Source organism: Neovison vison, chromosome 11, assembly GCF_020171115.1.
Source record: "Neovison vison isolate M4711 chromosome 11, ASM_NN_V1, whole genome shotgun sequence".
NCBI lineage: Eukaryota > Metazoa > Chordata > Mammalia > Carnivora > Mustelidae > Neogale > Neogale vison.
Genome location: NC_058101.1, coordinates 84766658 through 84838746, shown reverse-complemented (window position 1 = coordinate 84838746; position 72089 = coordinate 84766658).

Sequence of the window (72089 nt, the reverse complement as noted above, 5' to 3'; positions counted from 1 at the left end):
TCTAGGTAATATAGACATTTTATAATGTTTATTCTTCTGATCCGTGAGTATGGAATTATTTTCCATCTTTTTGTGTCTTCCTCAATTTCTTTCATGAGGGTTCTGTAGTTCCTTGAGTACAAATCTTTTGCCTCTTTGGTTAGGTTTATTCCAAGGTGACTTTTTTTTTTTTTTAAGATTTTATTTATTTATTTGACAGAGATTACAAGTAGGCAGAGAGAGCAAGTGGGGGGAGGGCAGGCTCCTTGCTAAGCAGAGAGCCCAATGCAGGGTTCAATCCCAGGACCCCAAGATCTTGACCTGAGCCGAAGGCAGAGGTTTTACCCACTGAGACACCCAGATGCCCTATTCCAAGGTATCTTATGGTTATGGGATCGATTCTCTAATTTCCCTTTCTATATTTTCATTGTTAGTGTATCAGAAAGCAACTGATTTCTGTGTATTGATTTTGTATCCTCCCACATTACTAAATTGTTGTATGAGTTCTAGTAGTTTGGGGATGGACTCTTTTGGGTTACCGTATAAAGTATTATGTCATCTCATTATAAAGAGAGAGTTTGACTTCTTCTTTATCAATTTGAATACCTTTTATTTCTTTGTTGTCTGATTGCTATTGCTAGGACTTCTAGTACTACGTTGAACAGCAGTGGTGAGAATGCTCATCCTTGCCCTGATCCTGATCTCAGAGGAAGGCTATCAGTTTTTCCCATTGAGAATGACATTTGCTGTGGGTTTTTTCATAGATAGATTATATAAAATTGGGGAATTTTCACTCTATCCCTATACTTTGAAGAATTTTGATCATGAATGGATGCTATATTCTGTCAAATGCATCAATTGCATTTTCTGCATCGATTGAGAGAATCATATGGTTCTTCTCTCTTCTCTTGTTGATTTGTTCTATCACATTGATTTATTTGCAAATGTTGAACCACCCTTGCATCCTATGGATAAATCCCACCTCATCATGGTGGATAATCTTTTTTTTAAATTAAGTTTAATTTTTTTTTAGTGTTACAAAATTCATTGTTTATGTACCACACACAGTGCTCCATGCAATATGTGCCCTCATTGATACCCACCACCAGGCTCACTTAAACCCTCCTCCCCTCCAAAACTCTCAGGTGGTTTCTCAGAGTCCACAGTCTCTCATGGTTTGTCACCCCCCTGATTTCCTCCAACTCACTTTTCCTTTCCATCTCCCAATGTCTTCCATGCTATTCCTTATACTCCACAAGTAAGTGAAACCATATGATAATTGACTCTCTCTGCTTGACTTATTTCACTAAGCATAATCTCTTCCAGTACCATCCATGTTGATACAAAAGTTGAATATTCATCCTTTCGGAAGAGGCATAATACTCCCTTGTATATATGGACCATATCTCCCTTATCCATTCATCTATTGAAGTGCATCTTGGTTATTTCCACAATTTGGCAAATGTGGACATTGCTGTTATGAACATTGGGGTAGAGATGTCCCCTGATATGGACCCTCAACTCTATGGTCAAATAATCTTTGACAAAGCAGGAAAATAATATGGAAAAAAATGTGGAAAAAAAAGTCTCTTCAGTAAATGGTGCTGGGAAAATTGGACAGCTATGTATAGAAGAATGAAACTCGACCATTCTCTTACACTATACACAAAGATAATCTCAAAATGGTTAAAGACCTCAACAGGAGGCAGGAATCTATCAAAATCCTAGAGGATAACATAAGCAGTAACCTCTTCAACATGGCCAAAGCAACTTCTTTCAAGACATATCCCCAAAGGAAACAAAAACAAAAGTGAACTTTTGGGACTTCATCAAGATCAAAAGCTTCTGCACAACAAAGGAAACAGTCAACAAGCTTCTGCACAACAAAGGAAACAGTCAACAAAACAAAGAGGAAACCCACAGAATGGGAGAAGATATTCACAAATGACACTACAAACAAATGAATGATAGCCAAGATCTATAAAGAATTCCTCAAACTCAACACCCAAAAAACAGATAATCATGTCAAAATATGGGCAGAAGACATGAACAGACACTTCTCTAAAGAAGACATACAAGTGGCTAATAGACACCTAAAAAAAAATGTTCGTCATGATTAGCCATCAGGGAGATTCAAATCAAAATCACATTGAGATGCTACCTTATACCAGTTAGAATGGCCAAAACCAAAAAGACAATAAACAAGTGTTGGAGAGGATATGGAAAAAGGGGAGCCCTCTTACACTGTTGGTGGGGATGCAAGTTGGTGCAGCCACTTTGGAAATCAGTGTGGAGATTCCATAAAAAATTAAAAAATAGAGCTTCCCTATGACCCTGCAATTGCACTACTGGGTATTTACTCCAGAGATACACATGTAGTGAAAAAATCTTTTTAATGTACTGTTGGATCCTATTAGCTATGATCCATTGAAAATCTTGGCATCCACATGCATCAGGTATATTGGTCTGAAATTCTCCTTTTTGATGGGTCTTTGCCTGGTTTGGGGATCAAGGTAATTCTGGCTTCATAGAAAGAATCTGGAAGTTTTCATTCTGTTTCTATTTATTGAAACAGCTTCAGAAGAATAGGTATTATTTCTTCTTTGAATGTTTGGTAGAATCCCCCAGGGAATCCGTCAGGTGCTGGACTCTTAGGTTTTGGGAGGTTTTTGATCACTGCTTCAATCTCATTACTAGTAATTGGTCTATTCAGGTTGTCAATTTCTTCCTGTTTCAGTCTTGGAAGTTTGTAGGTTTCCAGGATCCATTTCCTCTAAGGTTGCTTAACTTATTGGCATATAACTGCTGATAATAATTTCTGATGATTGTTTCTTTTTCCTGGTGTTAGTAATGATCTCTCCCTTTTAATTCATAACTTTATTAATTTGGACTTTTTCTTTTCTTTTGGATTAGTTTGACCAGTGGTTTATCGATCTTATTAATTCTTTCAAAGAATCAGCTTCTAGTTTCATTGATGTGTTCTGCTGTATGTCTAGTTTCTAACTCATTGATGTCTGCTCTTTTCTTATTTCCCCTCTTGTTCACGGAGTTGGCTTAATTTGTTGTTGATTTTCCAGCTCTTTAAGGTATAAAGAGAGTTGGTATACTTGGGATTTTTTCAAATTTTCATAGTGAGGATGGATGGCCCTCTTAGGATTGTCTTTGCCACATCTCATAGGTATTGGACTAATGTGTCCTCATTCTCATTGGTTTCCATGAATTTTTTGAGCTCTTCTTTGATTTCCTGGTTGATCCAGACATACTTGAGCAGGATGGTCTTTAGCTTCCAAGTGTTTGAATTCCTTCCAAGCTTTATTCTGTGGTTGAGTTCTAGTTTCAAAGCATTGTGGTTTGAGAATATGTAGGGAATAATCTCAATCTTTTGGTACCAGTAGAGACCTGATTTGTGAACCAGTATGTGTTCTATTCTGGAGAAAATTCCATGTGCACTTGGGAAGAGTGAGTATTCTGTTGTTTTAGGGTAGAATGTTCTGTATATATCTATGAGGTCCATCTGGTCTAATGTGTCATTCAAAGCTATTGTTTCTTTGTTGATTTTCTGCTTCGATGATCTGTCTATTGCTGAGAGTGGTGTGTTGAGATCCCTTAGAATTGCGGTGCCTGGTTGGCTCAGTGGGTTAAGCCTCTGCCTTTGGCTCAGAACATGATCTCAGTATCCTGGGATCAAGCCCCACATTGGGCTTTCTGCTCAGTAGGGAGCCTGCTTCCCCCACTCTCTCTGCCCACCTCTCTCCCTACTTGTCATCTCTCTCTCTCTGTCTGTCAAATAAATAAAATCTTAAGAAAAAAAGATCCCTTACAAAAAAAATCCCCTAATGTATTCATATTAATATGACTCTTAGTTTTGCTTAACAGTTGGCTTATGAAGTTGGCTGCTCCCATATTGGGGGCACAAATATTTACAATTGTTAGATCTTCTTGGTGGATAGACACTTTAAGAATGATGTAGTATCCTTTTGTATCTCTGACTACAGTCTACCTTAAAATAATTTATCTGATATGAGAATCCCACCCTAGCTTTCTCTCAAGGTCCATCAGCATGAAAGATGCTTCTCCATTCCTTCATTTCAGTCTGGATGTAGCTTTAGGTTCCAAATGGTTCTCTTGTAGACAGTATATGGATGGGTCCTGTCATTTTATTCAGTCTGAAACCCTGTGCTCTTTTATGGGAGCATTTAGTCTATTCATGCTGAGAGTGATTATTGAAAGATAAGTTTTTATTGACATCATGTTGCTTGCAATCTATAGATTTGTCTATAGTATGCTTGCAATTTATAAACAACATGTTGCCTGCTTCTATAGATTGTTTCTGTAAATATCTGTTCTATGTCACTCTTGGGTTCTTTCTTCTTTTATAGAACCCCCCTTAATATTTCTTGTGGTGCCAGTTTGGTGGTCACATATTCTTTTAAACTTTGCTGGTCTTGGAAGCTCTTTATCTCTCTATCCATTTTGAATGTCCGCCTTGCTGGATAAAGTATTCTTGGCTGCAAGAATACTTGACTGCATGTTCTTCCCATTTAGTGCCCTGAATACGTCTTGCCAGCCCTTTCTGGCTTGCTAGGTTTCTGTGGACAGGTCTGATATTATTCTGATGGTTCTTCCTCTGTATGCAAGGAATCTGTTCCCCATAGCTGCCCTTAAGACCTCCTGTCTGAACTTATGATTCATGAATTTCACAATTAAGTGTCTGGATGTCTTTCTAGACTCATTGATCTTGGGGCTCTCTTCTCTGCCTCTAGGACATGAACACTTGCTCCATTCCCCAGATCAGGGAAATTTTCATCCAGTATTTGTTCCACTATATCTTCTATTCTTCTCTATTTCTCCACCCCTTCAGGAATCTCACTAATTCTGACTTTGGAATGTTTCATGGCATCATTTATTTCCTTAATTCTGTTTTCATGGCTTCTAAGCTGTTTGTTTCTGACCTCCTCCTGATCCTTCTTTTCTATCACTTTGTCTTCTAGATCACTAATTTGGTCTTCTGCCTTGGTTACCATACCAAGATTAAATTGGATCTCACTGATAGCATTTTTAACTTCTGCCAGATCAGCTCTCAATTCTACCCTTAGAGATTCTATGTTGCTGCTAATGGTCTTCTCCAAACTAGCCCTTGCCTGGATAATTATTACCCTGAATTCCCTTTCTGACATACTGTTTATGTTCATATCCAATAATTCTATGGCAGAGGGCACAGTCTCTGAATTTTTTCTCTGATGGGTGTTCCTCCTCCTAGTCATTTTGGTGAGAGATGTTTGAGGGGAAGTATTGATGAATATATCAACCACGATTCAGGCAAGGTGAACCCTGGAAAACTTCAGAGTAATCAGAAGTCACCACCAAAAAGGAAAAAAAAAAAAGAGAGAGAGAGAGAGAGAGAGAAAACTCAGCCAAAATGAGCCCCAAAACTAAGATTTATAAGGTACATAAACAAGAACAAACAAACAAAAAGGCCGACAAAAGTAAATGACAAGAAAAAAAGAAAAAAACAACCAAAATGATCCCAAGAATAATATTTATATATTACCAAAACAAATACAAATACACAGAAACACTGACAGAAGAAAAAGATAGTAGGGTGGTTATAAATCCTTGATGTGGGTGAAGAAGGTTATTTTGGTTCTTCCTGAGTGTATCTTGTTATTTTCTTAAAGGACTCAACTTTCCAGCAATACAGGGAGATTAAAACTGGTTTACATATAGGGTAGTATTGAATAGGGAAAAAAGATTACCTTGAAGCTTATATCTATATGTATATTAAAAAAAAAGAGAGAGATAAAAAAAGAACAAGAAAAAGAAACACAGGTATATGTATGAAAAATGTTCAAGTTAAAAAGTTATTATGGAATGTGTTGTATTAAACCTCCGGTTGTAATGGTAAGTAGGTTAAAAAAAAATTAAAAGACAAGAATCATGAGAATGAATTTAAAAAAAAAAAAAGAAAGAGAAGTTATATCTATGAATTATACAGGTTTTAGGGCAATACCAGGAGCTTAATATATTGTTTTCCCCTAATATTGGGTCTTACAGTTTTATGGGGACCCTGTGGTGGTTGTCCTCCTGTTCTTTTGGCTTGTCTTCTGGGGGAGATGCCTGCCGCATTGTTTTCAATCAATCTTGCTTGAGTTGAGTCACCTTGGCCCCTATCAAGGTGCTGGGTTTTGCAGAAACCAGTTTTTCAGACTTTTGTTCTCGAGGTTTTTGTTCTTTGACAGCTTTTTGAGGTTTTTTTGAGGGTCACATCAAAGAATCTATCTGTACCCAGACCTCTGTCTCAGAGAGAAGCCTCACACTGTTCCCCTCTGGGTGGTTCAGAATACACAGATTCCCCCTCTGCAAACTCCCCTGAACATTGCAACCTCCCACATGTGTTGTGCACCCCCAGCCACCATCCCAGTGGTCACTCAATGCCCCCCATTTGTCTCTGCACCCCCATGCCACCTCCCATTTGTCTCTGCACCCCCATGCCCCCCCCGTGGTCAGGGGGCCCACTTCCAGTGGCTGCCTTTGCTGGGATTGCTGTCTGAAGTCTAGGCCCATGCTGTGGACATTCAGACCCCATGATCATGCAGGTTGCAAAAGGCTGCCACCAAGGGATACCAATCAGAGATTGAGCCTGTTTCTTTCAGGGATGGGCTGGGAGGGTTTAGGCCCTGCAGTCAATGTCAGAAGGCTGTGGTTATAGAGACCACTGGCTAGCACCCACAGCAAGCTCTCTGAGTTGCAATAGGGGTATGTCCAGCCAAGCGGTAGTGCCACCAGCAGAAAGACACAGGCTCAAGTTCCACACACTGGGGGCCCCACTGGACTCTCTCTGGCATGGGTGGTCACTTGTGGTGACTGTCCTGGGACCAAGGGTTTATGCCCATGCCTGTGACTGCCTGATTCCACCAGTTGCCCCTTAAGATATTCCGCCCTTTTTGAGTGCTTTTAACCAGACTTCAAGTTAATGCTGGCCCCCAAGCACAGAGCACTTTCATATTGGGGTATTACATTCCAGTGGGTCAGTTCTGGTGGTGCTCCCCCCTCCCTTATAACTCTCCACTGATGTCTTCTGTCCATGTAGAGATCCAGAAGTGTATAATATTATATCTCAGGCTGATTTTATGGGTGTTCAGAATACTCTGGTAGATATTTGGCTCATGTTAGGTGACTGGTTGAAACAGGGTCTCCTATTTCTCAACCATCTTTCCCCTCCTCCTATTAAACAGCCCAGATCCAGATTTAAATCCAGATTTAAAGGAAAAAAAAAAAAAAAGAAAGAATCAACCTTTAGGATATAGGGCTAGGCAAAGAGCATGATTCATAATAAGAAAAATTAATAAATTAAAATTATTTGCTCTGTCATGGATCCTATTAAGAGCATGAAAGAACAAATTTCCAACTGGAAGAAAATATTTGCAAACTTCATATCAGACAAAAAATAGTATCTAGAATATAAAAATGGCTCTCAAAACTCATTATCTAAAACACACACCCTCCCCCCAACAAAAAGCAATGAATTAGAGATGCCTGGGTGTCTCAATGGTTTAAAGCCTCTGCCTTCAGCTCAGGTCATGATCTCAGGGTCCTGGGATTGAGCCCCATATAGGCCTCTCTGCTCAGCAGGGAGCCTGCTTCCCCTCCTTCTCTCTCTGTCTGTCTCTCTGCCTACTTGTGATCTCTGTCTGTCAAATAAATAAATAAAAATCTTTAAAATAAATTTTAAAAAAAGCAATGCATTTAGAAAATGCAGCTAGAAAATGTGCAAAAGAAAAAAAAGAAAAAGAAAATATGCAAAAGGTGAAAATAGATATTTCACCCAAGAGGATATACAGATGGTAAATAAATATATTAAAAAGTGTTCAACATCATAATCCCTTAAAGAAATGCAAATACTAAGACACAATAACATCAGTACAACAACTATCAAAATAGTTAAAATTAAAACAAAACAAAATAATGACAACACTATATGTTAGCAAGGTTGTGAAAAAAAAAAAAAACTATTAATTTAACAATACTGGTAAGTACTGGGAATCTATAACGACATAGCCACTCTGAATAACTGACTTTTTTTTTTTTTTTTAAGATTTTAATTATTTACTTGACAGAGAGAGAGGCAGTGAGAGAGGGAAAACACACAGGGGGAGTGGGACAGGGAAAACATTCTTTCTAATGAGTAGGGAGCCCGATGAGAGGTTTTATCCCAGAAGCATGGGATCATGACTTGAGCCAAAGGCAGAAACTTAACGACTGAGCTACCCAGGTGCTCCAGACTGTTTTTTGTTTTTGTTTTTGTTTTTGTTTTTTAAATAAAACTAAACATATAATTATCATACGATCCAACAATTGGACTTCTATCCTAAAGAAATGAAAATTTATGTTACACAAAAACTTGAGCACTAATGTCAATAGAAGATTTATCTATAACAGCTAAACCTGGAAATTAACCAGATGTCCTTTATTGGGTGAATGGTTACACAAACCATTGTATATCCATATGATGGAACACTACTCAGCAATAAATAGAAACTAACTATTGATACACACAACAGCTTGGATGAATCTCCTGACCATTTTGTCAAGTGACAAAAATAACCCTATAAGTTTACATAATATTGGATTCTATTTATAAAACAATCTTGAAAATACAAAGGTATAGACATGGAAGCTGATTAACTAGTTCCAGGAGTTAAGAATGGGAGATGGGTGTAACTACAAAAGGACAATAAAAGAGATCCTTTTGATGATGTAATCATTATGTATCTTGACTATTTCAATATCAATAACCTAGTGGTGGTTTTATAGTGTAGTTTTGCAAGATGTTATCATTAAGGGAAACCAATTATCCTGTATCATTTCTTACTACTACATGTGAATTTGTAATTAACTCAAAATAGTTAAATTAAAAAATACACATATTTCTTTAATGTAGATACTATAGATGATGTTATGATTCATTTGACAGGTTGGAAGAAGATTTTTATACTCCCTAAATTTGAGAAGTACTAATATAGAGACTTCAAAAGAAATTATTGCAATAAACAAAATGAGCAATCTATAAAATATAGGTAAACTATGAACATATAATTCATATGAGATAATATTCAAATGGATAATAAGGGTACAGAAATATGTAAAAATTCACTGGGAATCAAATACAAGAAGATATTACCACTCATATACCAGGTTTGCAAAAATTAAAAATTTAATCCAGTCTAGTGTTTAGAAAGAGGTGGAGAAATGTAATTCATGCTGTATTTGCCTTTTTATGAGAAATGCTAGTACAGACTTCTAAAGAACAATCTTATAGTACTTAGTAAAATTCAACATGTATACATATACATATACATCAAACACATGCACACACCACAAAATCTAAAACCTAACCACCTAGCAATTCTTCTTTGTACATAACCCAGTATAATCGACTCAGTATTACGTACAAACATGTTCATCTCATGTAGTATAGTAGAGATGTGTACAACAATACACACATGTAGTGTGTATTAGAGAGAAGTTTAAAACAATTTAAGTATTTGTATATAGACAGAATAAGGTGGACAAATCTTATTATTATAGAAACAGAATATTGGCAGTAACAATAAAAATTTTGGGAATCTATCTATTATCTATCTATTTATCAAATAAATCCATGCTACTGATTTATAAGTACACATGCAATTATAATGATATATGTCTAACACATTAAAGGGTTTAAAAATCTATGGGGGGTTAGGAATGGTATTAAAAGGAATAAAAATAAAGTAAATGGAAGTGATGTTATTGAAAAATTGAATATTTCATTCATAACGTAATCAATCATTGTGTAGGTCTTTCTCTCCTAATCTAGAAATGGTGACCAGAGTCCAAAATCAAAAACAAAGTGGCCTCAATTACCTGATATTTTACAGAGACTTATCAATAGCCAAGGCCTGGCCCTTCCCAGAGGGCTTATTACATGTTTGAAGATGTCTGAACCAGTGGGACTACCTCCAACCATGATCCCACATCAACCATTTATCCCTCAACTCACAACTTTTAAAATATCCAAAATGGCTAGGGTGGTGGGGAAGTCCTTTACCAAAGAGAGACTGTAGTAATTCTATCCTGATTTGCCCCATGTGATGATATATTTCCATCCCATAAGCCAAGTGAATAACGAAAATCCTCAGAGTCACTCACATAGCTTGAGAGAGCCGAGCTATCTTCACCTAAAATCTATAGTATTCTTTTACTTTGAGGATTATATTCCAGAGACAGAGAAAGAATGGAATCCCGGACCAGGGATGTCTTTGGGTCCACTCAGTCTGAATTTGCCAGGTTGCCTAGAGAAATAATTCTATGCATTTCTGAACAACATGCTGCATAAAAAATATGAGGTCTGTGTTGGTGAGGATGTGGAGGAAAGGAAACTCTAGTACACTGTTGGTGGGAATATAAATTGGTGCAACCACTGTGGAAAATAGTATGGAGGTTTCTCAAAGAGTTAAACAATAGAAATACCATATAATCCAGTAATCCCAGTTCTCAGTATTTGCCCAAAGAAAGTGAAAACAATCATCTGAACAGACATATGTTCTCCTACATTTATTGCAGTACCATTTACAATGGCCAAGGTATAAAAGCAACCTAAGTGCCCACTGATGGATGGATAAAGAAGATGTGGTATACATGTACACAGTGGGATATTACTGAGCCGTTTAAAAAAAAAAAAAGAAAGAGGGGCGCCTGGGTGGCTCAGTGGATTAAGCCACTGCCTTCAGCTCAGGTCATGATCTCAGTGTCCTGGGATCGAGCCCCACATCGGGCTCTCTGCTCAGCAGGGAGCCTGCTTCCCCCTCTGTCTCTGCCTTCCTCTCTGCCTACTTGTGATCTCTCTCTCTGTCAAATAAAATAAATAAAATCTTTACAAAAAAATTTAAAAAAAAAGAAAGAAATCTTGCCATTTGGCACAACATGGATGAACCTAGAGGGTATTATGTTAAGTGAAATAGGTCAGGCATAGAAAGACAAGTACCATATGATTTCACTTACATGTAGGATCTAAAAAATAAAACAAAGACAAATAAAAAAGACTTCTAAATATAGATAACAAACTGGTAGTTGCCAGAGCAAGATGGATGGGGGGAAGGGCAAAATAGATAAAGGGGATTAAGGAGTACAGACTTCCAGCTATAGAATAACTAAGTCATAAAGATGAAAAGTAGAACATAAGGAATATAGTCAATAATATTATAATAATGTTGAGTAGTGAGAGATGGTAGCTACGCTTATCTTAGTAGTGTGTTGAAGTATTAAATAATATGTTGTGTACCAGAGACTAATATAACATTGTATGTCATTGTGTGTTGAAGTGTTAAATAAATATGTTGTGTACCTGAGACTAATATAACATTGTATGTCAATTCTACTAAAAAAAAAAAGTGACCCACACATTCAGTTATGTGAAGTCCAGAAATTTGCAATGCATAAATCATATGGATCATGACATCTGTCTGATTTTTCTTTTGTTGAAAGAGTCTTCTTTGTAATAATTTCATCCAAAACAAAGTTTAATGCCAATTTGTCCAGCAATTACGTTCCTAAAAAGGAGCACTCACAATTTAAAACAGACTATAGGCCAAGACAGTTACACTAAAAGATATTTATCATCAATGTTTCAAAGTGATACTCTTTACAGATTCATAAAAAAAATCAAAATAAAATAATTATGTAAATTAGAAATCTGAAATCCATCTTTGGTACCCTACTGTCTCTAATCCCTCCTATTTGATCTATCACAATACCTTGAATATTTTATGGGCCATTTACTGCTTTAAGCACATCCACTTTTGGCCATATCAACTGCCATCATCCTAGGTTAAGGTAGCATCATCTCTAAGCATGAGTATTCCAATTGTCTCTAGACTTCCATAATCCCTGTTGGCTCTTTCCATTTAGTTTTACTACACTGGTGACTCTTAATCTCACAAAACAAACTGAGGGTTGTTGGGGGGAGGGGGTTTGGGAGAGGGGGGTGGGGTTATGGACAATGGGGAGGGTATGTGCTATGGTGAGTGCTGTGAAGTGTGTAAACCTGGTGATTCACAGACCTGTACCTCTGGGGATAAAAATATAGTATATGTTTATTTTAAAAAAAAATTTAAATAAATAAATAAATAAAATCTTTAAAAAAAAATTATTCACACAATCACCCTAGTGTCACACTCTATCCTCACTTAAAATATTTCAAGGGTATTTATTATATTGTGTATATGTTAGAATCAAGAAAATAGGGGAAAACTTTATGTTGTCTTCAAGTCTCTGCATAAGAAGGAGTCATAATATGCCTATTGGTTAGACAAAATTAAATTTATTAGGTATACTACAATTTGGGGAAATGTCACTTTGACAGAGTCTTCATAATATCATAGAAGAAGGCCAAATGAGAATATTTATGAAGTTTTGAAATCTGGACCCAAGTGGTATAAAGAGAATCTTTCAAGGCAGGGAGCTTATTAGGATTGGGCACATTTTGTATCATAATAATAGCTGAAGTTTCAGTGACCCAGCTTAGAAATTAGTTTTAAGCAAACTGTTGTTTGATAAATGAGTTGGTTGTCTAGGACAGCAATGAATTCTTCTGTTCAATGAACTATTTTCAAGATTAGTTTATTCAGAAATTGGTCAGTAGGAATTTACCGAAGGAACCAGAGACATATTTATTGGTTTACAGCCTATTTTCCAGAACAAGAATTTTTTGAAGGCAATAGGAAAGTCTTGTTGATTCAGGTGGCCTCAGTTCTCAATCCTTGATTGTTAAATTGTGTGGAGGGGGAAGGTCCCAGTTCTCATTCTTCAGCTAGAGTTTATACTAATTTTCCTCTTTCTCCTCTAGCCACATTTCTTACATATAATCAGGGACTCATTTATACCATGGTCCTTTTTTTTTTTTTTCCCAATTTATTTATTTTCAGAAAAACAGTATTCATTATTTTTTCACCATACCCAGTGCTCCATGCAAGCTGTGCCCTCTATAATACCCACCACCTGGTACCCCAACCTCCCACCCCCCCCCCCCCGCCAATACTGGGAATTTACCCTAAAGATACAAACGTAGTGATCCAAAGGGGCACGTGCACCCGAATGTTTATAGCAGCAATGTCCACAATAGCCAAACTATGGAAAGAACCTAGATGTCCATCAACAGATGAATGGATCAAGAAGATGTGGTATATATACACAATGGAATAATATGCAGCCATCAAAAGAAACGAAATCTTGCCATTTGCGACAACATGGATGGAAACTAGAGCGTATCATGCTTAGCGAAATAAGTCAAGCGGAGAAAGACAACTATCATATGATCTCCCTGATATGAGGAAGTGGTGATGCAACATGGGGGCTTAAGTGGGTAGGAGAAGAATCCATGAAACAAGATGGGATAGGGAGGGAGACAAACCATAAGTGACTCTTAATCTCACGAAACAAACTGTGGGTTGCTGGGGGGAGGGGGGTTGGGAGAAGGGGGGTAGGGTTATGGACATTGGGGAGGGTATGTGCTTTTGGGTAAATTGGAAGGGGAGATGAACCATGAGAGACTATGGACCATGGTCCTTTTTTTATTAGCATTTTTGCATATATATTTCTTCTATGTAGAAGCCTCCTTCTTTCTCCTTTTCACATCTTAAACTCCTATGTCTTCTTCATAGCTCAATAATTGCTTACTAAAGTCTTTGCTGTCATTTCTGACTTGACTAAACCAATCTATTTTGTGCTTTCTTAGTTTAATGAATTTCTCATTTATATAGCACTGGTATAATTTTGTTTTGTTCTTTGATTAAAGGATAACTCTTCTACTAGACTAAGATTTAAGAGGTAGGTTTCATTTTGTCTTGGTTCCCTCATAGACCCTCAGTATCTATGACAGTATGGGCCACACAGTAGTCACTCAAATATTTGAATGAACACAAAATATCCTTCTACCTAACACTTCTGAATTTACTTTCTATAAAAAATTAGTATCCAGACCTTAACTCTTGGGCCATGTAATTATCTCCAGGAATCTTGAACTTACCACTGGAGAGAAGATTCTATGGAATAAAGAAATAGTTTTTTCAATAAGTAGGGTGGGGACTAAGAATCATAAAATGTAAATGTTTAAAGAGTATAACCTTATTTAAAATTGAAATTGATGAATTGGGACTTATCAGTATGAAAGATGTTAACAAAAATGATTCATGATTAATAAGATTATTCAAAATACTTTATTATATAAGAAACTATTCAAAGCAGGAAAATTTTTCTCGCTTTTTATTTCAAAGTATTTTCTCAAAAGGATATTGTGTAACCAAATGTAAATATGGAAATCCAAGTTAGCATCTGTGAACAATAAGAAAATGCTTTATTCATTATAATCAAGATGCTACAAAATTAAATATGAGACCAATATTTTAAAAGCATTTTTTTTCATTTTTTTCTCAAATTCAGTTTACTTTCATGTCATGGGAGAAACCATCTATTGAGTATGCAAGCACACATATACACATACACAAACACACTCTCAAGACATCTGAGAGAAAACAATAAAATATTAAATATTTTTAAAAAATAAACCAAATAAGCTGTCAGTTTCAGCAGAAGGCCATAGGCTAAACTTTAGTGAACTAAAATTACGTAACATTTATTAAACATCTGCCAAGGCCTAACACTAAATAGCACTGCAGATATAAAAAGAGAGGATGAAGGAGATTAAGTCTCTCTCCCAACTGGTTCTAAACTACAGCATATAAATAAACAGCTAAATGAAATGCATGTATACCTGGCAAAGTGATAAAGCAAGCATAATACATAAGGAGATGACCATGACTGATATACCAATAAAGTAGATTTATGAAAAATCTGGATATTAAGGAAAAATTAGAGAAAATGAAATACAAAAGAGAGCCTAAGAAGATATTATAACACATTTGTTTATGCTCATCTTAAACATTTTCTTTCTAGGTCAACTCATTTGAGTGTAGTCTTTTAGGAAAAAATTCAACCTCAAGTCTTATCACAGCTTATAGGGATGTGCTGCTTGTAAGGACTTAATTCATGTAATTAAAGAAGAAGAGTACTCAAATAAGGATGCACTAAGAGCACATTGACATGGTAAAGTGATAACTAGGAATCTCACAACTATGGAAGCTAAGCCCATTAAAAAAATATATTTACCAAAATTGGGAAACATTTCTTCATGGAACCCTGTCCTTTTTTCACATCTTGTGAGAAGAAGCACTTTTTTCTTTTTTAAGATTATCTTTTCAAAGATATTTATAAAAGGAATAGCCATTATTAATGTCTCCTTCCAGATCAAAGAGCAGGCATGTTTACTGCTCATTATAAAAATTGGAGTTTCTTTAACTCAATGTTCCTCTCCCTTAATATAACCCACTGCACATGCAAATATCCTTCTGGGTTCTTCTACACTAACCCATGGGATACGAGTGTATGGAAACTGATGCAAATTTGTTGATGTTATATTGCCTCCTGTGCTCTGAACCAGAAATCTTGCATCTTCTAAAATAGTTCATAAAACTTGTAAGCTTGCAAGTACACTATCATCTGAGATCCTTCACAGTCCTTGAAAGTTGCTTTAGACAGTTTACATTGCTATAACAAAAACAATGTAAACTGGATGGTTTAAGCAACATTTATTTCTTATAGTCTAGATCCTGGAAAGTCCAAAATTGAAGTGCCAGCAGGTCCCTTAACTAGTGAGGACCTGCTTCCTAAATTGTAGATAGCCAGCCATCTTCTCTCTGTGTCCACACATGGTGGAAAGAGAGAGAGCTCTCTGGGGTCACTAATCTTATAGGCTTGACTCTCACGACTCAATCACTTTCCAAAACCCCCTTCCTTGTACTATCATATTGGGGACTAGGATTTCAATTTATAAATTTTAAATGGACACATAGTCCATAGAAACAATTATGGTGGGGTGCCTGGGTGGCTCATTTGGTTAAGCTGAGAATTTGGTTCAGGTCACGATCTCGAGGTCCTGGGATCAAGTCCCACGTCAGGATCCCTGAACTGTGGAGAGTCTGCATCTGCTCCTCCCCATGCTTGCCCTCTCTCTCTCTCTCTCACTCGTTATATTGTATATATTATACTGTTATATTGTATATATATCTCTCTCACTCATCTCGCAAATAAATAAATAAATAAATAACCTTAAAAGAAACAGTTATGACAATGAGAATGAGATGTGGGATCCTGACAGAGACATAGCTTTCTAGAAGAGGAAGGGTAAGTTTGTTACAGACCAATTAACACGACTTAAAGAATGAGCATCAGAATAAATAGCAAGTATGTTGACCATACCATAAGGCCAGTTGGGAAATAAATAGCCTTTATTCCATTGCCTATTAATGAGCAAGAATTGGGACAGTAGTTATAAACTGAGTACCGAAACGTAGTTTCAGAGATAGTTTCCTGAACAGTATCTTGTTACTTACTACCTTTCTAGCACCTTTCTAGTACCTTTCTTACTTACTCTCTTCCTTGCCATTATGGTAGTCACTCTGCTGTAATAATTAATACTAAGATACATCCTAAATAGCCAGGAGTATTCTCTCCCTTTCAGAATAAGTTCCAACAGCAGGTGAGAATGCAGGAAAATTGATAAGTGCTATGGGCAGAAATCAGACCAGTTGTGAGTATTTTGATTCTCTTGGAACATGAGGGAGTAAAGTCTATAACGTGTGTTAAGGAAGATGACAACAGCTGGACGGTCTCAGATCTTACTTTCTCTTGGTATCTACTATGCCAACTTTAGATAGATTACAACTGTGACAATAAAAGATCTCAGTGTTTTATTACAGTGAGTTTTAACTCATGCAGGAGAGCTCTTGCTCTCTCTGGGGAATTTCTCTGAGCATAAAAAAATTGTCAGGGTGCCTGGGTGGCTCAGCGGATTGAGCCTCTGCCTTCAGCTCAGATCGTGATCTCAGAGTCCTAGGATCGAGCCCCGCCTCAGGCTCTCTTTTCAGCTTGGAGCCCGCTTCCCCCTCTTTCTCTGCCTGCCTCTCTGCCTACTTGGGATTCCTCTCTCTGTGTCAAATAAATACAATCGTTAAAAAAATTGTCCTACCTGTTAAGATGAAACCTGGTATAAATTTAAGAGAGATTTTCATGACAATGGGGTAGTTAATAACCTGGATGAAGGTAGAGTCTTTTAAAAAGTGTTGCTGGGACGCCTGGGTGGCTTAGTTGGTTGAGCAGCTGCCTTCGGCTCAGGTCATGATCCCAGCATCCTGGGATCGAGTCCCACATCGGGCTCCTTGCTCAGCGGGGAGCCTGCTTCTCCCTCTGCCTCTGCCTGCCATTCTGTCTGCCTGTGCTTGCTCTCTCTCCCTCTCTCTCTCTCTGATAAATAAATAAAATCTTTAAAAATAAATAAATAAATAAATAAATAAAAAGTGTTGCTATGTGGGTCAGTGAAGGCTGAGTCATCCAGTCAGTGGGTTCAAAGCTGATGGCCCCAGAAAGAAATGAATGTGACTTCAGATATAATGTTAAATAATCCCCAAATCTAAAATAAATGAGGTCAGTAATAATGACCTTATTACATGGTATAGGGCTTTGGAAGGACCAAAAACATTGAAAGTTTGAGCTGTCAGCAGCAACCTTGGAAATAATTCATCTAGCTTATTATTCATCTGACTTATACTGATTGATAGTCATTCATTCCCTCCATATCTCCAATTTCTACTTCTCCACCATGAACAAGTTACTTTAAATTTTTAAAAAATGGATTAGGTATCACATCAAGGTCTTCTTTTCTTCCAAGTGTACTAAAGTCTATGCACACCCATGGAGTATGCTGAGGACTTTTGGGGAAATGAATAATTCCCATTTTTATGGTTCTGCCCAACATGATTCTGTGGGGGGAATACACGCGTGATTTTAGCTGACTACTAGTGGGGAAGTGAGGTCAACATGATCAGACAGATGAAGCCTGATAAGATACTATTGGGTAATTCAGTGTACTGTTATTTCTTCTACAACTGAATGTATTATAGGAAATAATGTGCTATATGTTTGTACTTCTACATCACATAAATACAAGACAGGATTTTCCTGACAGAGAAAGTCCAGCAATAGAGGAATACTAACGGGACATATTCTCCTGCTATTTGCCACCAGTTGGTAGATGAAGATTTAATATGACTGCTTCTACTCTCTAATGACTAATATTTTCACCATTTAATTGATATTCTCTCAGCCATCTTCTGAATTGTCTTGGCAAATCAGAGCCTCAATGATCCTAATCATAAATGTTATCAAATCTCTGCCAGCAGGAATGACAAATAAACACTTACATAATTCGATGGCTGTTCACCAAATAGCACTTCTAGGGACTATGTGGACAGATTCATAGTGCTTAATTCTGCTGGCAGTCAAGGAAAATCAGTTAATTTTTGGAAAATGGCCTCACCCAGAAAAATAAAGCTTAGCATCTTTTTGGAATCTGGGGATATTAGAGACAACATATGTCTCATTAATGTATTCTTCTTGATCTTTTATATTGGCTGGTCCACAAAGAAACACCCTTTTAGTGGGGCCCAAACTAATATGCTGCTTGGAACCTGTCCATCTAGCTGTGGCATTCTCTCTATCTTTGTGGCATCCCAACATAAATGATTTTGTTTGGATTGTAATCTCTAAGTGATGGTCTTGCTGATGAAATCTCCAACAAGAATTCTACTTCCAAAGTCATTCCCTAGAGTTTTGGATTCACTGCCTTCCGGAAATCACTGTCAAGTATGCTCTTTTTAAAAGCAGCTATTAGACTGTTACTAAGGTCTTATCAAAACTGAATGACTGCCCAAATTTGCTTTGTGACTCTCTTGCCTGATAGTGCCATGATAGAGTAAATCAACTTGTACTCAATAATTAACAAGGTAGAAAGAACCCAAAAGCCTTACTTGTCCATTGGAAATGGTATATTAAAAAAGTGCAACCTGCCTAATCCCAGTGGAATCTTGGTATTACATGAAAAAGTGGTAGTAATCCTTTACTCAGTCATCTGGAACAAAGCTTTCAGCTCATTAGGGCTGTCAATTCATCTAGGTTCCCTTATATGCTGGGCTAACTTCAGTGATGATTCAGCCAAGCTAAAATGCACTATTATCACATTGAGGTTGTTTAGCCTTAAAATCAGCTATGCATAGCTAAAAGCAGACAAGGCTACTCTGTAGACTTGGTTGGCAGAACTCAAGGCCATTCTCAAAGCTCTAACCAATCCCTTGATGAACGTTGTAGTATTTCATTGACTCTTGGGTTGCTGTCAATGGTCTGGAAGTTTCATCTGCCACTTTGAAAACTACAGACTACCAGATTAAAGACACCCATTTTGGGGGCCATGAACTGCAGGAAAAAAAAATGGTCTGCTTATGAAAACACTTAGGTTACTTAAGCAGATGCTTAGAGTAAGCACCCATTTTTCGGTAAGGAAAACTAGAAATAAACTGCTGTTTAAGGCTATCTCACTCAAATTGTCACCATTACTACCTGAACCCATCATTTAGCAGACATGAAACATATTCATTATTATATCTGGCAACAATATGAAGTATTCTATGTTTTCCTTTTGTCTCTGACCCATGATTTTTGTGTCTTCTACCAGCATCCATGCTATTTCAGCAGCTAACTTGTTCACTTCAAAGTAGTACAAAATCTCAGGCACTTCAGTCTTTAACACCTATAGATAAGCACTTTAAAATCCATTATGTAACATATTTAATAGTTTTCTCATATTATATTTGGATTATGGAACACATCTGTATGCATGTGTATGTGCCCATGTCTTAATTGGAGTTAAAAAATATATTTACAAAATTTAATTCTGAGTGTGCATAAAAGTGGGAACTTTTGGACTATTGAGAAGAATAGTTTCCAAGACCTGCTTTGTAGAGACAGTGCTAACTGAAGTGCTAGCTTAAATATTTCCCCAAGTAAAACTCTTGCATAAATAGATACTAAGTCTTTAAGGTTACTATTACTTAAGAACAAAAATATTTCACTCAGTATTCTTATCAGCAAGTAGCAATAAGCTAAAATTTGTATTATCAAATAGCACCTTGTTATTGCTGTTTTCCTTTTCTTTCTTTCTTTTTTTTAATTTCAACACATCACTTATTTGCAGGAATGATCAATTTAGTAGTTTTATTAACTGCTAAATTAATTTTTCAAAAACATTGAAGTTTCTATGAAATATTATAAGTGAATTAGTGAAAGCAAATATTGAATTCCAAGAATGGGTGGTAGATTTGAAAATCTATGATTTAAATTATTGTTAATAAGCAAGAGTTTTTCCCAAAATTGTATTTCTTTTTCCATGAGAAAATAGATTTATTAGATCTACTGCCATGCAAGCTAATGCATTACATTCCACCAGAACAAATGACAACTGTGGGATGGTTTTCATTGCCACAGAAAACAGATGAGAATTTCAAAGTTAGTTCTTTTGGATTGTTTCCTACGTATACAGCACCAATGGAAAAAATCACTCCCCATTCTTAAGATTGGAAGGTAAACATTTCCTCAACATTTGGGAAGCTTCTTTATCACTGAATAGAGTCATGGATAAGGAAATAAATGTTTTACAGGCATGAATACTGGTCTTTCCCTGGAAGAGGAAATGAATTCTCCTGCACAGTTGTCTGTTCTGAGATTCAATGTCAGACAAAACATTTGTTGGAAAAGTTTTACCCAACAGGGTTTATAAGGAGATAATATCTTTGACCCTTTTCTTTAAATGTTTAGAAATCATTTTGTATTTTGGCTTTTTTTTCTCTCCTAGGAATTGTTTACATGGAAAATCATTTTCACACATATAGCCATTCCAGCATTGCTAATTGAAAAGTATCTTGCCACTATTGCCTTGTTACTGAGTTTTAGCAACCATCCTGTGAGGTTGGCCAACATAATGAAATTCCTTTTCAAGAAAAAGGCAATAATGGTATAATAAAATTCTATTTCATTTTTGCATGAGAGAGTAGCAAAGCAGATTCCAATGTAGAGTTTTCTGGCGGCTTTACTTCATTCTTGTTGTCTGTCTATATGTAATACATGAAGCAAATATCAAAACTCTTTCTTTTCATCTATTATTTTCTCATTTATTTGTTAGAAAATTTTAAAAAACAAATTGAAGAATCTAGAAGTCTTACTTTACTGACAAGACATTATGTTTTCATAAAAACTTGAAAAATTCCTAGTTATTACACCAAGTTCATATAACTAAACCAAATTCATGACTTAATCCCCCTATAATTAATCAAAATGGGCATGGCACCTTAAGTTATCACTTGAAGATGTATAGTTTTAGTTATGACTGATAAGCTGTTTCTGAGAGAAGTTATAGAATAGTTTGAAAACATATAACTGCCAAAAAGTTTGACAACTTGTGGAGTGTGTGGGTGGTTCTATTGGTTAAAACATCTGACTCTTGATTTCAGCTCAGGTCATGATCTCAGGGTTGAGACTGACCCCGCATTTGGGCTCCACTCTGGGTACGGAGCCTGTAGGATTCTCTGTCTCCCTCCCACTCTGTCCTTTCTCCTCCACTTGTGCTCTCTCTCTAGTAACAATAATAACAATAAATTAATTTAAAAAAATTAATTTTTTTAGAGACTACTTGAATTCAGTCTCTATAATCTCTTCAAACTTGAACACAAGATGTATAAAGGTTTGGCTTTAATTAATTAATTAGTTAATTATTAATTAATTAAATTAGATTTTTTTAGAGACTACTTGAATTCAGTCTCTATAATCTCTTCAAACTTGAACACAAGATGTATAAAGGTTTGGCTTTCTCTATTTGTGTAACTGGCTATTCAAATCACCCAGAATGGTGCATGGGTATAGTAAGTACACAAGTATACAAGCACCCATACTTTGGAGTTTCTAAAGTATTAGTTAAATCATTATTGATTTTTCCCATTTATAATTAATTCCTATCCAAGGTAAGATAAATGTTCACAAAGTAGAATGTGTTTGTCATTTTCAGAAGTTAGAATTCTCCAGGAAAAATTGTTATTAAACTACAGTTATGCCTTTTTATTTTCAGATGTTCTGGAATTACCATGTGATATTTACAAAATAAGACATTCAGCCTTTGTTTCCTAAAGAATATAAACTTAATAAAGTTCTATAAATGGAGCTTCTCTTTCAAAAACACAGTAAGGTCTAAGTTTCACAGAAATAAGTAGAATGGTGATTATAGTTCAAATGAAGAGAACTACAACAATCTACATAATCAATTAAGACATTTTGATCCTATAATAATTGGTTCTTCTTCTGAATGTCCAAGTAGCAATAATTGCAACTTTCTCATACTGGTTGTTCTTTTATAACTTACTTTGGGATCAAAGGGGCTAAAAACAAAAAAAAGAAGGCAACAACAAAAACAATACTCCCTTCCCCTGAGTTCTGTATCAGTTGAGGATTGACTTTAGATGTGTCTTATCTGTGGGAAAGTAGGTTTCCTCACAATTAGGATAACTACATTATTAAGTGTCCAAACCAGGACACTTTTGAAAGAAAAAAAAAAAAAGCAATGTTAATAATTTCAGGAAGTATATATTGAGACCATCCTGACACACCAGCACATATGTTTACACTAGTTATAATGAACCGCAGACTTCAACAAATTCACCCATCTTCTACCAGACTGTGCTGAATGATTCCAGGCATCTCCTATGGAAGCCAGCCCTTTTTGCTTCCTTCGGGAAAGAAGAAAATAGCACCTATTCTTAGCAGGCAGATTTTCTCCGGAAAAGGAAATAGTTGAGCCACGCATTGTCAGTTTATCCCCCTCAGATTTGCTGTGCCATGCCTGCAATGTTGGAGGGGACTCTCTGGGAGGGACAGCAAGAAGTCAGGGGTTTCATACCAGTGGTTATCTCTCCTCATGGAAGAAAATATCAGGATTGAGTCGGAAGTGTTTCTCTCCCTTCTCCCAAAATCTTGTACTTCTAAAGGCCAGTCCTTCTACATTCGGGATACATGTAGTCAATGCTTCACATAACATACATTTAAACAGAAAAGCAAGTAATCCATAGCTTTTATTTCTAAACACTATTCTTTTTTTTTTTTTTTCAAGAATTTATTTATCCAATTGACAGAGAGAGATCACAAGTAGGCAGAGAGGCAGGTAGAGAGAAAGGAGGAAGCAGGCTCCCTGCGGAGCAGAGAGCCCGATGCAGGTCTCGATCCCAGCACCCTGAGACACCCTGAGATCATGACCTGAGCCAAAGGCCGAGGCTCAACGCACAGTGGCACCCAGGTGCCCCAAAGACTATTCTTGAAAGAAACAATATAAAGTTTATTCTAAGAAGACGTTTTAAAAAATCTAAGACCAGTTAGAGACTGTTTTCATAGCCTCTGGCCATAAAGAGGAAAGGAGAAAGATGGTAGAAACAAGAGGGTTAGATTTTGATATGTGAGTCTAAAAAAAGTTTTGGCTTCCTGCTTTACAGTGATCCCTAGATGAAGGTAGAAGGATGAGGCAGGAGAAGAAACCCAAGATAGGTTTATGCCCGAGGGCAGATAAGACAGTGACTTACTTCTTGAATGAGCGCTAGGGTGATTCCCTGGGCCAGTAGTTAAAAAGAGTAAAAGCACTTCATGTGACATCAGTGAAACAGGCCCAGTATAGAATGTGAAATTGTGCTTATTTATTAATTTATTATTTATTTATTAATTAATTACTTATTTGTTTTAAACTATAAGGATAAATCACAGATACTCCATGGACCTTTTGCTTGTGAAAATGGAGTGGGGCCAACAGTGGGGAGACCAGATCTGGATGCAGATTAAAGTTCAGCAGTCTTCCATTCTTCCCACAGATGCCAACACAATACAGAAATCCCTAGAATTTATAGCAATCACAAAGAGAAGGAAATAAATCCGAAACTAAGATAGTGATTCTGGTTATTTTATTTTATTTTATTTAAAGATTTTATTTGTTTATTTGGCAGACAGAGATCACAAGTAGGCAGAGAGGCAGGCAGAGAGAGAGAGAGGAGGAAGCAGGCTTCCTGCTGAGCAGAAAGCCTGATAGGGGGCTCAATTCTAGGACCCTGGGATCATGACCTGAGCCCCAGGCAGAGGCTTTAACCCACTGAGCCACCCAGGCACCCCTGATTCTGGTTATTTTAAAACAAAAATAGAACAGGGAGAGATTGAGACATAGAAAAACAGAGTTATAGTCATATATATGTGTGTATTTGTTATGCTGACTTTTTATATTTATGGATGCTTGACATCTTTTGTGCACTCTTCCGTATTTAGATAATCTTGGTAATTCTCTCTAAGAAGTAAAATTTGATTGTTATTTCTCTTTTACCCTGTGATAGGCTTTCATTTATTTACTTATTTAAAATATTTTTATTTATTTATTTGACAGATCACAAGTAGGCAGAGAGGCAGGCAGAGAGAGAAAGGAGAAAGCAGGCTCCCTGCTAAGCAGAGAGCCTGATGCGGGGTTCAATCCCAGGACCCTGGGATCATGACCTGAGCTGAAGGCAGAGCCTTTAACCCACTGAGCCATCCAGGCACCCCTAGGCTTTCATTTAGAAGTGAGCGCTATTGGGAAGTGGCAACAATGTGAATAGATATTTTTAATAATGTGAAGACAGAAATACACAGCTTTTGAATGGCAATACTAAGTAATCTATGTTCAATGCAAGTTGTATTAAGGCTTCCATAAAAAAATACCCCTAACTAAATGACTTAAACAGCAGAAATTTGTTGTATCACTATTCTAAAAGCCAATAGTCTGAGACTGAGATGTTGGAAGGGTTGGTTCCTTCTGAGGGCCATGATAGAGACTTTGTTCTATGCCTCTTTCCTAACTTCTTGTGTTTGCGGGCAATCTTTGGCGTTCTGAGGCTTATAGATACACCATCCTAATTTCTGCCTTCATTGTCACATGATATTGTTTCCATGTGCTTTTTTGTGTCTAAAAATTTCACCTTTTTATAAGAAAACCAGACATAATGCATTAAGGCCTGACTCTAATCCAGTATGGCTGTATCTTTAATTAATTACATCTGCACATTACTTTCTGAGGTACTAGGTGTTAGGATCTCAAAATATGAGTTTTGGGTCACAATTTAACCCACAGTATTAATATGGTGATATGGGTTGTGCTGTCTGGGTTATAGTGGTAACAAAATTGGTATTTCTGCTCTTATAACCCCTGCAGTGAATTTGAGATATTATATTGACATTATAGCCTCTAGGTCTGATTTTCAGTGTTCCTACAGACTATTTAAATTCCTCAAGCTATTTAAATTCTGTTTATCCACCTAAATTGGGATCCATCTTATATATTTACAAATATACAAGTAAATATAACTAAAGATGCACAGTCCATACACACAGACACATGCATACCGATTAAAATTTAACATTTTTTAATGAAACTCTCCAAGGTTAATTTATTTTTAAAATTATTTCCCTTTAAAATTTTATTTACTCATCTGAGAGAGAGAGTGGAGGTGAGAGAGAACAAGTAGGGGGAACGGGAGAGGGACAGTGTGAAGCAGACTCCCAGCTGAGCAGGGAGCCAGCCAGTACAGGGCTCCATGCAAGGACCCTGGGATCATGACCTAAGCCAAAGGCAGATGCTTAACTCACTGAACTACCCAGGTACCTCTCCATGGTTAGTTTAATTTTGTATTCGTCTCAATGTATTATCTAGGTGAGCAGCATGCACTTTGTAGGGTTTCTATAAATATTTCTTAATGAAAAACTAAATATTTAAGATTTTTGTGTTAGAATTGGATAATACATGAATAATCTTAAGACATCCATCTATCACCCAAGATCTGTGATTAAAGAACCAAACCATTTGTTTAGACATACCTTCCTTTCAGATGTTCTTCATTTCTGCAACCAGACTATGAATTTTCCTTTAAAAATAAGTCAAGGGATATATAGAGAATGTTATTATGGTTCCTATCTTCCTGCTTCCTTTCATCAATTTTTAAAGTGTAATAAACATCTCCAGGTATCTTTCCTTCTTTCCTGGTTCAGTTTCCCCTGACATTTTAATTCCTTTTTTTGTTTTTTTCCTTTTGCTTCATCTGAGTAATGCTTTCTTGGTTAAAAACTGAATTGGGTTTTGCTTATTTCTACACTAGTCTGGTTTTAAACCTTGTCAACTCATTTTATTAATTGGATAATTGAAGGCTGTCTCTCTTATTTAGAAGGATGTTGTGCAGTATTAAGAAATATTTTTAGTTACATTAAATGATATAAGATGATTAAATAAAAAATATATGTGAACTAAAATTGTGTGTAGCTTATATAAAATATGAATAAACTATGTTAGTGGAGAGTTTGGATTTCCATTAGAAAATATTAATTTAAAAAGGAATTCTAATCTAATCACATATTCAATCTATATAACTGCCTCACCAGGATATCAATTAATATTAATAAAATTAATTGAACTGGTATTTGTGGGGCATTATGTAAATAGCATTCTATCTAAGAAAAAGATATTAGGACTCTTTAAAATCTTATTACTTCATTACATGTATAAAAGTATCTTCTATTAAAGTCATTTTACATTGAGAAAATAAAGCAGAAAACCATCATGCTGGCCAAGGCAGGGGGGAACCTTTCTGTTTTGAGCTTTAATATTAAATTAAATATTTAATTGTTTAATATTAAAAAGCAAGGAAGGAAGACAATTAGAGCTAAAGACAATAAATAAACATAAGGATAAATCATTTCTGAGCTGGATATAGACACAAGGTTCAAGTGTATTGTTTCCTTACTTATAATGCACATAGTGGCAGATATTGGTAATCTGAAATATAGTGTATTTTTACTTTTACAGTTTGGATGGTTATATTAATTATATAGGCTCTGCAATTGAACTGAAAGTTTGAAGTTTATTTTACCTTTGAAATAGTCTCTTGGGGGTACCTGGGTGGCTCAGTTGGTTAAACGTCTGACTTTTGGTTTCAGCTCAGGTCATGATCTCAGGGTCCTGAGATAAAGCCCAGCATTGGGCCTGGCACGCAGTGCAGAGTTTGCTTCAGATTCTTTCTCCTTCCTCCTCTGTCCCTCCCTGCTTGTGCTCGTTCTCTCTCTCCAATAAATAAAATATTAAAAAAGAAAGGAAAGGAAAGGAAAGGAATGGAAAAAGAAATACCAGGCTCCTGAAAATTCTACCAGAGGGAAAAAGTTTTGAAACAGAAAAACCCATTGTCCAGGTTGGGAGTGGGTGAAGTTTAAGAGGCTAGAAGAAATATGATACACTTCATCTGATGCCCCATGACTAGTACCAAGTCAGGATCTATATTTTGTTCTAAAACATAAAGCTAACTTAAAGATTCTGTTACAGACTATGCTTTGGAGTTTTAAAAAGAAAAACTACTACTATATTAAAAAAATAAAAGGCAAAAAGAAATGTAATACCTTAGAATAGAGTAGAGCTTCTTAAATTTTAGCATGTGTCAGAATCACTGAAGGGCTTGTCAAAAAACAGATCGTGGAGCAATGCTCTCTGACCTTCTAATTAGTCCTGGGACGGGGCTGAGGATTTTCTTTCTTACAAGTCTCTGGGTTACCTCGATGATGATGATGCTGGCCTGGGGATACATCCTAAAAGCCACTGAGATAAAATAATTACTACGCCTCTGTTCTCAGCACCACTTCACATATTCATGTTCCCCATTTGGTTCCTGAAGGTGTTTGAATTGTCTTCTTACTTGGGTAAAAGAAATAGAATAGAGAAAAATTACTTGGGGTTGAGAGTAGTCATTCTAGGAGGGAATGCAAACAAGGGCAATCAATTCTGGGAAGTTATTGCAGTCAGTCTGAAGAGAGAGGAGCCACTTTGCACCAGATGGGGGAGGATTCTTTCCTTTATGGATCAGAAATCAAGGATTGGTCTGAACTGAGTTATGACACAACAAACAAAACAGGGAAATTGCTTGGGCCCTGTATCCACCCACTCAGGGTGCCAACCTGAAGTTGTCCTTACTGGTCAGAGACAATACTAGACAGGATTAAGGGATTAAAAAACAAAACCTTTAAGTTCTTCAAGGCTGGTCCAACTAGTCAACCTGTGGTTGAGATTCCAGTTACCTTCAGAGAAGAGAATCTGTATATAAATTTATCTGTGTCTAGATCCCATATTTTATTTGTCTTCATTTTCTCCTTTTTAATAAACGTACTTTGGAATGTTTGTCCACATTAAGCCAAGACGTCTAAACCTCTAGAGGCTAATTGTGGTACCAGCCATAACATACATCTGCCAAGAGGAGAAGGGTGTTGGTAAAGCTGTGGTATTTCAATCCAGTCAGACTCTGGAACCTGATCTATCACGATCCCCTATGATAGCTCTTTCTGCACATGACAATTCAGAGTGAAGATAAGCTAAAAACAACAACAAAACATCATAGTTTTCAAAGGCAGATTCACAGTATATGTAAGATACTGATGTTACTATATAGACCTTGCAAAAGATTGCAAATAATCTAATGTGCTCTTTTCCATAAAGAATGCTGCCAAGATTAAAGAATTATTCATGACATAAAGCCTCACATATCAGATGGAAGAAGAGAAACATGTTTTGGACATCAGTTTGCATCATCATATGCATATAAAAGGGGGGAGGGAGTCCTTAAGAATTGCTAAAATAAAATGGTGGCGTTTTTAAGACTTTAGATAATTAGAGGAAGAAAATTCTTCTGTAATAATTTAAGTCATCATTTGAAGAGTGTTTTTCTACAAAATGAGACTTATGGTAAAAGGGCAAAAAAAATAAAATCATGAAAGATAGCTTTGTTAAATGTCAGTGATATGTGTCTGTTATTCTTCTGCTTTGCAGGCTAATAAACCACAGTCAAATGCTTTAGAGACAGGGTTGCTATTAGCTCTCTGTAGAAATTAATGCACTGCAGGGATTTTCTTCCCCAAGGAAAAAGAATGCTCTTAAGAATCTGGAGTCATATAAGCCACCCAGAGTGAGTGTTTTCTGGCATCTAAGGTCTTATGATTGCTCTGGTTCTGTCACATGATGCTATTTTTCTCAAATAAATGTAGTTTTTTAAACGCCATAAAGAAATTCGCCCAAATGCGTCAGCTACAAGCCAAGGCTTCCCCTTCCCCCAGCTTTAGGAAGAGAGGATCTGCCATTAAAAAAACAAAATAAAATATTTTTTTTCCTACAACCTCAAAATTAATTAAAAAAAAAAGCAAATTACAACCATACAGTAATGTTAAGGGATGTAATAAAAATCACAATTAACCAAACAGGTACTAATATTTTCTATAGAGTCAATTTTGCCACTCAATTGATATGGTGGTCAGGAGGCAAACAAGGAGAATCCCTCTCTATCTTCTCTCTACTGCTTCCTGGGGTGGTACGAGATGGTGTAGAGAGCTGGTAAAATGAAGAAAGGCAGAGGATTTGGAATGAATTTTTAACTTACTGATTGTTGAGATGCAGTCCTCTAAAGAATAATGCTTTCTAATTACCTGCCTGACATCAGTTACAGACAAGAGGTGCAGACATTGGGGATATAAAGCTGTAACATTTAAAAAATATAGAGAGATGATGATAGATAGATAGATAGATAGATAAGATTATAGATGAATAATAGAGATCTGTCTGACATCTGATATATCATATATATGAATACCTTATAAATATATAGATATAGGTTATTTTTTCTAAATGGATATATACAGTCTGTTCTTAAAATGCCAAAGGCAGGAGGATTTGAGAAATAATGCAGGTCAAAATAGAACAAACATATATTTAAAATATTTTATCTTTTAATAGGCACTAAAAGATCATAGCGGTGTTCTTAACAGTATCTTATTTATATAACATGATTCTCTCAGAGTTCCACAATAGACTATGCAATATGGATGTGAGTGTTGACCATGTTTGCGGCAGAGAACTAGAGGCATATGTTTGTACATAATTTTATGTGATTCTGGGTGCTGACTGACCAGAAGTAACTTCTATTAGAACAATGTATGGTTTATTTCAGTGGTTTAAATTTTCTGGTAAAATATTGTTCTCTGTTAGAATATAATGTTCTAACACATTTCCAAGCACTCGTGGATTACTTTCCAATCCTGACAATTGTATATAAGGTCATTTAGCATGGCACATTTTACATCCTGACAGAGAGAAGCCCCTTGTCCCTTGACTGTAAGCATTAGGACTAAACATTTCAGAGGAAGATAGATGTTCCTACTCTACTTGACTAACCTAAGGTGAAACCACTGGATTCAGCCCAGCGTGGTGTATATGCTTTTGTGAAATGCTTTTGATCACTTGCTCAGCTCAAGCTGCTCCTCCACACAGAAATGATGGTTTGTTATAATTCAGGTTGGAGAAGCAATTCCTGTGGCTTCTCAGAAAGCTGATCTTTCTAACTTTAAATTTGGAAGAGCTGAACATCTCCGACTGCTGTGCAGTACTAAGAGGGAGGCTAGGAGGACTGCAGCTGTGCTTATTTTGGAAGACACACAGTGCAGACTCAATTGTTGTGCTTAGATTAAAATGCATGGCGGAGATTTCCAAGAGCACAGTGGATGACGGACCAGAATTGGGTATCTTAAGAGAAGACGAGCATCTGTAAGATGGAATAATTGAAGAGAATGTCCATTAAAACTAACTCTGTATGTGTGCTTAAACAAATACCCAATTATCCTGGGATGCAGGTCCTAATTGCAATCTTCAACAACTGATTTGCTGGCAAAATAGTTTCTCTTTTTTTTCTTTCTCTCTCTCTCTCTAGCTTCCCCATTTATTTGCAAAAAAATACAACGGAAGGAAATAAGTGGAAAAAAGATAATCTTTTGGTCACATAGAATTAAAACTTCTTTTATCTCAGCAAAAATAATTTGGTTTCATATTAATTATGATTTTTAAAATGATGCTCATATTTTCAAATCTGGGGAGATTAAATGAACAATTATTTGTTTCTGTGCTATATCAGTGAAAATCCTAAACACTGATGGTCATTATCACTTCGTGTTCAATTTAATGAAGAATCATATGTTTCTAGTCCCCAGTTCATTTTAATCATACTTTGCAATTTTTATATTACTTTGAAAGGAAATTATTAATAAAATAAAGACTTTTGGGGAAGAATAACTTTTGGGCTGCTCCATTAACTTTCTGTAATATGTAATATTTATAACTAGGTAAATACTCCAGACTTAACTATTCTCTTAAATGGAGTCCCTGACTAAATATGAACAAATGGAGATAATTTATGGATTGTTCCTTAATATGTCCTTTTTCTAAGACTTCAGTAAACCGTAAATGTTATGAAACATATTATCTGAGAGTAAGTGGTTTAACATGAAGTTTCTGCCAGTTAAACCAAAAATGAAAACCAAAGAACAAAACAAACAAAGAGTTCAGAAGTAAAGAAAACTTGAGAAACACAAAGCATAAAAGCAGCATGGCTTCCAATTATACTTTTAGCAAGATAGGAAATATAAACCAGCAATTGTAGATTTATGACCTTTATAAGACTATATAATATTTTCATATTACTTATTTTTGATGATCCAAACTGTTTTAGCCTAATGATTAATGATACATTGCCTAAGATGAAACTGCTTAGGGGGCTAGTTTCCAGGAAAGTGTCCACTAACAATGGATTTTTTTTTGCTGTTGTTTCTTTTTGTTTTGTTTTCTGTAGGAGAAAACTTCAATCCACCAAAAGATAGTGTAGATGTATTCAGAAAGAGAGAGAGAGATCTATGTATTTAATGTTACTATATAGATCCTTGCAGAGAACTGCAAATAACCAAGTATACTTATTCTCCATAAAGAATACTGCCAAGACAAGAATAACCCGTGATTTAGGGTCTCACAAATTAGATGCAAGAAAGGGAAAATATTCTCTTCTTACATTTGAGAGGGAGAGATTATCTATGTATCTTTTCTTTTACTTCGGGAAAGTAAAAGTCAAGAAAACTACTTGTGTTTGAAAATAGCTTTAAAATAAATAAAAAGAACATTTTCTGTTCTTCCACATTCCAATAGAGGTTAAAATATACTTTGCTGAAAACTGCTCTTTTGATTTAAAACAAAACAAGAAATTTTTAAAGGAAAATAGAAATTGTCTGTTTCTGGTTATTTTGCACTTAAATCATTAAAATGTTGCTTTCTTAGTCTCCATTAGTAATGCAAAATCATTTTCAACAATTTCAATAATATTTTAGTTGCATTTCTCTTAAATGCAGGCCCATTTTCCAAGGACAAATAAATCTGAACAAAAGATTTGATTTTTGTTAAAAATTTCTCCAGATGTGACTTTTGAAATAAGGCTCATGTTATTATCCTGGTTTGGAATAAAACACAGATTAAAACCAGAGAGAAAGAGAGAGAGAGAGAGAAATGCTTAGTAAATGAACAGATAATTAAACATTGTTTACCATCTCATTCACAGAATTTGATGTTTGCCAGAATATAATTTTGGCTTGAGAGATGAGGTGTTGGCTAACATGAAGGCAAACAATTTTATATTTAGGAAAAAAAATAAAAACTGAATTTAGTTAAAAAACAAGTTACCTTTAGACTTCACTTAATTCATACTGCCACCATTTTGTATTTCTATATCTTCTCGCTTTGCATGTGTAATAATACTTAGCTGAACTGCATTATTTTGGCTCTATATCTGTCCTTTGAGCAATTTTCAGTCACAGGTCATCAATAAAGCTAAATAAGTCAGTCAAGTAGCTCAAAAATTAAAGTAAATGAAATAATTCATGTTAAAAACAATTTTCATCATTTTATCCTTTCATCATGACTGCATATCAGAGAGACACAATTTATAAATCAACATTTTGTGTCATCATATTAGAAAATATATCTAATTTTATAAGACATTTTGTTGATAAAATATAAGTATTTATATAAATGTAATCTATATTTTAACCATTTATCTCTCTTTATCTCTCATGTATTTGGGTGAATAAGATTAAATATCACATGGATATTGTTGCATCTTTGACATACTTCTGTTCTAGCAATACAGAATTTCATATTACTGTATCACATTGATATCATTTTCACTCACCAGACTGGTAAACGGTTTAAAGATTTCTAACATTCTTTGAGGAGACAAAGGAGACTAGGTACTCACATATTCACAGTGAGTATAAAATTTGGTAATAGTCTTCTCGGGAATAATTTGCCAGTACACATTAAATTTTAATTGTGCACAGGAAGCTGTTTTACAGAAATTACATCACAGTACAGATGTTCACGGAAGCACTGTGCTAGCAATGGACACCACTTACTTTTCCACCAACAAGGGATTAGTTAAAATATGATAGATCCATAAAAGTGAATACAGAACAGCCACAAAAAAGAAAGAAAATACACACACACACACACACACAATATATATATATGATATATATAGAATATATACATAGCTATGAAAAGATATTAAGAGAAAAATGAAATGAAGAATAACATGTAGAAGATCATTCTATTTTCCTATAAATAATAATAGCTAAATATATTTATGATTATCAGTAAGAAATATGCCGGGAAAACTAGCACCAAACTCAGGAGGATGGATGAAAAGGGTTGGACTCCTTGCCTTTTACAATTATGCCTATATAATTAAGGAGTAAAATTAAGTTTAAAGAATTTTCTGCTCTTTTCTCTTAATATCCACTCCTGAAACCAGCATGTTTTCCACTTGGTCAGCATTTTTCTCTTCTCCTGAAAACTACTTCCCATCCAAAATAAATATTTCTACTGTGCCACAAAACAAACTATTCAGCTTTACAATTGCACAGCCTTCCCCATATGGTAAATTCCACTAAGCAATGGCAAAACTCCATCTTTAATTCAGAAAACATTTATGTTTGACCAGTGGGAATGATCATAAATTGTTTACGTTACTTTTTGTCTTCTGGGAAAATATTTTCATTAAGTCTGAATGCTATCTAATGATTAAGACAGGAAAGTTTGAGAAAAGCTACTACTGTTATTCAATTACTAAATACAGAATACATTAAGATAGAAGAAGGAAACCACACCAGCAAAAAAAAAAAAAAAAAAAAAAAAAAGGCAAAGCTATCTGCTCCTGGGTTTCCCTTGTTACCCAATCTTATACTGCGTAAGGTGCGAAAGAAGCATCTTTCTCACTGACAAGTGAATTTCTTTCTCTCTTATAGGACAATATGTTAAACTCTACTGTTGAATAGTTTCTTAGCTTGATGATATTTGTGTCTGCATATGGAGGTGTTGTGTATGTATGTGTGTGTGTGTGTGTGCCTATGTCTTTTAATTCACAAGGAACTGAAAAGATTAAATAGGTCTCTGAGAAATATGTGCTTTTTGCTATTTCTAATGTTGCCCCCTCTCAATGTAATTAAAATAATTTTATTTCTCCAAACAATTCTATGGCTTCATATCTTGTGTGGCTTCATCATTCTAAGTATATTACCAATTTAAATATTAACAAATTATGAAACAGATATCCAATTCATACTCTATTTCTCGAGTTAACATGTTAATCATTTTCCAAGTTAGTATATATATATGATATATATATCTGAATAATGCTAAACCAATAAAATCTATTATACATTTAATCACAACCAATATTTGATATACTTCAATTTTTGATATATTCTTTGATGTGACAAATTTATTTATTTTTATTTACTTATTTTTGTGTGTGTATGAATATATTTATATATCTGAATATCCCCCTATTTTATTTTTTTTATTCTTTCTTTCTTTTTTCCAATTTATTTATTTTCAGAAAAACAGTATTCATTATTTTTTCACCACACCCAGTGCTCCATGCAATCCGTGCCCTCTATAATACTCACCACCTGGTACCCCAACCTCCCACCCCCCCCACTACTTCAAACCCCTCAGATTGTTTTTCAGAGTCCATAGTCTCTCATGGTTCACCTCCCCTTCCAATTTACCCCAACTCCCTTCTCCTCTCTGATACCCCTTGTCCTCCATGCTATTTGTTATGCTCCACAAATAACTGAAACCATATGATAATTGACTCTCTCTGCTTGACTTATTTCACTCAGCATAATCTCTTCCAGTCCCGTCCATGTTGCTACAAAAGTTGGGTATTCATCCTTTCTAATGGACGCATAATACTCCATAGTGTATATGGACCACATCTTCCTTATCCATTCGTCCGTTGAAGGGAATCTTGGTTCTTTCCATAGTTTGGTGACCGTGGCCATTGCTGCTATAAACATTGGGGTACAGATGGCCCTTCTTTTCACAACATCTGTATCCTTGGGGTAAATACCCAGGAGTGCAATTGCTGGGTCATAGGGAAGCTCTATTTTTAATTTCTTGAGGAATCTCCACACTGTTCTCCAAAGAGGCTGCACCAACTTGCATTCCCACCAACAGTGGAAGAGGGTTCCCCTTTCTCCACATCCTCTCCAACACATGTTGTTTCCTGTTTTGTTAATTTTGGCCATTCTAACTGGTGTAAGGTGATATCTCAATGTGGTTTTAATTTGAATCTCCCTGAGGGCTAATGATGATGAACATTTTTTCATATGTCTGATAGCCATTTGTATGTCTTGATTGGAGAAGTGTCTGTTCATATCTTCTGCCCATTTTTTGATATGTTTGCCCGTTTCGTGTGTGTTGAGTTTGAGGAGTTCATTATAGATCCTGGATATCAACCTTTTGTCTGTACTATCATTTGCAAATATCTTCTCCCATTCCGTGGGTTGCCTCTTTGTTTTTTTGACTGTTTCCTTTGCTGTGCAGAAGCTTTTGATTTTGATGAAGTCCCAAAAGTTTATTTTCGCTTTTGTTTCCTTTGCCTTTGGAGACATATCTTGAAAGAAGTTGCTGTGGCTGATATCGAAGAGATTACTGCCTATGTTCTCCTCTAGGATTCTGGTGGATTCCTGTCACACGTTGAGGTCTTTTATCCATTTTGAGTTTATCTTTGTGTACGGTGTAAGAGAATGGTCGAGTTTCATTTTTCTACATATAGCTTTCCAGTTTTCCCAGCACCATTTATTGAAGAGACTGTCTTTTTCCACTGTATATTTTTTCCTGTTTTGTCAAAGATTAATTGATCATAGAGTTGAGGGTCCATATCTGGGCTCTCTACTCTGTTCCACTGGTCTATGTGTCTGTTTTTATGCCAGTACCATGCTGTCTTGGTGATCACAGCTTTGTAATAAAGCTTGAAATCAGGTAAGGTGATGCCGCCAGCTTTATTTTTGTTTTTCAACATTTCCTTAGTGATTCGGGGTCTCTTCTGATTCCATACAAATTTTAGGATTATTTGCTCCAGTTCTTTGAAGAATGCCGGTGGAATTTTGATTGGAATGGCATTAAAAGTATAGATTGCTCTAGGCAGTATAGACATTTTAACAATGTTTATTCCGATCCAAGAGCATGGAATGGTCTTCCATCTATTTGTGTCTTCTTCAATTTCTTTCATGAGTGTTCTGTAGTTCCTCGAGTACAGATCCTTTACCTCTTTGGTTAGGTTTATTCCCAGGTATCTTATGGTTCTTGGTGCTATAGTAAATGGAATCAATTCCCTAATTTCCCCTTCTGATATCCCCCTATTTTAATTTTTTGCTTTTGATTGCTTCTGGAGATATTCCTAAAAATAAAATTACTATGTTAAATAATATCATTTGAGATGCATGGCAAAATGCCTTCAGTTTAACATTTATATATTTAGCAAAATAGCAGTAATATTTTCAACCAGGTCTTATTCAATCCCAGAGTAATTTAGCATATTTTTAAAAATAATAAAACAAATGGTAATGTTGAGTAATCGGTCTTAATTGATTTTAATGTATTTATATCTTAAGGTAAGGTGACTTTTTTCGTTTTTTTTTTGCTTTTGTTTTTTGTGCTTTTTTTTCCTTTTTTCTTTTTTTGTCTAACAGATTCAAGGTCCCTTTTACTTGAGTAGTGAAATATTCAGCTTAGTTTTATTTTGAGGACATTTTCCCTTCTTAGCTCTGTAGATTTATATATTGCAGTAATCTGGTATAAATGTTGCTGGTCTTTAGTTCACTATGTTCTCCATTGCAATGTCTATTATCTAAGCCAATGTGACCTGTTCAGATTTGCTAAATTCATCTCCCTGTACATCTGTCTAAGCTTTGGAGGCTACCACATTTGGGGTTATCCCCCTATAATATACATACACCTCTCTCAGCTGACCCCAGCCATCTTCTGTGATACAGAATTTTGTTATGTTACTATATCCAATATCCACAAGACCACCTTCAAATTAAATGATTCACTGGAAGAACTCACAAGAGTCAGGAAACTGTTATACTTACACTTAGGATTTAATATAGCAAAAGATTGCAGACTGAGATCAGCAAATGTAAAGGTACATAGGGAGGTCCCTAAAGGGACAGGCATACCCATCCTTATGTCCTTTCCTAGGAAGAGTCTTAAAGACAGTGCTTAACTTCCTGTGACAACATGTATGAAGTAATGCCAAACAGAGAAGCTCACCTGAGTTTTGGTGTTGCTGGTTTTTTACTGGACGTGGTCACTTAGCCATGGTGAACACCTGCAGGGCTGACCTTAGTCTTTGAACCTCCAGCCCCTACAAAGAACAAACTGATACCATGTAGCCGAAAGCCTCAAGAAAAACAAATAGATGAAACAATCTTAGAGAGGATGGTACAAAAACTTAAAGATTACCTCCTGGAGCCCTTCAAGGGCCAAGACTTTCTTTGGCTTATGTTGGGTGTGGATAAAACAGCATTCTGGGTTGATCCTTTACTGTAGTTACCCTCCTTACCTGTCCTATTTGGGTTCTTCAATATAGAGGAGTCTTATGCTTTCCTAGGTTGTTTGGGCTGCTCCCAACTGCTTAAAACGCCCTGGAATTTAAAAAGCCAGAGCTTCTCTTTGGGGAAAAAAATATATATATATATATCTTTTACTCTCCATAACGCAAGGGATCTCAGACCTTCAAAAACAAATCATCACACTGACTCCCTTTTTCTCTTTTAGGGGAACAAGGGAAAAGTGCCTCTTCTTCTTCCCAGATACACTTAGGAGAAAAAGATAATAATCTCTCATCAGGTTATTCTGCCACAAATATAGCACATTCCTAGACTAGAGTCATCATGATTGTTTTATGATGCTAAGTTACAAGGTTAACTTGTCACATAGCAATAGTGATCAGAAGAGTTAAATTTACACATATAATCAATTATATGTGAATCATTTTATGACGTGTTGGGATGTTCCATGTGGATAGTAAAATTCTGCAATATACATTAATATATAAATTGTTTAGATAATTTTAGAAATAATAAACAACACTGAAATCATATCTACTTAGTGCAGATACAATTATGAATTTTCTACTTGATAGATTCTTTTAGGCTTCTTTTTTGTTGTTTTCCAAATTTAAATACTGATAAATTGATTATTAATTTTAAACACAAAGCATATGCAAATACATGGGCACATATGTTCAAGTGTTCTACTTCATGTTCCTTGACTGGAGTTACCTTTTTTAGGTAACTGACGTGGGGCTTGATCCAGAACCCTGAGCCAAAGGCAGACGTGACTTTGGTGACTTATGAACATATAAGCATCTACCCTTATCTATATTGTCTGCACAAATTTTAGTAAACCATACACTACTCTGTAACTTGTTTTTTTTTTTTTTTCCTAAAATATACATCTTGGAAATTATACAGCTATGTTACCGAGTCTTGGTGTGTATTTGATTTTATTTATGGCACTTGAGACTTGCAGTTTTTTTCTTTAATGATTCTGTAGCCAACTGTATTTCCTTTAATGAAACCTGGAGTTTTTGGTCATACTCTCACAGACTTTTTTTTTTAAAGATTTTATTTATTTATTTGACAGACAGAGATCACAAGTAGTCAGAGAGGCAGGCAGAGGAGAGGGGAAGCAGGTTCCCTGCTGAGCAGAGAGCCCGACACGTGGGTCTTGATCCCAGGACCCTGGGATCATTACCTGAGCTGAAGTCAGAGGCTTTAACCCACTGATCCACCCAGGCTCCCCTCTCACAGACATTTATAACTGATATAAAAATATTCTAGGGTGTCTGGGTGGCTCAGTCCGTTAAACGTCTGCCTTTGGCTCAGGGTTCTGGATCAAGCCCGTGTCATGCTCCCTGATCAACTGGGAGCCTGCTTCTCCCTCTCCCTCTGCCATTCCCCCTGCTTGTGCTCTCTCTCTCACATGTCTCCCTTTCAAACAAATAAATAAAGTCTTTAAAAAATATTCTAAAAAGAAGTACTAATATACTAATATAGTACTATTTCAATTCCTCCTTCTTATTTATTCACAAGTAATTTAGAATCATTGGTAAGTGAGATACCTCCCAAAGGACTAGCAAGTTCTCACAATCACAGTTATTTAAAAATACAGAACTTCTGCCAGTTTAAGTTAAATTTTGTTATATTTTAGATTACCACATATGCCTATGTCTATTTATGAACTTTATAGATAATTTATACTGCTATATCTATCTATGTACCATTAAAACTGTTCTGAGTTTTGCATTTTGTCATGCATTTTATTTTGATTATCAGAAATTTTTAGACGTCTATAGACTGGCTTATTTTTTTCAAACAAAGTACAGCAAAGGGAATATAGCTTATCAATCTTCTAAGTGAATATAATTCCAAAAAGCACAGGTCTGTATGTAAAAGTCTTTTTACAGTTCCAGCCTTAAAATAAACTTTAGATCTCTAAAAATGCACTAACAAAAGTAGTCATGTAAACTATATAGTCACAGAGGAATGTACATGTCACAAAACTCACTTCAGATGTGTCCATGAGAATAATGTTAGGGGAAAAAAAAAAATCTCCCAGAGTATAGACACAACGGCCATGAAAAACACTGAAAAAGCAAGTTCTTTCCACAAGACAGAATTTCAGCTTGGGAGATAGAGATAGTGTCTCCCTCCACAGCAAAGGATAGATTATATCATATAATATGTTATTACATCATAAGGATACAACAATATCTCCCACTGGGGCAAAGGTTGGTAAAATTGGTATTATTGTCATTGTAAGATTAGGAGTTTTGTAAGCTCAGAGTTTTTAATTTGTGATGCAGATTCACTGCATCAGCCTGTGACATTCCACAATCATGGGACTTGGGATGTCAACAGAAACTGACATAAGCATGAAACTCATCTTACCTGATGTGGCATGAGTGACATGGATCTTTGTCTTTGACCTAGGAGTCTTATAATTTTTCTCATTATCAATGACACTATAGTAGAATACCTTGTTCGGTTACAAGGGAGGTAAAATCTAAAATCCTAGAGAGTTTTTTTATAACTTATTATTTTCAATATTTATATTGAAAATATAAATAACTTATTATTTTCACTGGAACACTGGAAACCATATTGGATATGATACAAAAAGCCATACATCAAGTGATGAACCTTAACTTTATGCTAAAGGCAGTTACTGATGAGAATTTGCAGTTACGGTTGTTATTCATGGTAAGAAGTTGAGCATATTCTATTTGTGCAGTGTTATGGGTTGAAATGTGCCCCCTTTTCTCAATTCATCCATCAAGGCCTTAATCCCCAGCCTCTCACATTATTTGGCAATGGGATTATTTCAAATGTAATTAAGTTGACATGAGATCAGTAGGGTGGACCCTAATCTTATAATGGATGGTGTCTTTATAAAAGAGGAAATTTGGATACAGAGATACTGAGGGAGAATGCCAGATGAAGATGAAGGCAGGTAGTGGGATGATGCTTTGACAAGTCAAGAAATGCCAAAGATTGCCGAAAAATTGTCAGAAGCTAAGAAAGAGTCAAAGGATGGATTTTTCTTCACATCTCTCAGAAGCAAGCTATACCAATGCTTGGTCTCCAAGTTCTAGCCTCCAGGTTGTTAAGTCACACAGTTTGTGGTACTAGCAGCTCTGGCAAACTTATCAGTGTAGGAATATGGTGAAATGGATGTAATGAAATCAGAATAGCAGAGATTGTTAATTGAATGCCAAACATGTGCCCTTTGATTTCTTTTTTTTTTTTTTAAGATTTTATTTATTTATTTGTCAGACAGAGATCACAAGTAGGCAGAGAGGCAGGCAGAGAGAGAGGGGGAAGCAGGCTCCCTGCTGAGCAGAGATCCTGATGCAGGGCTTGATCCCAGGGCTTGATCCTGAGTTCATGACCTGAGCTGAAGGCAGAGGCTTAACCCACTGAGCCACCCAGGAGCCCTTGTCCTTTGATTTCTAGCATAATATTCAATCTGTATTTCCTAGTCTACCTTATATTCTGGCAGTAACATGTATGGATTTTGGTATTCCAAAGTAAATATAAAAAATAAAAAATGACAGTCCCAAGGCTCAGTCAAAAAAGCCTTTGACTCATTATCCTTCATGACCTTTCATCTTTCATTGGTAATCTCTGGAACCATGTTTTGAAGATTAAAGAACCAAAGCAATTTAAAATGTGGGTTACTAAGTCAACTCATTTTTTAATTTTATGAGACTGAGAAATGTGTTGGGTCACTGAGGTTTTGGATTTACTACTAAAGTAGCTAATGTTATCTCGACATCGTTAATGTTGACAACATACATTGACAAATGACAACTTCCTTACCAGTAACTGAACACTTCAGACAGATTAATAATTTGAAAGCATTTTATAATATACAGTGTGCTGGCATGATGTGTGAGTGCAAGGATATTGCCACTACTCTACTTTCTTAGGTAGGAATAACTATCCAATTTTATAAAACATATTTTGTTGGGTACTAAATGTGTTAATTCGAGAAAATCTACTTTTTTAAGAATAGCAATAATCACCTGATCCACTAACTCCTCTCTTTTCCCCATATCACATTAATGTGCCAGCATATCTACTCCTGGTAAGTATGGCAAAGATAATGGGGTTCCCTCGGCCTTTAGCAACCACAAGTACAAGAGTATTTCCCTGGAAGAGGCAAGCAACCAGCATTTATCATTTCCCCAAGATCCATGCTGCAAAGCTTAGATTCCAAATGGTACAGCTGAAGAGGCAGGTCTTCATTCCTCTATCTGACTTTCCTTCGTCCGCTCAGCTCTTGCTCACAGAGTGGTGGTTCCACCTGAAGAAAGGAAGGCTGAGAATAATGGTACTTTATTTATCCTTGCTCCAGCCTGCGTCTGGAACAGGTTCTGTGCGGTGAAAGGTAAGGTGAGAACACTAAAGGCAACTGGTCTGGATGGTACGTTGCTCATTAAACCCGAGTATATTCTCTGAAAGAAGTGGGCCACTCTCTCTGCAACTAGCTCAGGATCAATGGCTCAGGGATTTTGTCCAAAGATGACTTAAGAACACAGAGCTCCAAAGTGCTCCCCAAGGGAAATAGCTGTATTTAGAACAGTGTGGGTAAATGAAAGCCTAAGGTAATCTGGAAAATGATGTAGATTTTGGGAGTAAGCAATTTCGAGGAAGCAGATCATACCATGAGAGCCACAGACTAAACCATCAGAAGAAAAAGGACATATAAGAAACCCATATTGGGAGCAGAACAAACCTTGAAGATTGACCTCAGAAACTAATTCTGCCAGCCTCAGTTTTAGTTGGATTAGAGTGAGGAGTAATTTCCATTATAGACCAAAACTAGTAGAGCCATCAGCTGACATCAGTGGATCCTAACTTCTGGGTATGATACCAACAGAGAGAAGAATGAGAAAGAGAGATAAAGAGAGAAAAAGAGCTATGTTAAAACTACTGATATAGTAGGGTGTCTGTGCACATGACCAATGTCTGCTACACTTGCTGAGGAGTGGTAGCAAATGCCTCACATTAGAGAGGAAATGGACTTTATCAAAGTCCAGCCAAGTCTCTGAACAAATATGCAAGCAGGCAAGAAAACAAATCCTAGAGAAAGAATATCAGTATCTTGAGTTGCTGCAGTATCTTAATAAAAATCCAGTTTCCAACAAAAATTTATAAAACTTAAAAAGATACATGAAGGTTTGGCCCATACATAAAAAAAAATCAGTCAGCAGAAACTTCCTGTGAGACTAATGAGATGTTAGATTTAACAAACATGTAAAATAAAAAGCACTACAAACATGTTCAAAAAATAAAGGAAAATGTACTTAAGTAAATAAAGGAAGGCATGATAATGATGTCTCTTCAAATAAAGAATATCAATAAAGAGAAATGATCAAAAAAAGAATCATATGGAAATTCTGGAATTGAAAATTACCATAAATAAGGGGCACAACGGTAGATTTTAAGTTGCAAAAGAAATTGCCAGTGAACTTAAAGAAAAACCCATAGAGATTATGCAATCTGAAGAGCCAAGAGAAAAAGAATTTAAGAAATAAACAAATCTTTAGAGTAATATAAGATACCAACATACATATAATAGGAGTAGCAGAATAAAAGAAGAAAGAGAAAAAGATAGGAAAAAAGTATTCGGAGAAACAATGGTTGAAAACTTACCATGTCTGATGAAGACATACAAATAGTCATTAAGTACATAAAAATGTTCAATATTATTAAGTGCCAGAAAATACAAATCAAAACTATAATGTAATACTACTTCACACCCACTAAGATGGTTATAATCACAAAAATAATTGTTACGAGGATGTGGAGAATTGGAAACCTCACCCACTGCTTCTGGAAATGTAAATGATATGGTCACCCTGGAAATAGCCTGGCAAATTCAACCCTAGTTAATGTTCAAAAGTTTAAACTAGGAATTATCATATGACCCAGATATTCCATTCTTAAATATATAATTAGGAAAACTGAAAACATATATTCACACAAAAAGTTATAAATAAATTATCATAGCCAAATTATAATAGCTCAGCAGTGGAAATGACCTAAATGTCCATCAACTAGTAAACAGAAAAATAAAATGGTGTATATCCATACAATGGAAAGCTTTTTTTTGTTGTTCAATAAAAAAGGATTAAGTATTGATGAATATTATGACATGAATGAAACTTGAAAAGATGATGTTAGGTGAAAGAATCCAATCATAAACCACCATGATTTCATTTATTAAAAGATGGAGAGAATTAAGCAAATCTAGAAACAAAAAGTAAATTAGTGATTTCGAAGGACTGACAGCATTGGGGAAGGAAGAAGAGAAACTGTTATTTGCTTCAAGGCTTATTTTAGGGTGTTGACAACATTCTAACACTCATTGCAGGGATAGTTGCATAACTCTGAGAATTTACTAAAGACTATTGAATTTCATACTTTAAATGTGTGAATTGTGTAGCATGTAAATATGCGAGTCATAATCTCAATAAATATGGTATATTTTTAAAGGGTAATCATAAACCTCAGGAGGTTTTCATCTAGTGAGAAAATAAATACATTTATAGGACCAACCCAAATTTGATAAAAGCCATGAAACACTTATGAATTACCATTGTTTTGCTAATTTGGTTGTGGAGGTATTTCGTTGGGAAGAACCCCATTAGAATTAATATTAAAGGTGGATATTTGGTTTCAGAGTGACAGCCAAGGGTATCAAATGTACAGTCAGAAAATAATGAAAAATAGAAAAGATATAGGATCTTCTGATAAAGAGTTGAATGCAATGGTAGAGGATTGGCTTTGAAAACAACTTCTGATGAGAGAAGCAAATGAAGTCATGTTGGCTCAATACTTATTCAATACTCTAGCTTGAGAGAACTTTTTCAAAGGTTTGAGTAAGGTAATAAAAAAATGATTATATCAGGTCACTGGATTTTCTTGGTTAAGGAACTTTGATCTGTGGAGGCACACACTTTCTCAGGGTTGACTTGGTTATAAGTCTTACATTTGTTTATTATACTGCTTTGAAATATGACAAAGTTTTTCATCTTTCATGGCCAATGAGAAGAAATTTCATGGGTAGTCTAAATGACAGATAAAAAAGACCGATGGATAATATGCTACTAACATATTTATTTGCATTCTCCATTTGTCTTGGGTAATCTTAATCATCTAGATTACGTTAAATAAACTAAGTGATATTACAGAAGGTCAGAGACTTTAAACACTTCTTAGACTTTTAATTTCAGTTAAATGCTTTTGGGGAACTAAAAATTCTGCACATACAAATCAAGAAGCTCAGGGTTTGTTTTTTGCTTTCCCCCCCCCGCTCCCCCCGCAAACCAAAGAAATGTCTCCCTAATGCAATATTTTCCTGCCATATCAGCAAGAAAATTCAACCCTAGCAAAATGTGTAATATGATTCTCTCTGATTCAGTGTCACACATTTTCCATTGTTAGTCTTACAATTTCAATATTTAGCTTTAAAACGTAAATATTACATTTTAATAGTGACACTGCTATTATTTATTATAATTATACGATTTTATTATTTACTTTAACATTTGTATGACTATGTAGGTGCTTTAAATGAAAATAGCCACAGAACAAAAAGTTATCTTAAAGATACAATCCACCACACTCGCCCTTGACATTTTATAGATTGAACTGAATGAAGGAAAGCTTGTGAGAGATGTATGGGCTTACTGCGATTTAATGCCAAAGCTGGGATACAATTCAAACATCTTAATTCCAAGTTCAGTGACTTTCCTTATATACCATCCAGTGGATTAGCTAACAATAGTTTGGATAATCATATGAGAAACCTAATAAAAATATGTGACATGGTAATAAATGATTTCTATTTCTGGCTTGTCAAGGATTTGGACCGTATAGAACATAGCAAGCCCCAAAGCCATTTATTATATTCTGCTCTGTGACATCCAGTCATAGCAGCCTGCCCGAACTCAGATCTTTGCGGATGGCAAGGGGTCAGTGAAGTCAGTTCAGCCAAGCGCTAACTCCTTGTGTTTGGCTGCAGAACTGCTGGCATTTGCCTCCCTCAGGGTGATCACAAAGTCTTAACTGAGTGCTCTCCTAGTATGAGAGAAAGGAATTGCATTAGATTTTAACAATCAAGATGCTGTTACCTTCTGCCTTTTCCAGATTTCCTGTGTGACAAACGTCAGAATTAAACTGTTGCAACATTCAGCACATTTTTATCCAGATAAATATTGAAAACATATTTAATGCAATATTGAAGGGATTAGAGCATTCAGAAAAGGGAAAGTCTGACTAATGCAGCAGCTGCACCGCATTCCAGCGCGCTCAAGCCATTGCCAGCATTTATTAGCCAGTCAAGTCTTTGACAATAAACAATCTGCGGTCCGGCTCATGCTCTCTAGTGCATAGTTTGTTGGAAGTTTGTTTTCATGATAGTATTAACAGATCTTATTTCTGCAAGGTTGCCTATTGTTAACTGCTTCATCAACATCAGAAAGCTTTTAATTGAGCTTTAGATGTACTTTGAATTGCATTCCAACAGATGATAGTTTTATGGTAATGATCCACTTTGTAAAATGTAAACAAATTAATCTGTACCAAAAATCAGAATTTTGACAGAAAATGGGGTATCTGTTGACTGCAAAAACTGAGCTGGTTGTTTCTTAACACTTCAAAAACCTTGTATCTAAAAATGGAATGAAACCATAGGTGCGTATCATTTTATCCAGACTTCTTCCATACAGAATGTCACTGTCTGCATCTCTTTATAGCTTCTATTACCTCCTGGGGTTAGAATCAGGCCACTTTCCAGCAGGTTTGAATGGAAAGGCCACAGCCATCACAGGAACAGTTTTTCCTGAATGGATGATTTTTGCTCTAAGTGATCTGTTCCCAAGTCGGACTACTTGTTCAATATTCTGAATGCGACTTTTGGATAGATTGGATCATTAACGTAGCCCAAAGAACATTTTTGGTAAAGTTGGAAGGCTTCCAAATGATATGCCAAAGAGTAGTTAAGACAAGAAGAACACAGGCTATGCAGGATGGGGAAGAAGAGCAGTGACATATTACATATCCTTGGTCTAGTCCCATTTTGATTAATAACAAATATTTATGGAGTATACAGCAAAGTCTGAGAAAAGAGTTTTTGTTTGCAGAATAGAATTAAGATAAGTGACTCAATTATTAAAAATACACAGGGGCACCTCAGTGGTTCGGTCAGTTGAGCGTCTCCCTTTCACGGGGGTTGTGGTCCCAGCATCCTGGATTGGAGTCCAGAGTCCTGACTGGAGCTTTTTGCTCAGCGGGGAGTCTGCTTCTTCCTCTCTCTTTCTGCTGCTCTCCCTGCTCATGCTCTCTCTCACCCTCACGGTCTTTCTCTCTCAAATAAATAAATATAATCTTAAAAAAATACATATATATTTAGCTGAGCCCTTCTGGTTGCTCTCTACCAGAAGAGTCTGGTGGCTTATAAAGGAAGAGCATCTATTTCTCATTCTGGATGCTGGGACATCCAAGATCAAGGTACCGATATAGCGGTGTTCTGATGAGGGCCCATTTCCTTGATCATAATAGAAGGCACTTTCTCACTGTGTCCTCACATGGTGGAAGGGGTGAGGGATCTCTGTGAGGCTGCTTTTATGAGAACACTAGCCTCATTCACAAGGGCTCCACCCTCATGACCTAAGCACCTCCCAAAAGCCCCTCCTCCTACTATCATCCTCTTTTGGGGTTAAGATTTCAACATACCAATTCGGGGAGAAAAATATTCAGACCACAACAATACTATATACATATATTCCATATTTCAATCAAAGCAACCAGCTCCATAAGTGAAAACATCAAAATAAAGTAAAAAGTTTAATGAACATTTTGGATATATGTCAGGAAATAACTTTTTTACTTTTATATGTTATAAAAGCTATATTTGCCTAATACAATGATAGAATAAACATATTTTCTTATATTTTTCTGAAAAAGAGCTTTGATAAGTAGATGGAAATGTAATATTTCTTGTTTGTTTAAAATCCTTACCGGTTTGTGTATAACTGTACAGATATTTATTCAGTTGGACCATAAAACTGCTAATTTATATTGTTCAGCAAAAAAGTATTTGTAGGAAAATTGTTTTTTTGACAATTTAATAGTTTTATTGTAAGATTCAGTCTGAATACTTCCTCATGTATAAAAAAGTTTGATCCCCTTCTTTAAAGACTATACCACTCTTTAGCTTCTTATTATAACACCTATAAAATTGGTAATACTGCTTTTTTGTTTAGATTTTCTTTATTTAGCTAAACTATAAGAGCTTCAAGGAGAGAACAGACATGGGAAATTACATAATGTCATACTAATAAAAAAACTTTAAAGAAAGCAAAATTATAACACATTCCATTGAATCAGTAAGAGACAGTCATAAACCATAAGTCTGAGATGGGAGATTCTGTTGGTATCATATGCTTCCACATCAGTAGATTAAGTGCATGCTATCATATTTAGGTAACTTCCTGTAAAGAAGTGATATTTATGCAAAACAATCATTTACAACTCTCAGATGAGGTAAACAAAATATTATTCTTCCCCATTCTTCCAATCTAATGACAAAATATATATTTTTTCCCCTGAGGCCTTGTATTATCAGAATAATATTAATCTTAGAATATCAATCTACATACAGACTGGACAGATCTTTCTAGAAAAGAAGAAGACTGTTATAAGTTTGAAAGATTCATTTTATAAATTAATATGTGATTGATGGCTGATAAACAATAATAGCTAGTTTGACCTTAAGTTTTAGAGTTACTTTAACCTGTAAATTAAATTTATAAAACTTATTAACTGTTTTATGATACTGGTTGAATCAGAATAATTATCTTCATTAAATATACTCATTTTCATAGAGACTGAAAGATGTTTTACCCTATTCTTCATTACCTACATCTCAAAAGTTTAATTGCCTGAAAGTTTCATAATCTTCTCACAAATGTGATGTAGTTAATAAAGTAATTTAAATTTTAGAGATTATAATTTATATTATTCAAACATAATTTGATGATCCAATTGATAATACTTATATATTATAAACCCTTGGAGACCAAACACGGTATAAAACATACTAGATTAAATGTTTAAAGGCTACATTTCTATGTTATGTAAATGTAGATGCTAACATATATGGAATTTCATTTTTATAATGTCTGTATGATGGAGGCACAAATCATATTGATTGCACTTTTGCTGTTGAAATATTTTATAATACTCTCTAAATAAAATATTAAAGGGAGAAAAATAAGAGAAACCAGTTTCAATTTTAACAGCAAAGAACAGAAACCTCTGTATGCATGTAAATATATAGTATTAATTGCTAGCAAAATCTTACATATAAATAACATATTACTAAGTCTTCATATATTGTGTTAACTTTTATCTTTACATTAGTAGTTTTATAATTTAAGCCCTAGAAATATTTTTATTTAATTTCCTGAGTTTGGTTTTCTACTTTTACCTCAAAATATTTATTATATGTTAATCTAAAGGGGAAAAAGGTTACCTTTTCTTGATTCCCTTATAATTAAAAAAATCTCAACTTTTTTTTTCTTATAATTATTTTTGGAGAATGTATCTTCTTATAGATTAAATCTATGGGTAAAATATTTAGACAGTCAAGTTGTTAAATTTAAAAATTAAGTAACATGTAAATGGAGTTGAAATGGAAATCTGTGTTATTTAAGTGATCAAATAGTATTATAATTATGACTTGTGGAAGCAAAACACTCCCTAAACTCATACCACATTTACCTGAGCTTAATTACATTTTCTTATGTTTATGTTCATGAAGAGGCTCAGAAAGTTCTCAAAGCAAACAAAACCAGGAAGGAAACTATATCACCACTAGTGAGTAAAATGTCAGCCATTTCAAAAGAGTTCATTGTTGCCTCTATATGAGGACAGTCTTGTACTTAAAGAATACCACTTTCTTCTCTAGTACAACCATTCATTAACCCATGTTTTCATAAAATTCCTTTTAAATTATATCAATGCAAATTAGATAGCCATGCTAATTTTTTCCACTGTTTTGTAAGCTTGAAATCATAAGAGTATAAGTTAAAGAACTTTTTAAAAGGAAAAATAAATAAACCACAGGTGCATGTTTCAATAGGAGTAACTCCTAAACACATAATGTTAATGTTGTATATTAACATTTTTAAATTATGCAAAATACTTGCATATATTTGTTTTATAGTGTACACATTTAATATATAAGAAACATGTGCAAAGCAAACCAACTACTTTCATTCTCAAGTTGTGGTGGATATATGCCTAAAAAGAAGGAGGTAATTTGAAATTTTGGTTTAGAACAATATTTGATGTCCCTATGATTCTCCCCTACTCCCTAAAGTTGAGACAGACCCTTCCATAGCCCAGCAGAAGATTAAAGGTTTACTTCATAGAGAGAATAGAACAGTGTCTCTGGGCTTGGGGACAACAGGCAAGTGGAACATTGAAGTACCACATAAAAAGGTAGTTTCCAGTGGAAGTTTACTTTTTAAATATTGAGATAACATCCTGCCCCCAACTTTTTTCTTGTTCCCAAAATGAAGGCATTCAGTATCACATCTCATAATCAGGAGACTGCTAGCATGGGGTGAGGGGCTTTTGAATGAAGCAATCAAGCCAAATTACTAAAATAATCTAATAAATACTCATCAACAAGGGAGACCCACAGTTCAGTAGACCCACTTACATAGACAAAGTTTCAGATCAGATTTAAATGCACTATTTTTCAAAGTAAACAGACAGCCATAGCCAAGAAATATCTGGGGAAGTCTCATATGTAATAAATAGATCAAAACAAATAAAGAAGTAAAAAAAGAACTTGTGATAAATACACTAGAGAGGAAGCAAACCTCACCACCATTAATATTCCTAGAGAGAGAAAGGGTAGCAATGCAACCATGCAAGAACACCAAGATGTAATTAAAATAACAAAAGATATTCAGGAAACAAAAATTAATTTTTGGAAATATATATACTAGAAATAGAAACAATATATTTATTGGAAAATTAAGGAAGCCTTATGTAAAATAGATCAAAAATAGACCAAAAAGACACATTTATGAGTAACATGAGAGAAAAGATCAGAAAATCAAAGGGTCAGGTCTGGAGTCTCAATGTCTCAATACAAAAAGTCTTTGCAAGAGATAACAAGGAAAAAAAAAAAGAGAGAGAGAGAGAAAATAATTCAAGAAATTATTTTTAGAATGAAAGTATTTGTTGTTTGAGTAAATAAAGCACCAAGTGCCTAGAACAATGGATGAAAATGGATCTACCTGTGCATATAATCCTATAGTCCTAAACATCATAACCAATAAGAAAAGCATGATTTTCAGAGAGAAAACTGAATGTTTTTAGATAAGGAAGTGTGAAGCTACAAGGGCAATGAGGTATGCCTTAAAATATTGAGGGAATTCATTTTCTTTTTCTGATCTTAATATTCTGTTCCTAAAAGAACTATCAATTCAATGTGACCGAAGATATTTTGATATGCAAAGTATTTTTTTTAAAAGATTTTATTTATTTATTTGACAGAGAGAGATCACAAGTAGACGGAGAGAGAGGCAGTCAGAGAGAGAGAGAGAGGGAAGCAGGTTCCCTGCTGAGAAGAGAGCCCGATGCGGGACTCAATTCCAGGACCCTGAGATCATGACCCGAGCCGAAGGCAGCGGCTTAACCCACTGAGCCACCCAGGCGCCCCTGATATGCAAAGTATTAAAAAACTATTTACCTCCATGCACTCATTCTCAAAAAGCTGCTAGTGGTAGGCTTAAAACAAAATCAATTACTTAATAATTAACTATTTAAAGCTACAGGGGTTAAATACATTAAAAAAAAAAAGGAAAAGAGATTTAAAAGGTGATGAAGAAGGAAGGTCTAGAGAGCAAACAATCCAATCAGAGGAAGTCAGAAATCACTGAGAGATACATTTCCAAAAAGAGGAGTTTTGTAGGACATTTGATGTATTCAAATACGTTTAGAGAAATATTTTACTTCTAGAGATAAATTTGGGATTGATGGTTAGTACATAAAATTGGGGATTAATCCATAAAAAATTTAGCAGATAGAGATTATTTGCAACTCTAAGGAAAACATTAAGTTTCTCAAGAAAAGAGAAAATAAAAATTATAGTCTATGTGACTTTTATGTGAATCTTGTCTACAGCATCATACTAATATAAATGCAGGCTACTGACCTAACTGTAACTGTAAGTATATATAGGAATGGACAGAAGAAAGATGTGTTTGTTGGAAGTGGTGGGAAAGAGAGGTAAATATCCAAGACACAGGGATAAATAACAAATATAACAACTAACATAATTAAATATAATTGCTTGTGGATAGCAATGAAGAATGAAGATTTTTTTTGTTTTGTTTTGTGAAGAGGATAGACTTCCTTTTTTTCATAAAAAAAGGTTTGATTCTTTAAACAACATTTAAGTTTTTGAAAAAATTAAACATAAATTTGACCAAAAAATTATCATAAAAAAAAGATCATATGAAGTAGATGGATAAAATTCAATTCTGTCTGTGAAAGAAAACACTATTATCCAATGGAGAGGAGATATGGAGAACCATACTGACAACAAAGTAATTGGAGACCACTGAATTGTATTTAATTCTATATGACCTATACAAGTACATGTCTTCAGTCTTGTTTGTTCCTTAATCCCACAGAGACTTCTTTACAAATTACTTGCAATTCTCTCTCAATGCTCACCAGATGGAATGTTTATCATATATTCCATTCTTTGATCTTATAGATACAGTTTACATTTAAATCTAATCCAGTTTTATGAAGAAAATGTCTAATGTTGTAAAATCACAAAATGTTAAAAGAACATTTACAGTACAATAAAATGCATGATTATAAACACTGTTACAAATCACATCACACATAAAACCACTTTAACTTTTAACCAGATTATCATCTGGAAGGCAATGTACACATTCTAAGATCCAGAGCCATTGCTTTAGTGTTTTAAATTAAAATGGAGCTGTGCCAGAAAAAAAATTAAAAACACAAAAAAACCAAGAGCTTGAGCACAAAGAATAAACAGAATAAACCTAAAGAGCATCAAGACAAATTTAAGAGAGTTGTAATTTGAAATCAAGTATCAAGGAATTATCTTAAAATCACAGTACTCAATGATTAACACAATTCATTTTGAAGCTTTTCTGCAGAATGAATCAGATAAAAACCGTATTACCATGGCCCAGAGAATGACATCACAAATAAGTATATCCATTTTGCAGACTCTTGGCCAAAACAATAACATATTTGGCAGCATAAACAAGTAAGAGAAGACTATGTTTTTTAAACTTCTCCAAAATGCTTTTGTTAAACCCACACTCATGACTTCAGATTATGTGTAGGCCAGTGTTAAAAGGATCAAGGATCAAGTTGGACTCAGACTAAATTTGTGTTCAATTGGTGGAAGTAAACGTTATGAGTGCTAATAGTCAATATGAATGATTATAAAGAAAATTATTTTCTAAAATGCACTATGAATTGTGTTTCTCAAAAAAATTGTTAATTAAATGAGAATAGCTTATTGAAGGTGCTGAGTTTATTAATAGTTAAATAATCATTAAACCCAAACTTCCAAACAACTCACTTTATAAAGTAAAATAATGATTCATGCTTATACTTGCAAAGTTTTGTGTCTATGTTTTAAGGTGTTGGGGGTAGCGTTTTGTTCTTGGATGTTTTCATAATTTTTCCTCATTCAAGTACTATTCTGCTATAGAATGGAGTTCATTTTAAGTTCAGATATTAAAAAATACAATGGTAAACTACATGCAGCTATTACCAAACAAAGAAATTTATTTTGGTTTAGGAGAGATTATCAAAAACTTAAAGTTTCTAGAAGTTCAGACACTCCAATCCATAATCAGCCATAAAAGTTCATTCCAGTCAACATGTCTACCCAAGAAACCTAGAACGGAAAAACAAGCCTGGACCTCAGTAAACAAATATCTCATTTATAAGATTATGAATGTTTTTATATCCTAATACAAACTTTTACAAAAATATTTCTCTTTGTGGTCTGTGGTTAAAATTCTCCTGATTTTCTCCTCTCAAAGATCTAGAAGTATATGAAATATCTAAAGTGATATTCAAAAATCATAAACTCCAAATTTCAGTGTCAGGGTAGTAAAATATGTCCACTATTGAATAAAACTTGGGGAATATTAACACAAGTGACTTGTTAAATTCCCCTGACTTGATGCATTGTTACTGTTCTTTGAGGTTGCTTTACCTGAGACAACTTGATGCCCTGTTTTCATCTGCGTACGTGTGTGTGTGTGTGTGCTATTTAATTCAAATTAATTAAAATTAATGTTGAGTTCAATCACAAAACTCAGTCACCACTTCCCTATTTTCAGCTTCACAACTATTTCAACAAGACTTTAGATTCAGAGATCAATCAACTCAAATAGTTGATTAATCTAAAAGCTAAGCAGATTTATTTGATTAATGTAGGTAATTCTGTAATTCTGTGTGAATAATCAGACCGCTGGCTCCTGACTAGTAAGGTATATTATAAAATGCAAAATCAAAGCATGAGGGAAAACAAACAAAAAAACAAAAAATATGAATCTAGCCATGTTTTTCACATTTTTTGAAGGTATAAACTTCAGAGCCACATAAATCTGTGCTCCTTACCAGTTTAGGAAATGTGTTGACTCCACAGCCCCCTTACCTGTGAAATGGGATTAATGGTACCTACAGAAGTTTTTCCAACATGCTCCCTTACATAAACCCATATGCATCAGAAGCATCTGAGACTTTGATAAAACTCATATCCTTGGGCCCTACTGATAAACATAGGAACTGTGTTATTAACCAGCATCCCAGGTGATTTTTAGCTCCCTAAATTTGAAGAATCATGAACTTTGGGATTAGTGTGTAGATTAACATTAACAACCAGAACATTCAAATCTCTGGCAAACTGGGCTAATTCTGAATCTGATTTTAATGGGGAAACCAGGAATTCTATACACAATATTGCCAAGATTTGTGTTGGGAGGGAGGAGAAGGATTATAGTTAGGACTGCCCCAAAGTCTCATGAACAGTAGCCCTGTGGGGTGGGACTAGAAAGGGCCCAGGCTTTTATGTGCTGTCATAGTATTGCATGAGTTCTAGTGCTGTCATAAAGTCCAGGCCTGAATGAGTGTGGGGTGAACTGACATGAGTATAACCCTGTGGGCTCTGTGGTTAGGATGAGTGGACATGCAGTAGAGAAGACAAAGGATGGCCCAGACACGCCGCCTTCCCCCTTAACATCGTTCTTCCTCCTCAAATCCTTTATTACCAATACATGAGCATTGTTGTACGATACTCTAAAATATCTAGTAAATGCAGTAGGAAATTTAAGTTGATTAATTCACAAAAGAAAGGAAAACCCAACGGCAAAACTAAGAAGGGAATCTGATCATTCTAACAACAAAACAATGTATAAATTTTGCTTCTCTTTTCATTGTCTTTGCAACACAGGACAAAGCAATTGATGACAGAGCTCATTCCATTCATATATAAATAATTAATTGACTGTATTACAAACATACACGATATCAAGACATATTTAAATAAATAACCCATATAGCACAATAAACAAGGCAGTCCATACTAATGTTTCAGCTTTTTCAGTAAGGTTTAGAATTAGAGTAAAAAATGGTCTTTTGTCTTGTTCTGAATTAAGAAAAATTCTAGGTAGAAATGAATTTTTTAAAGTATCTAATTAAGGATGAGAACAATGTGGTCCTAAATTTAAAATCATTGTCTAGGGTACTCTGTGGATTTCATACATAATTTATTTTTTATTGTTCTTTAGATGCAAAATATGTATTGTGAAAATCAATTTAAACTCATTATGCAGGAGAAATGTTCATTAGGTGTAAGAATGATTAAAGAAAATATTTACTGGGAGGGAGTGATTATAAATGCTTATCTTTTATTATTCTCCAGGTAATATACACCTAGGGATTTATAAATGAAAATTGGATCACATGTTGGAGGTTAGAAAGCCAGTTTCTATTTCTGGCTCTCTGTAGATTATAGTACGTAGAACAAGTTCATGGAAAACCTGAGCTACACTTGGGAAAAAAAAAAAAAGCCTCATGTATGTTTTGAAGCAGATATAGTAAGAGGCCTGGTAGTGTGAGGTTGGTTGGGTATTCAGCTTTGGTTTAAGGATTTGTTGACTTCAACTTCTGAATTTGCATACCTTAGGGCAATGGAGACTGTGTTATTATTTGTTCATACACACACCATTTACATCAAACTCTTACCCATTCTACAGAAGAAGCAGAGATATGTGGTCCTTTTAAGCAAATCAGTTACCTTTAATGGTTTAAAAAAAAAAAAAAAACAACTGGCAGGTAATCTTTACCTCTGGAATACAGCTCTGCAAGGATAGAGTGAGTACGGCATTTCTCTTATTGGAGTGCTAGAATTAAATTTGGAAGGAAAATAGAGAAATGAGTCAAATAAGCCTGTTTTGTTAAATAAATGGAATTAGATTTAAAAATAAGATTAACCATTAAATGACATTAAAAATTAAATCTAGAAAAATTTCAAGGAACTCCCATAATTGTAAAATATGCTTCACAAGAGAGAAGAAAAAGTAAAAAAAAAAAAAAAAAAAAAAAAAAAAAAGATTTTTTTTCATATAATTCATTTTTTCAGCATTACAAAGCTGGAAAAAAATTCTGACAACAAAGCTCACATACTAAGAGCTCACATATTCTTAGAATATGACTAATTTAAATCTTAAACTCTCTATGGAATATTTGTTTCTAGGACTTTATAGCTATTTGGTTTATGTGGGGCAGGAACTGAAGGCTGATATTTATATTAGTTCAATCTGTGAAATATTTTTGATAGGCCTATTTATGACTGGTGAGGATTTAGTTCTGCCTACACTCAGGTTTCATGTCAGGTCTGGAAACTTTTTCTTCATGTCACAATTTTTTTTTTCCATTTTGAACACAATAGACTTACAAATTCATCAGAGAGGGAATGTTAACACACAGACACACACACACACTACACACACACACACTACACACACATACACAGACCCACAAAACAAAAGAAAACAAACAAAAACCTAGGAATCCATGATGCTGTTTCCTTGTACCTTCTCCAGAAATATCACTGGTGGTCTTTGGTACCTGCAGTCTTGAGGAGTATATGAGACTGTGCTCCAGAAACACTACACATTAATTTCTTAGGCAATCTTGTGAAGTACACTGCACAAAAATTGGTGAAAACTATTTTTTTAAAGATTTATTATTATTATTATTATTATTATTATTTTTTTTTTTTAGGGGGAGAAGCAAAAGTGACCACGTGTGTGCATAGGGAGAGGGGCAGACGGGAGAGAGAGAGAGAGAGAGGGAGAGGGAAACACAAGCTGACTCTGTGCTGAGCATAGAGCCTGACGCAGGGCTCAATCTCATGACTGAGATCAAACCTGAGCTGAAACCAAGAGTCAGATGCTCAACAGATTATGCCACCCATGTTACTTTGTATTGAGTCATCTTCTTAACCACACACATAAACACAGAAAATCCTTAACTTGTCCTGCTTAATGATGAACATAAATTCTTCTTAAAATTTATAACACTGTAAAAAAAATTATAACACTGTAGAACTGACAGAGAGCCACTGTCAAAAGACAGGATCAAATTGCTACAGATGTCAACAAGCCATAAAAGATTCTTGGGCAGAAATGAGACTTCAGAAAACTTTCTCTCCCATGTTTCATTTTAGAGTTCAATAAACTGAGGCAAAGAGAAATGAAATATTTATATTCATCTAATATGCTAGTTAACAAAGCTAGTTCCTAATCCAAGCTAATGTCAGTTTTCTTTCTTTCTTTTCACTTTTGACAAAAGGAAGAAGATAATTATGAGAATTAAGGTATATATAGGTAATTGAAATAAGAATTTTGAATTCTCAATTTACTGAACTTTAAAAATATTTTTGGCAGATTTGAGTCCTGAGCAGTCTCATAAATGGAATCAATTTGAGAGACTTGATTTTATTTAACCAAGGCTGGAAGACTGTGAGACACATAGTAAGAACATAAAATTCAATATTTGCCAACATTTTCTGAGGCATCTTGTGTAGAAAATATTGGAAATTAGTAAATGAAAAAGACATAGCTCTGGTCTAGAGAATAGTACAGTCTCTTGTGGTAGGATATTTCAATTATTACAGGAGGAACACCCCTGAGAAATATGGTCAATTAATAATTATTTTTTTTTAAAGATTTTATTTTGGGGGCATTTGGGTGGCTCAATGGGTTAAAGCCTCTGCCTTCGGCTCAGTTCATGATCCCAGGGTCCTGGGATAGAGCCCCACATCGGGCTCTCTGCTTGACAGGGAGACTGCTTCCCTTCCTCTCTCTCTGCCTTCCTCTCTGCCTACTTGTGATCTCTATCTATCTGTCAAATAAATAAAATAAAAACCAAAAAAAAAAAAAAAAAAGATTTTATTTATTTATTTTTTTAAAAGATTTTATTTGTTTATTTGACAGACAGAGATCACAAGTAGATAGAGAGGCAGGCAGAGAGAGAGAGAGAGAGGGAAGCAGGCTCCCTGCTGAGCAGAGAGCCCGATGCGGGACTCGATCCCAGGACCCCGAGATCATGACCCGAGCCGAAGGCAGCGGCCTAACCCACTGATCCACTCAGGCGCCCCAAGATTTTATTTTTTTTATTTGAGAGAAAGACAGTGAGTATATGGAGGGAGAGGGAGAAGCAGATTTTTCCACCCAGCAGAGAGCTAGACTTGGGGCTGGATCCCAGGACCCTAAGGTCATGACCTGAGCTGAAGGCAGATGCTTAACCAACTGAGCCACCTAGGTACCTCAATAATTACTTTATTTTTGTTAGCTAAATAGAGTCGTCAATTTTTGTATATTTTGTACAATGAAATCAACTTTTATTATAATAAAATTTGGGTGAGTTCATTACTAAGTGCAACAAATTAAAAGTGCTAGTGTTTGGACCAAACTCTTTAAAGGTTGTAACATTTAAATCATTTTGGATTATCCTACCAGTGTTAAAATATTATTTTCAGAAAGATAAAATCATGACTCTCAAGTAACTATAAGAAAGAAGACCGGTTAAAGATTTTTATTTTAATTCATTAGTTAACCAGTGAACAAGTAATGTGTTAAAACCAGTACAAAGAACATTTCAGAAAGAAATATAAGCAATTAAAAGGATTGTCAGGGCAAGATTGACTGCTGGATTAAATACAAAACAGGTTAATGTCCAACAGGGCAATAAACCATAACTTTTCAGGTTATCTTTTCCATAAGACAGAAACTATTTGCATACCCATCAGAAAAAAAAAATACAACTTGACCTCTGTCCCTAAAAAGTTGTAAAACAATCTAATCCATGGAAAATTAATAAAAAATGCAAGCCCAACACTGCCCTGAAAGAACAGTATTCTCTTTTACTTACTTCAAAACTTTGGAAAGTTTTTCTTACATCGGCATGCTTTATATGTTGAGGCATGATGCTTCTGTTTAAGAACTCCAAATAATGTATCTTTTCTACCTTACATATCACTCACATACAGAATCTATTTGACTTTAGTCTTATTGAATGTTTTTAAGTAAACCCATTTGCCAGCTGTCCAACTTTTGTAATAGATAAATTAAAAACAGAAAATTTCTGAGTGGATGTCTTTGCTTTATTTGGAGAACAAATTTTCTAAACTTCCTACTGTCTAAAATAGGTTTGATTTAAAGTTTGTTTAGGTGTCTGTTTGAGGTCCAGAAAAATCTAAGTTACTTCTATATTTTAATGGTTATACAGGAACTTCAAATGTAGCAGTTAGAGTTTAAATACACTGGAAAGTAGAGAGAAGGGGATCTCTTGATGAAGAGAGGATTTCAGCTGATGGAATTTAATATGCCCATTAAGCCCCTGAAAAGCAACATTTTTGGAAATTGCTTTAGGGCTTTGCCTTAGAATATCTAATAGTTTATTTGTTTTTGTAGGACAAGGATACAGAGGATTATAATTGCGATTATTGCATCAATTTCCATTCTCCCTTATTCATTGCTGTTTAAATGACAAGGAGATAAAAGAAGTTACAGGGCACCTGGATGGTGAAGTCCAGTAAAAGACTGACTCTTGGTTTCAGCTCAGGTCATGACCTCAGGGTCGTGGGATCAGTTGAGCCCTACGATGGGCTCTTAGCCCAAGCACAGAGTCCGTTTAAGATTCTCTCTCTCCCTCAGTTCCCTGCTCCTTGTACTCTCACTCTCTCTCAAAATAAACAAACATATCCTTTAAATAAAAAAAAAAAAAAAAAAAAAAAAAGGCACAAGAGCAAGAGCAACAAAAAGAGAGAGAGAGAGAAAAGTTCTGCCAACCCAGCTAGGAGAAATGGAAAAAAATGACTTCTGAGTTTAGACTATAGATGAAAAGGAAATCCTAAATTTGTGAGGTAAAAAAACTTCATGCTGCATGACAGAAATTAAAACTCATCATTAAGATACTGCTATAATTATATAACATGATAGCAAACTATAAAGCACACTTTATATCATGGGATTGGGAAAAGATATATAATTTCTTAAAATCACAAGCTACCCAGTAAGAACCCTAGCTATGTACAAGTTTCTCCTTGATTGTGTCATTCTTCTTTTATCCACATCAACGTTGAAGTGTAGTCTTTTTTTTTTTTTAAGATTTTATTTATTTATTTGACAGGCAGAGGTCACAAGTAGGCAGAGAGGTAGGCAGAGAGAGAGGAGGAAGCAGCAGGCTTCCCGCTGAGCAGAGAGCCCGATGCAGGGCTTGATCCCAGGATTCTGGGACCATGACCTGAGCCGAAGGCAGAGGCTTAACCCACTGAGCCACCCAGGTGCCCCTGAAGTGCAGTCTTAATGAGAAATTCTCACTGATGCTGCAATGAGGATAACTTCTTCAGGGGAAATTATGTTCTAATAATACTTCCTCTGTGCAGATTTTGACTTCTTATATTTTTTAATAGTTAACTACACTTAAAGTTCTAATATGGCTGAATTTTAGCAAAGAACAATAATGTCAAGTTGATGAGCCTAAGTTAAGGATAAAAGTAACCTCATTAGCTATGGAGTAACTCTCATGAATAATATATATTGGCCTCAAAGTTTTACTTTAACATTTTTCATTATTTCATAGTAGAATAAGCCATTTAGTTTTCTCAGAAACATAACCGCCATGTGTTGCATTGTTTTTGCTGGGAATTAGGCTTTGATAATACTGTTTTGAATGAAATATCTATTACAGTACATACAGAGAGAATTTTTTTAAAACACTATCATGTTGAGAAACTGAGTTTTTGAGCAAAATATTAAATTTAAAAATACAAAAAATCATGAAATAATGAGAACATATAAGCTAAAGTGATTTAAAAATATTGTGAGAATTTATTTTCTTTAATTGTATTTTTGCCAATAATTCAGATTTTTTAAAATTATGGCCAATATTTCTTATTCACCCAAAATACATTTCATCACAAAGTAGGTTTTCAACTTTAGCATAAATCTTTTTTTTGGAAAATGAAATTACAGTGTATATGAATAAAATAATTTTGAATTGCTTACTATAATCAGGTTATTCTTATCTTCTTATCTAAATTAGTGTATTTTTTTCAGTAATGCCAGGAGTGTGTTTTGTTTACTACTGTCTGTCCAGGACATGGAGAACCTGGTCCATAGTAGGTCCTTTTTATTGACTTAATGAATTAATGAATGTTTTAATTTGACATATTCAATCTGTCACTTTAGAATTATTTTAAAACCTACAGAGTGCATTTTTGTAATATTGTAAGGATTGTTTTAAAGAGCATTTTAAAAACCGGCTAATGATCCCAGCTGGAAAGTTATTCGTATTTTGTACAAATTGTGACAAATATAATTAAGGTCAACTATCGCCTCAAGAAAATGTCTAATTTGTACAGTATATCTCATCAATTTCCATACAATTCTTGATCTATAGTAAAAAAAAGTCAATATAACATTACAAATAGCTCACTTCTGATATATAGTCCCTTAAACTTGATATTTTTACATAATTTTGCTCATAAATTTATCTTACCATCTGTCTGTGCAAATCCAACAGCTTCTCTTATTTTGGCAACTCTGAATGAACGCATTTCTAAAGGAAACCTTGACATATTTATTTTATGCTCTTTCATGAGGGTTACAAAATATGTGCTTCATGATCTAGAAAAAAATGTGCTAACAACTAAAATCTTAACTGTAAAAAGCTATATATTTTTTCACTTTAAAATCCCTTGAAAATCTCTTATTTGATTTTCTTAGTACTCTTTTTAATAATATGGAAAGCAAGATAATTCAGCTGTGAAAACAAGCAAAATTTCTTCTAATATAGAACAGCTGAGTGTTTCACTGTCTTTACAAAGAATCCACTCCTAGAACCACAGGTATTTTTTTTTTTTTTTAAATCAAGTTTATTATGAGCACAGTGCGGTTGAGTAAAGGTTCTTCTTTCTTATTGTAGAAAACTTAGAAGAATGAAAAGGCAGAGAGAGCCTAAATTGTTTTAGTTTGTGTTATATTGGCCTTGAAAAGAAATAGAAGAGGATAATTTAGCCAAAAACAACAAACATCCAGTTACCACGAATCTCAAACTTTCAGGTTTAGAGTGAAAGAGACCCATTAATTCAGGGATGTCAAGGCTGCTGGTGAAATTGAATACAAAAAAATACTGTCCTGTGAGTTGTTATAGCTAAGCTTCCTTTCTTTAGTAGACAGTGTTTGGGGACTATCTACTCCTGCTATTAAAGTCCTTCGTAAAACAATGGACAAGTGTGGAGGGAACAGAATCATGTAGTCTATAGCACACATCCACTCATTCAGAATCCCAACTCTGGCTGCTAAGAGAAAAATACAAGAACAGTTTCCTGAGAATTGTTAAGCCAACACACTATTAAATATACCACCTAACATTGTTCTTTTCCTCTCCTTTTTCACTCTTGCAGCTACCACATGTGATGGAAGGAGGCCAAGTTAAACACTCTCACTAGAGCATGCTCCAAGACAGATGACTGGGCCTCAGGCTTGGCCAATACAATGCACTTCTATTCTCTATTTATTTTTGTAGTTCAAAGACCTGGCAGTAACCAAGTTGATGCCTGCCATAAGGACCAGTGCACTCCTGATTACTGCCCAGTGACTTTTATAACTGTATGCCAGCTACTCAGATAGACCACGTATAAAGAGTAGGGGGATTTTTTGGAAGGCAAAGAAACCCCAGCTTCCACTTAAGCTTTGAAATTTCAGATGATGTACTGCCAACTTACAGACTTTGCTTTAATCAGAGCAGCCACATAAAAAAGCTGTTTCTATTTACCCTAGGTCATTTAGGAAACCAGTGATAAGTAGCTGTGCAAAATTTCAACTTCTCTTAAAGTTGGCGTGTTCTCCTCAACTAGAGTTGAGTCTTGATTTCATTTTCTGAGTCGAAATATTTACAATCCTGTCATACATGAGTTTTAGCCTTCCTCCTGTCTTCCAACAAATGGCCTTTTTAAAGAATGCTTAGGGTTAATGTGGAAGTTTTCTAACAGTGGGCCCATGTAGATTTAAATAATGACTAAAGTACTTTACTGGTCTGGCTCAGATTTCATCAGAGACTGACTTTAGCTAGAAAAAAATAACATTCTATTTTAGTTTTAAATTCTGTATTTATGTAATAAGAAAGTAATCTTGCAGAACCTAAAGTAACAACTGTAATATTCAAGAATTCAGTGTTAGAAAGGAAAAAGATTCAGGATCCCCATTTATTCTTCAGCATACAAAGAATCCTTTGGTTGTTTATAATATTTTGATTGTCCTTATCATGAAGAGATTTTGTATAGTCCTTGATATTGTGATATTCTGAATATGTTATGTTATCAAAATATAAACAGAATAAGTTCCCTTTATCCATTATTTAGAGTCAATATTGCACCACTTGACATTATAAGCTCCCCCATACGTTAGATTTGTAACAATCGTATATCAGTAAAATTTCATTTTCATGCTTCCCATCTTTTGTGCTACTGTGTCCTATTAAATTTTTAACCCCACCTAACAATGTTAATTTTTTGTTTTAAACAGGTTTCTAAGGAAATTAGGAGAAAAAAAATACTTTTTTATTTACCTCTACTTCACTTTTTTTTTAACCACTTCTAATATCTTCATTCTTAATTTTAGAACCAAGTTTTCATCTGATATCCTTTCCCATCAACCCAAAAAGCCTTCTTTAGCATTTCTTATTGTACACATCTACTTGCAATGAATTTTCTTGATTTTTATTTATCTGAAAATGTCTTTATTTCTTCCTTGTTTCTGAAGATACTTTAACTGGAGATAGAATTCTGGATAGACTGCTTCTTCAGCACTTTAAAGAGGTCTTTCTTGTTCAAGCCTACATATTTTCAGATGAGAAGTCAGTCATTATCTGTATCATTGTTTCTCTGTATGGAATGTCTTTTTTATTGAACTAAGTTCTTGATTTTCTCTTAATTTGATTTTCAACTAGCCTTGGGTTTTTTGGATCTGTCAGTGGATAGTAGATATTAATTATCAAATTGAGGAAAAATCTGGCCATTTTGGCTTCAAATATTTCCCAACAATATTCTCTGCCTTCTTCTCAGACCAATCATACACACATGCATGCACGCTAAATACATATATATATATATATATATATATATATATATATATGGCTTGCTGGATATTGCCCCTCTCTGAGACTGTGATAATTTTTCTTTCTTTTTTATTGAAGTACCATTGACACATAGTGTTACATTAGCTTCAGTTGTACAACACTGTGATTCAACAAATCTATACACTATGCTGTGCTCACCACAGGTATAACTACATTTGTCCCCATACCTGCTATTACCACTGATTATATTTCCCCTGCTGTAACTTTGATCCCCATGACTTATTCATCCCTAACTGGAAGCCTGTACTTCCAAATCTTTTTCACCCATTTTCCCCAAACCTCATCCCCTTCCCTCTGGCAACCACCAGTTTGTTCTCTGTATTGAAGAGTCCATTTTTTGTTTGTGTTTGTTCATTTAGTTTGTTTATTTAGATTCTACATATAAGTGAAATCATGTGGTATCTCTCTTCTCTGTCTGACTTATTTCACTTAGCATAATACCCTTTAGGTCCATTCATGTTGCCATCAATGACAAGACCTCATTTTTTATGGTTGAGTAATACACACACACACACACACACACATCTATGTGTGTGTGCGATGACAATAATAAATATATATATAAAATATATATAATAGAATATGATATGTGAGATATATAGATATGTATCTCTCTCCATACCTTCTTTATTCATTGGATAGATAGTTGGGTGGCTTCCATGTTTTGGTTATTGTAAATAACGCTTAAATAAACATAAAGGAGTATATGTCTTTTCAAATTAATGTTTTTATTTTCTTTGGGTAAATACCCTATTAGTTGAATTACCAGAATATATTGTATTTCTATTTTAACTTTTTGAGGAATCTCCATACTGTTTTCCACAGGCACTGTACTAATTTGCATTCCCACCAACAGTGCAAGAGCATTCCTTTTCTCCACATCCTCATCAACACCTGTTATTTCTTATCCTTTTGATTCTAGCCATTCTGACAAGTGTAAGGTGTTATCTCATTGTGGTTTTAATTTGCATATCCCTGATGATTAGTGATGTTAAGCATCTTTTCATGTGTCTGCTGGCCATCTGTATAGTCTTCTTTGGGAAAACGTCTATTCAGGTCCTCTACCTGTTTTTAATTAGATTATTTCTTTTTTTGGTTTTGAGTTGTATAAGTCCTTTTATATTTTGGATATTAACCCCTTTTCAGATATACATTTGCAAATATGTTCTCCCATTTGGTAGGTTGCCTTTTCATTTTGTTGGTTTCTTTCACTGTACAGAAGTTTCTTATTTAATACTTTATTTTTGCTTTTGTTTCCTTTATCTGAGGAGACATATCTAGAGAAGTGTTTCTATGGTTGATATCAAAGAAATTACTGTCTATGCTTTCTTCTAGCAGTTATAAGGTTTTGGTCTCACATTTTTCAATCTTCCTCTTTCTTGATATTGGCTAATTTCTATTTTTATTCAGTTTTATTTACTCCTTTTTTTTTTCAAGCCTATCAAGTAATTCTTTCTCAATTTTTTTCTCAAACAATTCTCAAAAAATTTTTTCTCAAATAATTTCTTCTCAAGCCCATCAAATAATTTTTCATTTTGGATATTGTAGTTTTTTGTTTTAGAATTTCCTGGTGGTGCTGCTGCTTTTTTCCCCACAGTTTCTGTTCTCTACCAAGATCCCTATATATTTAGAAATACCATATTTTCCTTTAGGTCCATGAACAAATTTATAATAGTTTTCAAAACTATTGGTCTGATGAATCCAAAATCTGGGTCATCTTGGGATTAGTTTCTATTCATTACTTTTTTTTTTCCCTGACTTTGAGTCATATCATACTTTTTAAAAATGCCTAGTAAATTTTGACTTAATATTAAACATTGCATAAGTCATGTTATAAATGTTCCTTATTGTGTTATATTCTTCTGAAGAACATCACTTTGAATTCTAGTGTGCAGCACAATTACTCACTAATCACCTTGAAATTTTAAAGGCTCAGTTTACACTTTGTTAAGGTTCCTCTGTGGAAAGCTCTGTTTTCCAGACCTCCTTAAGTGATGGCTCAACCTCCACACTCTCATTTTCCTAAACATATTGTTGAAGGTTTATAAGTATATATCTAGTGTGGTTTTTACTCTAGGGCATAGTACTTACTTCAAAGCTATGGCCTTTCTGGAGTCTCAACTGGGCGGTTACAGTGTTAAGTGGTTTTTGTTTTGTTTTGTTTTGTTTTGTTTTGTTTTTTCTCTGTATTTGGGCCACAACTCCAAAGAACTCCCAGTGTGGCACTACCTTTAGTTTCTTGAGTTTGTTCCTAAACCCACAGCCTCTCTAGTAAGACTTGCATGTTCTGTCCTAACACATGTATCACCCAGCCTTCAGCTCAGAACTTGTACTGGACCCTCAAACGGTCTTCTGTCTTCCCAAATTGTTCTGTGTTGTTTCACCTTCTTATACAGCAATCAAGAAATTGTATCCAAGCAGAGACATTAGAGCTAAAAACCTTCACATAAAGCCATTTTTCTAGATGAGGTACAGAATGAAATCATATTCCTTTTAATACAAAATGTTCACATAATATGAACACCTTTCTTTCCTGCCTGGCAATTTTTTTTCCTGAGAGAACTCTTGAGAATGCTAGGGGTTACTGAGCCCAGGGAATTAAACCTCCTACTTTTACCCGTAGGAAATAAGAAAGGAATGCTTTCTTTAGCTGTCAAAAATCTCTTACTGCTCTTTCAGTTGGGTCTGTGTGGTATTATTGGCCATACTAAAATCAGAAGGTATGTTTGTTCGCTGAGATTCATTTAAGCAGAATTATCTCAGGGGAAAGTATATTAGAGGGAAGATGAGGAATGCACATCCTCTCTTTGGAGATGGATCAAACTACTGCTGCTTCTAGCCCTGCTGTTGATCCCTCCAGTGCAACAGGCAGGAAAATATTTAGCAGGGCAGTTCATCCTAGCCTGCATCCTGAGACCAGAAGTCACTTGCCGTCATCATCAAGTTGAATTTGTCCTTTATCTACACTTCTTAGACTAGATCTAAGGCGGGAGGAATTCTTTCTCACCTCCATCTTCACTTCTTCTCCCCTTTATTGATATAACATGCCTTGTTTCAGAGTTTTCACAAATAAGTCATTAAATAGAATAGTCTCATTTTAGTTCAGACCTTAATTGCAGTTGCTCAGTTTTCTCTCCAGAGACAACTACAGTATTTGGATAATCATCTGCTGTTATCCAACATCCTGACTGTGTTGTTCACTTTCTTTGTTACAACTGATGTATTCAAGCTACACATGAATTCAGCCTGATGTTAGTCACCAGCACTCACTCTCTCCAGCACCAGTGTAAATAAGCATCTGAAACCCATGACCACACATTTGAAATGTCATTCTCTCTAACTGCCCTCACTGTACTGTCTCCCTCCTGAGCATTTCTTATTCTACAGTAGATATTTTGATTCCTTTCCTAGGTTCCTCCTTTAGGACTAAAGCATTCAATTCCTTATGTGCTGGGAATATTGCCTCATGATGGTTCACAGCTGAGTCTCTATTAAGAGAAACAGCAGTATTATAGTTAACTGACCTGGTGTCTGCATTTTTGCTGTTACCTGAACGTCAGGTTATTCGGAAAAGCAACCAATGTAGAGAAGAAGAAATTACCAGTTGATACTCTGATAAAGCATGCAAATAAATAAACAACAAACTCTGGGATTTTTGTAACTATAGTCTAGACACACTACTTTCAAGATAAGGTAGAGATAAGGGTGAGGTAGGCAGCAAGAATCCCTTCCTTTATCTTGATTACACCTTGCATAACTCGAAGAGGAAAGAAATGCATTGCAGTCTCTCTGAATAGTGCCCCTCAGAACCATGAAGTGTGTAAACTCCATGGTATGTGTAGTCCTCCTAAGGAGAGTTATATTTTTTTTCTTCAAAACTGCATTATATGTTCCTTCAACATGATTTCTCTAATGGAAAACTGCTTATAACATTAGATGGTATCAATAAATAAGCACAAGAATGTAACTTCGGACCATAATTCCACCATAGCTCACAGTTATAAGTTGTAGTGCTGTAGTAAAAGCTTTCTAGCAAGTCTATGATAGACTGATTATTGAACTTGAAATGAATTTTCCCTTAGAAATTATACTGTAATAATGACCAGATTTCTTATTTGCCAAGGTCTATTAAGTCTATCATTTATCCTAAGTAGAAAAATAAAACTTAATAAACTAGTTTTTAGTTCATTATAGTGCTGGTTCATGGTTAGTATATAAGAATTATATAACTGGATGACTAAATACATCAGTAAATACATAAATATACGACACTGCTTCCATGGAAACATGCTTAAAATTCTGATTCAAGCCATAGTTACCATTCGACACTCATGCCCTTTGTACATATTTTCTTCTCCAGCCCCAGTTCCAGCAGCTGGATCAGTATTCTACCACATTCCAAGCATCAGTTCAAGGGAAGATAAGTTATAAGGATTTCTAAATGCTGTTCCTATACAGACCTGCAGATACTCACATGCCACAAACAATATGATGAATGATGGTGTCTTGGGAGAAAGAAGCAGGTTGGTTGGAACACTGCAAGAGAAGAGAGGCAGTGGTTCTACACCATGACAGCCAGTGTGGAGTTTACTCTGGGGGCTGTTTGTAGGAGGGCGATTCCTCTACCAGCAAAATTTCCAATTCAGTCACTGAGATGCCAAAACATGGATCTTTTTCTGGGACAATGGGGAGAATGGTCATTTTATTGACCACAGTTATGTATACTCTTTAAGTGGCTTAACATTGCCATCTTAAGAAGGGATGACATTTTCAAACTGGATCCAGATGAATATTCAAATGAAACAAGTCTTTGGGGACAGATCCAACTGCAGGTGGAAATCGGATTTGGCAGGCAGAACACAATATTTAAAACAAATGGCATCAGAACATGGCATCAGAGAAATACCAACAAGGGACTTCCACAGCACTGAATGGAAGGCCAGGAATAGGTAATATTATAACTACATGGGCAAGCAGAGAGGGAGACATGAAATAGGCAGGGATTTTACATAAGAAGCTGCAGAGTAGCAGGGGTGAGCCATGGGGGCAGACAATCTCCTCTCGTTGAGCTATAAAAATGACTAAAATTGGACAGAGAAATAAAAAGTGCCTGCCACTTACTGGGGAAAATACAAGAACTAGGTTTTAGGAATATAGCAGAAGTCCCTTAAGCAGAACAGAGACATGAAAGGAGAGTCAGACAGGTTTTGTTCTAGAGATTTTGTTAGAGTCTCTTTATTTGCTTCATGATACTTAAGGTCAAGGTGGTCTCCCAAATCTAGGAAGGCAAGTTGTTTTATATTTGGAAAAAGAAAAGCCAGAAATCCCAACAATCTAGGCCTAACCATGTCAGCCAGTCTGGACATCAGTTCTTTACATTTTCATTTTCATTTTCTTCCTATTTCATCCCAATTTCTTCTTTTATATCAATATATCTTTGTGTTTCAAATCTCTCCTAATTAATTCATCTATAGGCTTGAATTTCTTATTCTCCATTGCAGTGTTAAACAAATGTTTTGATTTCCCTATTTCTGCATCTTCTCTAGTTATCTCTTCCTCTACCTCTTTATATGTTGTTAGTTTCTCTGTTTCTATCTTTTATTTTTTAGACTTTTAAACTGCATTTCTTTTTACATTTGCTGCGTACCTAATGTAGCACTTTGTACCACAAGGCAAAATGTTTTATGAATACAGTTTCATATTTGTAGTTTCTTTTTTTTTTTTTTTTATTTTTAAGATATTTTATTTATTTATTTTTTCTTTTTTTTTTTTTCCCAATTTATTTATTTTCAGAAAAACAGTATTCATTATTTTTTCACCACACCCAGTGCTCCATGCAAGCTGTGCCCTCTATAATACCCACCACCTGGTACCCCAACCTCCCACCCCCCCGCCACTTCAAACCCCTCAGACTGTTTTTCAGAGTCCATAGTCTCTCATGGTTCACCTCCCCTTCCAATTTACCCAAATTCCCTACTACTCTCTAACGCCCCTTGTCCTCCATGCTATTGGTTATGCTCCACAAATGAGTGAAACCATATGATAATTGACTCTCTCTGCTTGACTGATTTCACTCAGCATAATCTCTTCCAGTCCCGTCCATGTTGCTACAAAAGTTGGATATTCGTCCTTTCTGATGGAGGCATAATACTCCATAGTGTATATGGACCACATCTTCCTTATCCATTCATCCGTTGAAGGGCATCTTGGTTCTTTCCATAGTTTGGCGACTGTGGCCATTGCTGCTATAAACATTGGGGTACAGATGGCCCTTCTTTTCACGACATCTGTATCTTTGGGGTAAATACCCAGGAGTGCAATTGCAGGGTCGTAGGGAAGCTCTATTTTTAATTTCTTGAGGAATCTCCACACTGTTCTCCAAAGAGGCTGCACCAACTTGCATTCCCACCAACAGTGTAAGAGGGTTCCCCTTTCTCCACATCCTCTCCAACACATGTTGTTTCCTGTTTTGTTAATTTTGGCCATTCTAACTGGTGTAAGGTGATATCTCAATGTGGTTTTAATTTGAATCTCCCTGAGGGCTAATGATGATGAGCATTTTTTCATGTGTCTGATAGCCATTTGTATTTCTTGATTGGAGAAGTGTCTGTTCATATCTTCTGCCCATTTTTTGATGTGTTTGTCTGGTTCGTGTGGGTTGAGTTTGAGGAGTTCATTATAGATCCTGGATATCAACCTTTTGTCTGTACTGTCATTTGCAAATATCTTCTCCCATTCCGTGGGTTGCCTCTTTGTTTTTTTGACTGTTTCCTTTGCTGTGCAGAAGCTTTTGATTTTGATGAAGTCCCAGAAGTCTATTTTCGCTTTTGTTTCCTTTGCCTTTGGAGACGTATCTTGAAAGAAGTTGCTGTGGCTGATATCGAAGAGATTACTGCCTATGTTCTCCTCTAAGATTCTGATAGATTCCTGTCTCACGTTGAGGTCTTTTATCCATTTTGAGTTGATCTTTGTGTACGGTGTAAGAGAATGGTCGAGTTTCATTCTTCTACATATAGCTGTCCAGTTTTCCCAGCACCATTTATTGAAGAGACTGTCTTTTTTCCACTGTATATTTTTTCCTGTTTTGTCGAAGATTAATTGACCATAGAGTTGAGGGTCCATATCAGGGCTCTCTACTCTGTTCCACTGGTCTATGTGTCTGTTTTTATGCCAGTACCATGCTGTCTTGGTGATCACAGCTTTGTAATAAAGCTTGAAATCAGGTAAGGTGATGCCGCCAGCTTTATTTTTGTTTTTCAACGTTTCCTTAGCGATTCGGGGTCTCTTCTGATTCCATACAAATTTTTGGATTATTTGCTCCAGCTCTTTGAAGAATGCCGGTGGAATTTTGATCGGAATGGCATTAAAAGTATAGATTGCTCTAGGCAGTATAGACATTTTAACGATGTTTATTCTTCCGATCCAAGAGCATGGAATGGTCTTCCATCTTTTTGTGTCTTCTT